At 45.9% G+C, this 57,500-nt stretch overlaps 1 protein-coding gene across 2 annotated transcripts; it reads right to left on the reverse strand.

Moving 5' to 3' along the window:
* Positions 1-12,755: 12,755 nt before the first annotated feature.
* LOC144100688 (uncharacterized) lies at positions 12,756-33,247 on the reverse strand. Of its 2 annotated transcripts, none has more exons than XM_077633544.1 (5): positions 32,990-33,247; positions 26,810-26,869; positions 21,803-21,965; positions 20,392-20,726; positions 12,756-14,666 (listed from the first exon to the last, which is right to left on the reverse strand). In XM_077633544.1, exons 1-5 carry the CDS (start codon positions 33,108-33,110, stop codon positions 14,476-14,478), a joined length of 870 nt encoding a protein of 289 aa, XP_077489670.1. In that variant the 5' UTR covers positions 33,111-33,247; the 3' UTR covers positions 12,756-14,475. The 2 variants fall into 2 exon arrangements, with proteins under 2 accessions (XP_077489670.1, XP_077489672.1); XM_077633546.1 differs by having other exon boundaries at positions 12,765-14,666; positions 21,848-21,965.
* Positions 33,248-57,500: the final 24,253 nt, after the last annotated feature.

Here is a 57,500-nt window from a genome sequence, read left to right on the forward strand (position 1 = left end):
CACGGGAGGTGCCGTTCGAAGCACTACCAAATGCGCATATTACAGATTCAGTGCTTTTGAACACTGTACGTGTTGCCAAATGAGCATAGTTCGCCATTGTAATCGATGGCAGTCCGTTATTTGTAACAGCTGAGACCACAGTTTTTGAATGAAATAGAAATTAATCCAAATATCCCATTTATAATATTTCTCTAGAATATGTCGTGCGACCTTAAAAGTTTTCATGCAGTTTAAACTCTTTTGGTTACTTGTTCACCAGTGGCCACGGGTTCACCAGAACCAGTGGCTTTTTTTTTCTAGATCAAAGACGCCCGTCAGCAGTTATATTCCTTATCTGCGCTTTACATTAACCTTACTGAGTTTTACTAACGGAATCGAACGCCGTTTCAGATGTTTTTGCGCGATCATTGTCATTTTTTCTCGAGAACTCGAGGCAGTGCTTCACAGGATAACCGGTTAGCAATAAAACTAAATTGTTAGCTTGTTTAGTACGACGTTGGGAGGCCATCTTGTTCCTAATCAAGCAGCGCGTCGGCACATTCAGCGAGTATCGCATGCATAAAAATGCATTCTCACACCAACTAATCGCACACTAAAATCACAGCAAGTGTGCTGTAATTTGACTAGGTGGTGCTCGGAATAGATCACTGCTCAGTTCACGCTTTTTGACAGCAGGGTTCAACGGGTACTTTCTGTCTTTTACCGGTTTCATCGGGCGAACACGAGCACTTTGAACTATATAGGCTCCGAGTGCTCAATCTTGCAAGTTGCTGCGTTCCAGTTGGCGAGCAGGAATAGGATCATTGTGATCCAATGGCAGAACAGGAGCCGTTTGGCGACGCCGAGAGCAGTCTAGAGTAGTTCGAGCGGCCCCGGCGCGAGACGCAGAGTACGGATGAAATCATGCGACGCAAACGCATCATATCCTTTTATACTGGTTGTGTTTTCTTCGCTTTGGTAGCAATGGCGTCGGCGAAGCGTCGTCAGATCGCGGATTCACTTGTTGAGATGGACAATGCCAGCAGCGATAGTTGCTTCAGCTCGAGCAGCTAATCTACCAGCTCTAGCAGCTCTAGCCCATTTGGAATCCTCATCAAGCTTACCTCGTCAATGCCCTTGAATCTGTTCAAAATCGCGCTGCTCGCTTCATTCATTCATCGTACTCTTATGACATCAGCGTTTCCTCGTTAAAAACAGCATCCGGATTATCACCCTTATCGCTCCGCCGTCGCATTGCCAGCCTGTCTTTATTTCACAAATTCTTCCACAGCCCTATGCACATCGCACTATATATTCTTCCCCCCGCACGCGTATCCCATCGCACCAGCCATCACCTACAAGTTGCCCGTCCACGCTCAGGCACCGTCACTTTTTCTAATTCCTTCTTTCCTCGTCAGCCGCCGGCTGGAACGGCCTTCCAAACAACGTTGCCATCATCACTTGCCCAAGTCTTTTCGCTGAAAATGTAAAAACTTTCCTGTTATTGTGAATTTGTGCTTTCAATTGTTGCCATCCCTTATGTAACACCCCTTTTTGGGGGCCTTTAAGGAAATAAAATGAAATGAAATGAAGCGCCAGACTGTACAGCGAATGTTTGAAGAAAAGACCCACAGTCGAGGCAAACGTCCAGAAAACGGCGCCTGTCTACTCGGGTGAAGAATATTCGAGGACGGAAAGAACATAAATGATTTGTTAAAGCATCTAATTAGCGAAAGCAGAATCTGTTCGACCTCGCTTTCCATGGCAGTGGATCGACACCAAACAGAGACACGGAAGAAACTATCTGCACAAATTTGCGTGGTTTCTGCCGGCTGTGGCAGGGATGCTGGGATGGCACGTCACATGATACACCTTCGCCTTCACACTGCTCTCGGACTGCATGGGGCGTTCCAGTGGGGGAACAAGTAGTCGCACTCTCGCTGCGCTACTGCTCTGCTCATCACCGCTCATGCCTCTGCTGCTTTTCTGACAATGGAATTCGCAATTAGTGTTTGCTCCTCTTCTGTTCTGCGCCTGTATTCTAACAGCGCATTGCAAACGTCTCCCAAACTGGCTCTTAAACTCGTTACTAGCGGTTTTCGTTTCATCCTCGCTAAGGATCTTTTGCAAAGTGCAGTTGCACTTTGGGTCATTTCTACTACTTCACACGATCCGATAAATTCACTGTAATATTAAATATCTTCAGTTTATAGGTAATGAAAAAATTCGATAATATATCTTCGTGAGGCTATAGTTGTCAGCTTCAATATTACTCCATGAATATGGCACCACTTTCAGTAGCTTGCTGCCATGTTTGAGCAATGCACTTTTGACGCCTCAGTCTTTCCCTGCTGTTACATTTAGGATGCTGGTCACGCGCCTCATGTGTCATATCACGTTTATATTACTGCTGCAGCCAATAATCTGTGAGCCCTTAGTTATAGTTTGCTTGGTGATTTCGTTTTCTTTGCGTTTATAAAATCTGCAGCACAAATATATGCTGCATCAGTACGCGGTTATTCAAATAAAGTAAAGCACAGCCACGTAAACTACGCTTTGGCACGAATCGGTACACTGTGATTCGTTTCTCTCCTTTTTTCTTCCACCAACTAACTAAGCTTGTCCAACGAAAATATCTCGCTTGAACATGAGCACTTAGGTAAATTTTCCCAACGCCAGTGAAACTTGAAATTTGACCATCTGACCAGGCGTTGCTACAGGAGGCGTTGCACCAGCAGACCACCAGCGATGTCACCGAGATTCCTAGAGATTCCGAGGAGAGTGCGCCCTCCACCGACGGGACGCCGAGGCAGCCAAATATTACAGCTTTTGCTGCCTCAGGTTAGATGGCGCCACAAAGCTTTGCCGTGTAGGGTGTCTCGATGGGCTAGAGGCGAGCCGGCATCCAGGCAATCCTATTGCCGGGTGGCTTGGAGTCGTATGCGAAGGAGACGACGAACGGAACATAAAAAGTGCGCAATCAAGTTTAAGTGAGTGATAAACCAGCGCATACTTATGCCTCACCCGTACCGGCTGTTGCGGAGGCAGAGGGGCAGCAGACCACGGATTCGTAGAAACGCGTCTGTACGACTTCTTGGGTTGGTTGGCTCACTGCTACGGGAACTTTCGCCCGTGCTATAGCGGAAGTAAACGAATCCTGTCTGAGTCGTTTATGCTTTTAACTGTTTGTGTTTGAGCCGGTGGAGCAACTTATAGTCCTAAAGCGGTACGACCGCGGCCAGCTGCGCAAGCAGTGATTGTTGCGCACGCATGGCGCAATCTGACGTCAGTGCGAACGGTTGTTGTGGCTTAAGAGAAAGTGGGTGCAAATAAAAAAAGCAGAATGGCAGGCAAAGTTTGCAGCTTTCAGAAAGCCTATGTTCTTTTTTTTTCTCTCGGGAAAGGTCGATATTTTGGCCGGCGGACGATACAGTGTCACGCATCCAGGGACTCCGGAACTTTTTTTTGAGTGAGGGGTGGGGGTGGGGGCAAGACTTCGAGCTTATTTTGTTTTTATTCATTTAATGCTCATTTACATAATAAATTTTATACTTTTCTTTTTTATTCTGCAATGTTCAAAGGTTGATGCAAACTGTCACGTTGTGGTGACGACACTCCAGCAGTCAAGAAGATAAACAAAGGCTTCGAAAGAAAGTCTTCTTAAGAGGCTAACTCGCGCCCACTAAGAACTGAATGACTCGGCAGCGGCGATCGCCACAAGCGTGCTCGGCGGTCATCGAACTGAATGCCTGCAGTTCTTTTCCGCGGTCATCGAACTGAATGCCTGCAGTTCTTTTCCGCGCTCAATTTAAAGCTGGCAAGGAACCTTCGAGATAAAGAACCAAAAGCAACTACAACAATCTGGAAAAATGAGGCAGCATTTGCACATGGCCACGATCAATGGAGGTAAGTCTGGCCGCATCTCGCATTACCAAACAAAATTACAAAGACGCGTGCTGGCGGTTTTCAGCCAGAACGATCAAACGGTGCAAGGATTCACGGTAATATGAAACGAACTGAAATGGGAAGCTTTATAGGTGCCGGGAGCTTTGCGCACGAGGAGTGATCAGCTTCATTAAAAAGTTTGTGCATAGTTTGTTCAAACTCTGCTAATCATGATCACGTACACGGGTCAGACAGTCGACTTCTGTTGGGACATGACTGGTTTAGGTTACCCATATATGAAATGCTTTACAACTGGCTACGAAGCCAAGTAGCTCAGCCCCACTGCGCTTTTCATTAGAAGAGTCCTAGAACTGAAGTGTTTGTCACAAATCTGATCCAACTGTAAGTAAATGGAGACTGGGTGAAAGGGGGCACGGCACCGTCTTCGTTGAACAACGCTCAACCGTCATGTTTATCCAGGTTAGCTATAGCGGTGCTCATTGTTATCGTGACGATAATGTTTGCCGTGTGGCGATGTCTTGATCCACGCATTCCTTCAAGCGCTTCCGAGTCGTACTGGCGTTCCTCCGGCGCCTTTCGCTACTTAGCAGTGATATCAAAGCTAACCCCGAACCCATGACCAAACCTCAAGAGGAAAAGCTTGACTACCTGACTGACGAAGTTACACGTCGAGAGTCTGGTCACATAAGCATCCGCGAGTCAGTTAATAAGGTTCTTAGTATCCACATTACGCTTAAATCCGACCTGGAACAGTTAAGCAAGCGTGTCCAAGAGCTCGAGTCAAAGGTTGATTCGTGGACATCTGTCCCAGCTGCCATGAATGTTGACTAAGGAATTCGCAAAATGCAAGATAAAACTGATGACCTTGAAAACACCTCCTGAAGGACAAATGTACTTTTCTTTGGTATCGCAGATTATGATGAGCCTGAAAACTGCGCGACCTCGGAACGACTCGTTAGAGAGTTTTGTATGGGAAAACTTCGTGTTAATGTGCCTTCCATCGCTTGCGCTCATCGACTGGGCCGTTTTTCGACTGACGAATGCCGTCCAATCATTGCTAAATTTGATAACAAAAAGGAAGTTGAAGCAGTGATGAGTAGGGGCTTTAAACTAAAAAGCAGGTTTCAGCATTTCACTGGACTACTCCGAGGCCGTCCGCGATAAATGTAGCAGGCTATGAAAATTCTCGAAAACTATATAAAAAAAAGGGTGACCGCGTGCGTCTTGTTTCAACCGACATTTTACCAACCAATAGATGTACGAGTGGGACACTGATGCCAGTCGTGCCATGTGCGTCACACGGCGCACCTCGGATTGGCATTGCTCCCGTACTACCACAATGTTCATCTGCAGGCGTCAACAGAGTTTGCTTTTTTTACACCATCATCCGAAGCGTCTTGCCGCAAAGCATCGCACTTTTATCGCTCATCGATTCATGCTCAGCATCACTGGTCGCACTCACCGAAACATCGCTCAATGATACCGTTCATGACGATTGCATTTTAATTCATAGATCGTTGTTTAACTTTCTTCGGTCCGATAGGCACTATCAGAGAGGAGACGGCGCCTGCTCGCGATCAAAAAAGAATTCGTGATTATGCCAGTCGCAGTTACTTCGTTTCTCGAGTGTGTCTTGGTTTCAGTAAGGTGTGGTGGTACTAACATAATTATTGATGTTTTTTATCGTTCCCCTGATCTAGTGACTGATTTTTAGGACGAGTTTTCTCGTATTCTGGGTGAGGTCTGTATGCGTGATCCTAACAGTATGCTGATCATTTTTGGTGATTTTAACTTTTAATTGATTGGTCCTCCTGGACTTTCATTGGCAGTGATGCGGAGGCTCATGTCTTGCTTCACTCCTGCCTTAATTTTGCCTTAGCGCAGCTCGTTAACCTGCCTGCGCGGTCCGCGCCCTGTTCAGGTGACATTTTGGACCTAGTGTTGAGAACTAATCCTTACATTTGTTCTGACCTGAATCATCTTGGCGACCTTTCGGATTATACAATTATAACAATCTTTCTCGCTCTCTTAATGAAAAAATATGAGGACCAAACAAATCACATGCTACAACAAAGATGACTATCACAGTATTAATTCTACTGCGCCTGTTTTCTCTGGAATTTCTGAAAGATTATTCATCGCGTTCGATTGATGATAATTAGATTCTTTTTCAGAATACCATCACTTACCTTGTCAATAATTTTAGTCCAGTAATTAAAATTAAAGAGACCAACTGTGCGCATGATTCAAGCAGCAGTTTCGCCGGCTGAATAATAAAAAAACGCGTTTTTACAGGCATGTCATTACTAACGGTCTTCCTAGCGCGTGGGTCAAATATAAAGAGTGTGATAAGCACCCCCAAACGTCCCTTAAATTTACTAGACGCCAGTTTTTCAACAAGGACTTATCATTTGTGCCAGCAAATAATCCTCTCTGATTCTGGAAAGTGATAAACCCAAATAATAAACTCGACATAATTCTTACAGGCAGCGATGGGGTTCCAGTTTCAGAAACCCAGTGTGCTCGGCTCTTTAATGACGCTTTCTCTTCAATATTGACGAATGAAGACATCTCCTCAGTTCCTCGCATAAATAATCTTTTGGACATATCAATGTCGGTAGTAATTATATTAGTCAAACTGGTATTTTATCCTTACTAAATAACCTCAAGATTTATACCAGTTCGGATGGGCACGGTTTCAATAACAAGATACTCAAAAGCACATCACACTCCATTAGTACAATCATAACCACCCTATTTTCTCAGTCATTATTAACTGGTTTTATGCCTCATGACTGGCGTGTTGCCAAAGTGATACACACCTTCAAATCAGGTGATCGGTCTTCACCGCTTAATTATCGCCCCATCTCGCTAACGAACACTTTCTGCAAACCTCTTCAGCACGTCATTCACAGTCAAGTCTAACTACCTAGAAACCAACAATCTTATTTTCAAATACCAGCACGGTTTGCGCAAAGGCTCTTCCTGTGACACTGAACTAGCCGGATTCCTTCGGCAGCGGTGTACCTGTGTGCAACGTCTCTAAGGTTCATATCTGCTCTTCGCAGTTTGTTCATCGCGGAAGCCGGGGAAGATTGCTATCAGCCAGCACAGACTGCATCGCCGGGAGCAACGTGAAGCCGAGACTGACACGCCCCAGACATCGGCTGCCAACCGAAAGCCTTGGTTTTGCGACGACAGAGGGCTGCAGGCATCTTCTGCTGTGCTTAAAAGGGATCGCCGATTTCATCCACACCGCAGTTCGGCAGCGGTGTACCTGTGTGCAACGTCTCTAAGGTTCATATCTGCTCTTCGCAGGTAAGCACTGCTCTTTGCTATTCTAAAAAAAGCATACCAGTGCACCGCTGCCGAACGCACCTGCCGAATGCACATGTGGCCTAGTCTGTTGCTGGGTCAGTTGTAACTTTTCATCTGCTTTTTCATCGCTGCATTATGCCAGGGGAGACGGCTAAAGCGATTGAGGATTTGCGGAGGGAGCTGAGGGCTGAGCTCAGGTCAATCAAAGATAGCTTGCAAGATGTAAAGACACTGAAAGATGGCATTCAGAACTTAAAAACACTAAAAGATGACGTTCAGAATTTGCTTCAAGAAAATAAAGATCTGAAAGCTGATAATGTGCGACTGTCACGTCGCATCGAGGAGCTGGAGCAATACCAGAGGGGAAATAACCTCGAAATCAAGGGAGTGCCACTTGATGGCGAGCCAGTGACCATAATTAAAAAGATTGGCGCGCTTGTGGATGAAGAACTTACCGATGCTGACATTGATGCATGCCACAGAGTTCCGGCTTCAAGACATAATGAGACAAATATCATCGTTCGTTTTGTCCGACGCACAAAGCGCAACGCTGTCCTTCAGAAGGCCAGGAAAATCAGGATTGACACAAAGAAACTGGGTTTTGAAGACTCGGAGCCAGTCTTTGTGAATGAGCATCTTACCCGTCATGGTAAGCAGCTTCTCGGTGCGGCGACAAAGAAAAAGCGTGAAGTAGGTTGGAAGTTTGTATGGACAAACGGTGGAAAAATCTTTGCTCGGAGGGACGAACGATCTGCAACTTTGCGGATAAACGCTACGACCGATCTGGAAAAAATGTCTCGCGAAACTGAGTGAAAGTGTTTAACCACGTGTCAGAAATAGCAACAAGCTAAAGTATGGCAGCTTTAAACTCTTCTCATTACTGTACCATAAACACCTTCAATTCTTTGGCAGAGACTACTCAGAACCAGATGCGAGTGTTCCACTTAAACGTGCGCAGTATAAGATACAAACAAGAGGAATTACGCGACTTTTTCAATTCACTGTCTGTTCAATTTGTTTTGATGTTGTTCACGGAAACGTGGTTAAGAGTACATGAACAACCTCCATTCTTTCAAGACTACGTTTATCAAGGTGCTGTTAAGTTGCATGGAAGGGGCGGTGGCGTAGCCGCGTACATCAAACGACCCATGTCGCATGAAGTTTTTCCTGATTTTTCTGTCGTTAGCAATGATGTTGAATGCCTTACCATACGTGTGGAAAATATTGTAGCAGCCGTTATCTATAGGCCACCCACAGGCAACAAAACAAATTTCTTCGAGTTCCTACATGGTCTACTGCGGCACCTTACATGTACTGGTCTGTCTTTCGTGATAATGGGTGACGTCAACATAGACATGCTATCGCATGATGCCCCTTCAAGACAAATCACAGAATTAGTCACGTCTTACGTATGCGTAAACACTATCGTCGAAGCAACACGAGTCACACCCAATACTGCATCTTTGCTTGATGTATGTATTACGAACGTGCACCCACCAAATTGTGCTGCCGGATTGCTAACACTAGGAATTAGTGACCACCTCCCAGTTTTTTGTTTTATCCCTTTTCTGCGTAGTAAACTTAGTCATGAACCAAAGAAGATCATCCGCAGAATAAATGATGAGTCGTTGAAAGTTTTTCGCGTTCTGACTGCTGCCACTGACTGGGCATGCGTATTAAAAGAAGACGACCCTAACAAGGCGTACAATATTTTTCTTGATAAACTTATGATATGCTATAATCAAGCATTTCCTATAGAACTGAGTAGGCCAAGGCGTAAAAGAATACGGAAGCCCTGGATTAACAACTCGTTATTAAAGAAAATAAAAAAAGAACCGTTTGTTTCATACATTTTTAAAAGCGCGAGAAGAAGATGCTCTAATTACTTTCAAACAGTATAGAAACAAACTGAGCAATGAAATTAAAAATGCCAAGATAGAATATTATGAACAGGTTTTTGCCAAAATAGGAAAGGATCCCAGGAAAATATGGAATGAAATAAAAGATCTATCAGGGAAGAAAGAACAATGCACCGTTCTAAAGATAGTCACACCCACAGGAACACTAACCGGTCTTGAAGCAGCCACTGTCCTCAACGCCTCTTTTGCCACGAGCGCAGTGTACGATCAGGACAATGAAAAACAAAACCTCGTTGATAACAGCGTGACGATAGTGAACTCCATGGTACTCGCACCAGTGACTCCTTACGAAATCAACAAACTTATTAATGGGATTAGAAATGACGTTGCTTCTGGTTTTGATAAAATTAAGGCAATACCAATCAAACATGTGTCTGAAATCTTATCGCCCATCATAGCAGACATAGTAAATAAAATGTTTGAGACTGGAATCTTTCCTGACTCGCTCAAGATAGCTCGCATCTGTCCTATTCACAAGGGTGGTGCTGAAGGAGACGTAAGCAACTATAGACCAATCTCGGTCCTGCCTGTTCTATCGAAAATATTTGAAGGAGTCATACATATAAGATTAGAAAAATTTTTCGCAAAATATGTGGTAATAAGTGATATGCAGTTCGGATTCCAAAAAGGTAAATCTACAGAGGACGCGCTTCTCAGTATTAAGCATGATATTAAACATAACTTTGAGCACAGGTTTTACACGCTAGGATTGTCGATTTACGGAAAGCTTTTGACTCGGTGTGTCACGATGTGCTACTAATTAAACTCAAAAGATACGGTGTTCGCGGCGTTGTCCTTAGACTGATAGAAAGTTACTTAAGCAATAGGCTTCAATATGTAAGCGTCCACCAAGAAACGACTGAAAAAATATTAATTAAACAAGGTGTTCCTCAAGGTTCTATTCTTGGACCGTTATTATTCCTGGTCTATATTAACGATCTTTGTACCATCCATAATTCTCCTAAATTAATAATGTACGCAGATGACACGAATATTTTCTTCACTGCACTCACCCTTACGGAGCTTCAGGAGATTGTTAATAAATATATGGAGTCACTTTCCGACTGGTTACATGCGAACAAGTTACAGTTGAATACTAATAAAACCAAATATATCATATTCGTCCCAATTAATAGGCCAATGAACAATAATATTCATATTACCTTTCGGGGCACTCAGTTAAAACAAGAGGTGAAGCAAAAATTTCTGAGAGTGTGGTTTCAAGAAAACTTGTCTTGGAACACCCACATTGATAACCTTGCTCTGGAGCTGAGTAGATCGCTCGGCTGCCTATATAGAATAAGTTCACTTATACCTTTTTGGCTTAAAATTTCTCTTTACTATACTCTCTTTTATTCCAGACTTTCCTACTGTATTTTGGTTTGGGGTACAACCTCTATTAAAAATTACCTGCGAATACTCAAGTTACAGAAGCGCGTACTTCGGTTGCTTGAAAGGTATACAGGACACCCACAAGACTTACCAAGGGGTCCACTGTTTGTAAAGTATTCTCTGCTAAGAGCTGATGAAGTTTATTGTTTCAAGTTATTGCAGTCTGTACAAAAACATAAACTACACGTAAGTAGTAGTCCTGTCGAAACACATACGCTCGCCCTTCGGAGGCAAGAGCGCAGAAAGCCTCGAACGCGCACGAATTATGGCAAACAGCATTTAAATTACCAAATTCCGGTGCTTCTAAACAAATTGCCTGATGATGTTAACCTAAAGAAACCAATGAAGAAAAAAACGGTAAAAGCATTGGTTATTGAGAAAGAAATTCGTTACCAGTGACTTCTCTTAAAATCATGTGTAGCGTCTGTAAACCAGTACTGTTTTTTTTTCTCTGTGTTTAGGATGTCGCCTTTCTTTTTTTCTTTCTTTTTTCTTCTTTTTTATATGCAAATATGTTCTCCGCGATGACTGAGCTTTGCACCTTTGTTAATATTTTATTCTCTTTGTTGTTTATATTTGTGTTTAGTCATATGTACTGCATCCTGCAAGACCTAGAAGTGTGTAAAGTGGAACAACAAATGTGCGTTTTTTGTAATCCTGTCGAAACTGCATGCGGAGGGAGAGCCACGTCAGGCCAATAGCCTTTAGCTTTCCCTTCGCTTTTTCCTTGTATTGGAAAGAAACCAATAAACAATCACAATCACAATCACATTTACATTCATCCATTGATTCCGGCTATCAAGTTGACGCCATTTTTCTCGATTTTTCCAAACCATTTGATCGTGCCCCTCATCACAGGCTTATACTCAAACTAACTCAGTTGAACATTCACCCTGATGTTATTACTAGGTAAGGACTTTCTCTCCGCTAGACTACAGTTTACCTCCGTTAACAACTATAACTCTTGCTATTCTAAAATCACCTCTGGCGTACCACAAGGAAGCGTTCTTGTCCTCTTCCTTTTTTTAATATGCATTAATGATTTACTGAACTCGGTGTCGGCTCGAGCTAGGCTATTTGCTAGTGGCTGCGTAATATATAGCAACATTAATTCTATCACTTACCAGCAGTGTTTGCAATCCAACCTGGATACTGTAAATGCATGGTGCTCATCTCGGCTTATGCCACTTCATATTTTTAAAACAAAGGCTATGTCTTTCACGCACAGTTCTTCCCGCATGCCCACAAGTTACATCCTAAATAACGATTCTGTCGAACTTATCTCTACGTATAAATACCCCGGGTTTCACCTGCAATCAGACTAAACATGGCATCATCACATTAATTTGACTTTAGCATCCGCTAACCGCTCTCTTGGCCTTCTAAAGCATAACCTCAAACATGCTCCACCGCATCTGAAGAAACTTGCCTACATCACACTCATTCGCCCGAAAATCGCATATGCATTAGCCATTTGGGGCCATGACCAAGCCTATCACATAGCTAATATTGTGTCCTTGCAAAATAATGCTGTGCATTTTATTTTTTCAGACTACTCACATACTCCCAGTGTCACTGCCTTAAAAATTGTGCTAAATTAGAAGCTTTACCTTACCACCGGGAACTTTCACGACTAGAGCTCTTTCATAAACGTTGCCACCATCCCTCGCTTCACCACAATTTTTTTACTCATCGTCAGCCTTCTTTCCGCGTCTGGGCCATCCATTCAATGTTAAACGCATCGCATGCCGTTCATCTGCATTTTCAAAGACTTTCATACCATGCTCTATAATCGAGCAGAATAACCTACCAGCACACATCGACATCGAGCCTAACGCATGTAAATTTCATGACCTGATATCCCGGGTCGTTGGCGTTTAAAAACAAAAGTTTCTTGTTTTTTTACTGTTTCGATTGTTTCTTGCTCTTGTTGTGTCCAAAAATGTACCCTGTAACTTTTCTTACTGGTTGTCGTGCCCTAATATTGTACCGCTTCTTGGGATTTGTATTATAATGCTCCGTAATGATTTTCTCTCTCGTTTTGTTTGTATTCCTGTTTCTTAGATATTAAATTTTACTACCATGCTATCACTAGCCTGTCAATTGTACCTTTCTCATGTTCTTGTCGTTTTTTATATTGAAATGTACACTAACCAAACCCCCCCCCCCCCCCCCCCCTATGTAATACCCTTAACTAAAGGCCTTTAGGGGTAGCTTGAAATAAATAAACAAATATACTGTCGAAAGGTGACTGCCCCAAGGAACTGAAGTAAGCTTAAAGAAAGCCTTATCAGTTCAACTTTTAGAAACCTCCGTTCAGTAGATTGCACCAGAGGTCCAGAAGACGCTTGATGAGACGCTGACACAGACGATATACACCTGTGGGACAGCTTTGTTGCTAAGAGCCGATCCTGGCTTGAAGCCTTCGAGCTTGGAAAACTCGCGTTCTAGCTGCCATAAATCGCACTCGCTAAGCGGGTGACTCTCTGGCGGTAGATATTGACAGTGTGATGAGGTAAGCGGTAGAGAAAATTTCAAATGAATATAAAGAACTCTCATGCGACGTGTGCACACGTTGCAATGCACGACAGTATTCTGACCCTAATCGCACTTTCTTTTTCCATCATCACCACACCTTGCACTTTGCGGGTACGACTTTCTTTCTGGAAATAAAACTGCCGTACTGCTTTCAAAACCAAAAATGACTACAAGCTGTTACTTTTTCTGAAACTGAGTAAAAAATGCCGTTTTAAGATTTTTACCACATCTAGCCTCATTCTCATGTGGTACCGAACCAGGCAACCTTTGTCGTTTAGACGTTCCTTACCACTTGGTAAGCACCATGCTTACCAGCTGGCAAGCATGGTGCAATGACTCAGTGTAACCCTACACTAACGGAATGCTGCATCAAGCGCACTTTCTCGCGTTTTTTTTTTTGTTTACGCAGCCGTCCATCACAGTTTGAATGTTCACTGGAATAATTGCTCAATGACTAATATGCAGGAACTCTAGGCTATAAACGGATTTATTTTTGCCTGTCTTCCATACTTCGCGAAAGAAACCAGAAAAAAAGTTTTCAAAATTCTCGGCCTTTTTTCCCAGCCCTCTCGTAAGACGACTGAACAGCCTTTCTTCGCAGCCTTTCATTGCGAAACGAATGAGTGGCAGAGATCTCAATTGACTTACAGCCCCGAGCCCATAGAGCTTATGCGCGTGCTTTGGACTGCGCACTTTAGCAACAGAGGGTGCAATATTTTTTTTTTTTTTTTGAGAGCGGAGTGTCAAGAAAAGACAAAAAGGACATACATTATCCTTTGAAAGCTCCGCACTTCGAGCGTGAACTACTGTAAAGGCTTCTGGTGCAAACCGCCGAATGAAGACAGTTGTGATCTAGATCGCAAAGACACGCACATCGTGCTATGAACTGCAAGCTTATCTTTGATAAGCATGATGCATTAATTGGTTTGATTAAGTAAAAAAAGTGTTTATTTAAGTGCACACAATGCTTAGCATGCTCCGCGCACTTACAAGAAGTCGGTTACCAGCCGGCGGGATGCTGAAAATATGCCTAGGAAATATTCAAGCTGCGATAGCACAGTCTACATTAATCTAGTACACATGAAAACGGTTTGGTTTATGGGGGTTTAACATCCCAAAGCGACTCAGGCTATGAGAGACGCCGTAGTGAAGGGCTCCCGAAATTTCGACCACCTGGGGTTCTTTAACGTGCACTGACATCGCACAGCACACGGGCCTCTATAATTTCGCCTCCATCGAAATTCGACCGCCGCGGCCGGGATCGAACCCGCGTCTTTCGGGCCGGCAGCCGAGCGCCATAACCACTCAGCCACCGCGGCGGCTACACATGAAAACAACAGCACGCGCATCGCTAGTTCATTGTGTGGAGACTAGAGTAAGCAACAGTCGAGATCGCTCCATGGTCCCTCCACGATGAGCCTCATCAGCGCGCTGCATCCGAGCTCTGGTGCTGCGTCTCCTTGTGCCTGCGCAGGTCCACTTTCCTCTGGAAGGCCCGGCCGCACACCTCGCAGGCGAACGGCTTGAAGCCCGTGTGTTTACGGCTGTGGGTGATCAGGTTCGACGACTGGCTGAACGCCTTGCCACAAACCTTGCATTTGTGAGGTTTCTCGCCTGCAAGTATAAGAAGAGCAGTATGTTGAACATGTGGTGCGACTTGCCAACACTCAAGACTGACACATTTAGTGAATCGCATGGTTCGTACAACTTTGTAAAACATATGCGTGTACGGAATTTGTAAGTTGACACGAGTCAAGGAGAAGATGCAAGCGAGTCAAAGACAGGCGTGCTATACGTGTAGCTCGTCATAAAGCGATGTGCTGAGATCTTCGCACCGTTCTTTGCTTCGACCCTCCCTCACTCTGACCCGGCCTTACACATTGTAAAGGGTGTCCACATTCCCACGTCCGCACCCTTTACTTCACGCAGTTTTAACGTGATAGCGTTAAGGCTCCTGTTCTGCAGAAAATCCTCTTCTGCAGAATCGTCGTCGGCGTTGTGAGCGAAAAATCGGCCGGAGTAGGGTGGCCCGGGTGGCCACACCCTATGGCCAACCTGGCCGACCTCTGCCTCGCGAAAATTGCCATGGTCGAAAAATGGGCAGGTCATGTGACCTTGTCACGTCATACTACGTCACGTGACCTTGTAGCTTCATGACAACCTGCCCATTGGATTATGAGCAGACTGCCCACCGTGGCACGTGGCAGTTAAATTAATCACTGATCTCGAGAGGTTGCTTGGGAAAAGCAACCTTGGTCTCACAAGCCCCACCGGTGGCAGCACCTGCCACCGCAGGGCAGTGGCGCATCGCTTAACCGCTGCAGCACTGTGCCAGCAGTGGTATCAGGACTCTCAGGGATTTATGAATGTAAAGTAGAGAATGACCAATTACGCATATATGGGTGTTAACTGATTAACGCTATCGCCTCATACACTTAAGATGGAGCTTAAGCGTCTCCAGTTTTTAACGTTCAAGTTGCTTTTTCACACTGCCGACATAATTGAATAATAACCGCATAAGACGAGCCTTCAGTGCACACTTCGGACGAAGCGCTTTCGAGCTCATCGTGCGAAGTTTTTATCCTTTCTAACAGTGTACAGTAACGCTGCTGCCTCCGGTGTTTTCCAGCATAAAAGTCCGAATTGGAAAGTGAGCAGTAAAGACAAAAGGTACGCCTTATGAAATGTTCGTGGACACCCAGGCGCAAAATTAATTGGACCTCCAGTTTGCGCGATGCGAGCACTTTGCAAGACGCTGTCGAAACTGAGTTCCGAGCCAATACCAAGTGGCGTACCATGCTTACGTCGGTACATACTCCAAATATTTTTTTAGGCCTCGCGCTACTCAGTGTTGACAGCAAGAACTCGTACCGCATTTGGGTCGACACTAAGGACAATTACATCTTACTTTTATTATCAGTAAAAATCGATTCAATAACCCTTTATGGGGATGTTGATGAGTTTTCGGCAACAAAAGGCAGATTTATTGCTGTGCAAGCTGCATTTAAAAGTTTTCCAGCCGCTCGATTCAAACTTCTGACGTGTACTCTGAAAAGAACTCCGTGTCACCGTTTTCAAGTGATTAACGATGTAGCTTATACTATGAGATCGGCTACAAAAATTGCGTCGACGCACCGCAGCTTATTTGCGAAATCGGTCGGTGGGAATAACCCCTGAATATCACTTTTGGTTTCTCTCTAGATTATAAAAGCTCCGTTTTCATTTAAAGTAATGTCTTTGTAGTCGGGTTGTGGGTAATCTATCTATACTGCCCAAATTAAATTTGTAATCAGTGTCCCTTTAAGGCACATGGATGGATAAAGGCAAGTGCAACAGCTCATGTCATGAACTTTTCGCGCAAAAAAAATGCTTCAGAATATATCTTGTCAGGAGTTGCTTTCGACATGAATAGAAGGTCATGGTTTGCTTTGTGTAACACATCTCTTTGGTGGCATAAGCACTGCTACTGGTATTAATCAACATTCCCACAAAATAATAATTAAATTCCCTGATGTAATTTAAATGTACAGTCAGAATAAAACGGTACACGGAATGGGTGGCCTGCCTCCACTGGAAGCTGAAAGATGAAAGAACTCACTATCCATACTCGGCACACATATCTATTCATATCGCCTTGTTCTGATCTAATATATCTTGTAGTCGACAACACAATGGCACAACCACCAGGTTTGCCCCAGAGTACAGCTGTTCATTTACTTCTGTGTGGCGGGTAAATCAGTTATTCTATTTGCATCGTGCTGTGATGCATTGTTTGCGTACCATCTCTTAAAGCTTGTTTATGTTAAAAATTCTTTGTTTTTGTTGTTTATTGGTGACATTTTATGCTATCCCTTTGGTAGTCCACAACCTGCTATAACGTTTCGCGGCTGCCGCGTGCGCTGCAAGCAAACAAAATAATTACCGCCGGCAGCCATGACCAAATAGGCATCATCTATGTGAAAATCGATCTATGAAAAGACCGCACTACATAACTGAGTGATGCACAGGACAAGCAGTGTTAGTCACAGAACAAGGTAGAAAGCATAGAAATCAACGTTTTATGCTTTAATGAGGTCATTCAGTTTAAATTACAGAGGACTGAAACATACCATTGCGAGAAAAATAATGAGGTGCCACAGAAGGCTGCTTCGCGACTTCTTTCCTCACCCTCAGCACGTTGCCTCTCACCTTCTCTTTAGCACCTGCGCCCTTCCTTACCCTTACCGCCACCAAGCTTTCTACGCCTATCCTGCCTCTCCTAAGCCTCACCGCGTGAACCTCTCGTGAGAATGTGGGTAAGACGCCCTCACGAGGGTTCGCCCTTATGAGGGCGCCCACACGGAGATCCCCACGTACGCCCGAGAAACACCCAACTCGTGGCGCCGCCTCTTAAAACTGAGCGGATACTGCCTTGAAACGCCAAGGTTTCGCCTTTGGTCGGTAGATGGCGCTAAGAGCTCAAAGCTCGATAGTGCGGCTTTTACTTGATGCTACAGCTTTCCGACAGCTCTAAAGATAAGCTGCTTGCAGTAGAGACTGTCCGTCTGCTCCACAGCGTTGTTTGAAACCGTCATTGATAGTCGGCGCAAATCACTCAGTTCTTTGTGCGTGAGCACATTAAAGTGACCCAAAAGCTAAATCGCGTTCTAGCTTAAGTTCCAGAAGAGAGATATTTTCCCTGTGTCGCTCTGCGTATTTCCTGTCGCGCGGATTCGCGCACCAAAAGTTCTGCATCTGTACTCTCGCGACACGAAGTGCCCACTAAGTGCACAGCTGTTTCGACGAAGTTTTCGCAAAACACGCGCAGCCGGTTGGATATATTCAACGGGGTTACAAAATGAATATACACCGATACTGCTGAGAGGAAACACACACAAAAAAAACTTGAAGGCTTCCTGTAAACCATGTATTAGCATTCACGGCAACGGTGACAGCCCATCGAGCGGAAAGCTCTGCAAAAGGCATCTTTGTGCCAGAGTCGAAATAATGGGTGACTAACGCCACTCGCATTACCTGGAACTACCGGCATCAATGACCATGAAGTGGTTATGTCAACGCAACATACCGCTCTAATGGACAAATTGCCAAGCAATAGCAGCGTTTTTCTTTTTCGAAACAATGCACTGTCTTCCCGGACAGGGATCTGCTGACTCGTAACTTTGCTTTTATTTTGCGGAAACGAAGCATTGCGACAACAAAGCACTTCCAATTCAGTCTTGTATTGAAACTATACGCGGTAAATACCAAATATATATCAACTATAGGCGCTGTTCTGGTCGATACTACGCGATCTACGCTATAGCCACTACCAGAACGAATAGCTAATCTTATGTCTTTTGTGTGCATCGAGAGGCTCGAAATGGATTTGTAAATGCAGTATCAGTTCCACTGAAGATGGTGAGAGATGATAAGAACGCTGCTTGTCTGCACGTCTCAGCGCAATTTGCTTTACTGTGATAGTTACTTAACCTTACTAGGTCGCACTCGGCCTAACTTCAGTCCGGCTCACAAACTTGATTTCCTAGATGGTCACTCACTCCTGACCACGAGAGGGGATGCACGGTAGGAGGAAGCCAGTAAATGGGAGTCTTGAAAATACAAAGCGAACTGAAGAATGGGCGAAAGGGAAGCCTAAGTCAGCTAGCCAACGCTTTGACAAGGGGACTTGTTTTTATCTGGGAAGACAAGTCCTCTTGTCGGAACGTTGTCTAGTGGACAAACTATGTCACACCTTCAATTTGTTTTGTGCTGTCACGACCGGAAATGGGTTGTCAAAGGCCAGAACTTTTAAGCATTCAGTCTTTTAATACATAAACACTCAGGTACAAAGTATCTAGAGTTGTGGTTTGGGCTTGTTGCCCCTGTTGCATGGCTAGAGGAAGCAACGCGAAAAGGCCAAGACGAAAACAGAAGCTCACAGGGCAGGCGCCAAATTTCTTGAACGTCGATTAACCACGAGTGGTCAGAAGTAATGCGGCCGCAGCCCAGGGTTTGCTAAGGAAAAAATTTTTATTACTTCAATACTCAATCGGAAGGAAGCGAAAACAGATATACATGAGCCGTACTTGCTGACCTTTGTAAGAAATTATTGCGGAAAATAGAAAACGAAATTCGTTCATGGGTGACAGCTTAAAATGCAGGGCACCAAACAGCTCATAAATTCGCTAACCGCATGTGTGTGCGCTTCGTTGAAATTCCTACGAGCCTACGATTTTAAAAGCGCCTATATTCGATGTCGTGGTGTTCACTGTTGCTGCGCAACCAAATAATCGAGGTGACTGGACTATTTTGATCACAGACTTTGGGCACACATGAAGTAATGGCGAAGGATAGCTGATGCACTGAACGGTAAAAGAATAGAGCCAAACCAGGCACGAAGGGCAGCTAACATCTCCCAGGGCTGAAGAAGAAAGCTATACGGGTTTCTCAGAAATCCCTTGATCGGAAAAAAAAATTGTCCCCGACCATGGGTTCGAACTGAGACAGTGCTCAACAAGGATAGAGCAGCTGTTGGACAAACTCAGTTAGCCAGGAGACCAACAGATGGCAAAGCGAGGCTCTAATGATCCATACCACAAATCGGAAGCGATTTTAGACCATTGTGTCCAGGGGAATTCCCAGCATCGGAGTAGGCTTCTTAAGAAAGAATAATTGCTTACTACTTTACCTTAGGGAAACCACTAAGCTGCTCGTCCTGAGGGGATTCCCCTAAACGTACGGTACAGCTTCATTACCAGCGTCAGGACGTTTTCGAAGAGCAGGCATGTAGGCTTTGAAATATGACGCCGCAGCACCGCTAAGTAACACGCCGACAGCTCACTTATAGTTATAGGCGTGCCACTGAGCCATCCTTCATTGCTACGGCGGAACACAGAAAGCGTGCAACAGCTCAATCGACGCCCCGAGCCTTCTCTGCACAAGGGCTTATTGGGCTTAAACCAACCGCTATCTTTCGCCAAACAACGTTTCCCACACACTGCATATCGGTGTTGAAGATTAGTATAGCAGACACGCACGGTGGTGTTCCGATTCAAAAACTGGGAACTGAGACTGCACTGCAGTATCAATTTTTCAGGTGCAGAAAGATTTTTCTTGTTCAACCATTACGCCGTTTCTCTGCCCGTGAGGCTGTTCAGGCATCAAGTTGCATCATTTGCATTACTGCTCTGCTTGTGTATCCCGCCTTTCCAGCAACGGGAACTTTAGCAACGTGCACAGTGAACACTAAGGACCGACACAGCAAATCGCATTGGTATTCCGCTACATTAGTGCTCGCCATAGGCCAGAATCCAGCGTCTTCCGCGAGGTTAGGCACTTAGCAGCCGCAGGGGGCGCTCACCGGTGTGTATGTAGGTGTGCTTCTTCATGTCGGACTTCTGGTGGAAGCGCTTGCCGCAGTACTCGCACGGGTAAGGCCGCGTGTCCGAGTGGATGAGCAGGTGCGTGGAAAGCGTCGAGGAGCGCTTGAACGCCTTGCCGCACTGCTTGCACTCGAAGATGCGGCCGGGGCGGTGAGCCTTGTCTTGAGGGCTGCGTGCCGCCGCGGGCGCAGGGGCCAGCCTCCTCGCCACAGGACTGTAGCCAGCAGGCAGGAGCACCGTGCTGTGCGTAAGCGGAGGCGACTCCGACGGAGGGAAAGGTACGGCGCTGGCTGGTGCACCACGGGGGGCAGCACTGTGGGCAAGCAGAATAACGAGTGTGCGTGAGAGAAGTACGCTCATAACCACGCAGGATGGAAACTGTAATTTTTGGCTGACTTACACATGAAGAATGCTGAGAAAGTCGATGCTTGAATTCAATACGAACGCAATACAAACGGCGTAATAAGTCAGAGCCGATCACGTACAGCGGCATTTCTTTCCAAAGCTGTTTCTTCGCGGGAAAATGATTGTTCCCTACTCATTGCGCGCTGAAGAACATGAAAATTATGTTTTCCGGGAACATTTTAAACCTGGCGAAGTGCCATGCAACCAAAACGCATGATGTGTTTGGGAACGAAATGGTTGCTTGGTCCCTTTTGCAAAATTTACTCTCTTTAAAAGTCACAAAACGCTTCATTACAACGCTTCTTCGTTATTCGAGATGCGTTTAATTAATTTATTTTTTTTTATCTTGCGCCGGAACAGCTCACATGGAGGAGAACTTTTATCAATAAAACAAGCAAAAGTGGGAACAACCATCCTTTGCTGTCCAGGTGAGGCACGTGCAGCCATTGTCAAGAGCACGCCACTCACCGCATTTGTGACCTCTGCAGTGCTGGAAAGTGCGTGCATTAGAAAAGCTGTGACACTCGCAGGACGGTCGTCCTTGCAGTGCAGAACGGCAGCCGCTGGAGTTTTCTTGAATTAACGCAAATTGGAGACTGTTCTGTCGTGCTTGGGGGTGTCGCATAGTTAATACAGACGCTATAGATCCACCAAGCTTTGTCAATTTTTGTTTTCAAGTTTTTTGTTTACCACTTCCTGCGCGCGGGCCTTATCACTGCTTGCTACGATAGCTGCGACCGGAGCGCTCTGGAACGCCGAGGCGGATTGCGTGTGTGTTTGTGTGTGTGTGTGCGTGTGTGTGTGGGGGTGTTGGGGGGGAGGGGGGTAAAGGGGCGCCTTCCTCAAGAGAAATACTTCACATAGAAGGCCATGCTACATCCCCACTCCCCTCTCCGTTTAGGTTTTATTGTGGCTAATAATTTTCAATGCCACGGGCAAGGGGCACCGTCTCTAAGCGATTGTATCAGTGCAGTAGACACTTGCATCATAAGATTGGCGTAGATATTTTGCTCAACGTCTCCTTCTTGCCTTGTCGTTTCCGTCTTCAGACCGAGAAGCGCCTGTATGGAGTAGTCTGTGAGGACACTAGGCACGCTTCCACTGGAATCTTGGCACGGGGGAGTAATGCTGGGGCTTCTCGAAACTTCTGCGAATGCAAATCATTGGTGACAGACCATTAGCGCCAACTCTTTCATTATACATGCCAGTAAAACAGGGACAAACAGGTCAGCATGCACAAGTGTGAGCGCTTTCATTAGTATACCGCACTTTTAGTCGAGTCGCAGTTATTACTCGAGGGAAATAATTATTAACCCACGTTCTATGCTTTATTTCGTCCGTCCGTGGAGCTGTGACCCGGGCGTCACCAGTTTCCTAAAGGGCATTATAGACTGCCCATGGAAGCCGAGATCAAGCTAATGGCTCGCGACGTCAAACTTAGAAGCTCTAAAGCATGTTGATTTTTTGTTGTTGTTTTTGTGCACTATGGCTCGTAAAAAATGCGTAAAAAAATTAAAAAGCTGCTTCAGACCTACCTAGTCCTATTTCAAGTATCAAACCTTTCGTTCTCGTAAAATGTGCAGTGATTTTCGTTTTAGAGAAATCGAAGTTTACATTTTTAGCCGCTGAGCTCAATGTAAGCAGTAAATAAAGGTTCCTTTCCATTCAAATGGCAAGGTTTTTCGCATGCGAGTTTGGCGTTCAGTTGACGCAAGTGGGGTTTTTACATTTTTTCCAGGTGCCCGGTGCTAATCTGCCGTCCCGGTAGCACTCACATTTAAGGGGGCCGCACACACCAGCAACAGAACGGTACATAAAAATGAAAAAAAAATCATTCTGTGGCAAGGTGATAGCCTGTATCTTTCGCGACACGCGCCCGCAGCTCTAGCTCTACCTTCCAATGGTTCTGTTTTCTTTTTCTGTTCAGGACCTTATAATGCGTTTGATATGCGCGATATTCCCTTTTGCGCCTCCGAAAATATTTTCTGTTTTTTTTTTTAAAATCCAACCTGCCATTCAACTTTCCTTCGAATCAACCCCTAATTCGAGGCAACCTTCGAAGCTCCCTATTTTGTCTTCGAAAATCCTGCCCTTCCGGCCTCTCCTACCCACTCGCCATCCGTGACCGCGCACAAATCATGTGGTGTACTACGTGGCGTCCGCATCCACTCTGACACCGTCCTGACTGGGCGCCTGTCTCACTCTAGCTGCTTACGCCCTTTGGACGCTACCGTTTCTTGAGACTTCCCTTCGGCATTGCGTCGGCGCCTGAAGTTTTCCAGAGAACTATGAATGAAATATTCGACCAGGCTCCATGGCTGCCAATCTATATCGATGACATACTGATACGGGGGAGCACAAGGGAAGAGCACGATACTCGCCTCCGCACAGTCTTGCAACTAGCTAAAAAGGCCGGCCTGACGCTCAATGCGGCGAAATGCAAATTCGGTGTCACCGAAATTGACTTCTTGGGTGATGTCATAAACAAAGACGGAATAAGACCTAACCCCGCAATGACCGCACCATTAAGTGAAATGCCTCAGCCAAAGGACAAAGCCGGCGTTCACTGAATGCTCGGGGTCGTGAACTACTTCGGGAAATACATACCGCATCTGGCGGAGAGGACGACGCTTCTACGAAGCCTCATTAAAAAAGACAACGGTTTTTAATGGTCCGAAAACCACTGTAAAGAATGGCAAGCTGTCTGTGACACATTGAGCGGTCCACCTTTGCTGGCCATTTTCGATCCTGCTCTGCTAGGGAGACGAAGGTCGTTGCAGATGCTTCCAAAAATGGGGTCGGTTCTGCCCTTCTTCAGAAGTATGGTGGTAGTTGGCAGCCGGTCGCCTATGCCCCACGCACAATGACTTAGGCTGAACAAAGATACGCGCAAATAGAGAAAGAAACGATGGCCATTACTTTCGGTCGTGAGAAATTTTTTCATTTCGTTTATGGCCGCAAGTTTTTCATTGAAACCGACCACAGATCACTGTTAGTAATTGCTTCTAAAGCCATTGGCGGCATGCCACCAAGACTGCAACGGTTCTTTCTGCGCTTGCGAAGGTACGATTACGTTCTTCGCTTTGTCCCAGGCAAACAACTGTTCCTGGCCGATATGCTAACAAGATCATCGTCGGCCGTTCCAAGCGACAAAGATTACGTCGACCTACATGCAGTGAGCGGGAGCTGGTAAGCATGAAAATGTTTGATCGACAGGCAGAAGCGACAGCCACTGACCCAGACTTGCAGACAGCGTTGCGGCAACTAAGGAATGGAGAAGAAATTGAAGGGTGGATGAAACTATTCGGTCCTGAGTTATCAGAAGTCAATGGGCATTGTTATGAAGGGGACCAAAATTTGTTGTCCCAAAGGCTATGAGAGCTGAAATACTCGGTCGCATTCATGAAGGTCACTTAGGCATAAATAAGTTCCAAGCGAGAGCCCGTCGCTTGGTTTTTTGGCCGCGACTGAATAATGACATTTAAAACACGGTCAAGGCCTGCTCTGTTTGTCAAAAATACGTGCACAAACAACAAACCGAACCACTGGCGCTTAGGCCGATCCCAGACCATGCCTGGTACAGGGTGGGTGTTGACATTTTTATGTACGGCGGAAACTCCTACCTGTGCGTGTTTGACGCCTTTTCAAACTTTCCCGAAGCCGAAAAGCTAATCGACACAACGACATGCACTGTCATTGCTACACTTAGCTCAATTTTTGCAAGGTATGGAATTCCGTTGGAAGTCTGCACCCACAACGGTCCTCAGTTTTCATCCCATCAATTTGCTTTGTTCGCATCCATATACGAGTCCAAGCATGTGACGTCGAGTCCGAGATTCCCACGGTCCAATGGCCTCGCCAAGAAAGGAGTCCAAATTGTGAAAAGAATAATGAAGAAGACTGGCGAGCTTAAAGAGGACTTCTAGTTGGGTCTACTCGGCTATCGCTCGACTCCACTAGCCGAAGGCCGGTCCCCTGGAGAGCTCCTTCAAGGCAGGAAGTTGCGCACTCGGTTACCAGACTGCGTGTCATGCTCCAGTCAACTTACGTCTCGGAACCAACCACGCAGCCAAAGACCATCCAAAGGAAAAACTCTGCCAGCACTCAAGAAAGATGCAGTTGTACGAGTACGAGGGGATGCATGGGACCGCAAGGCTCGAGTCATGGGCCTGGTGGCACCAAGGTCTTATCGCATCCTTACAGAGGACAACAAGGTGCTTCGACGCAACGGACAACATCTTCTAGCCATACGTGAGCCATTACGACGTGACTTAACGGAAGATGACTCTGACAGTGAAGAAATTTTCCAGGAAAACGCGGGAGCACCACAGTCTATAACACAGCCCACGCAAGCCCAGGAAAACGCTGGAGTATCGCAGTCTACAACCCAGCCCACGCAATATGTGGCAAGGCGGTCCACCCGACAAAAGCGACAGCCCAGTCGTCTTCACTACGACCAGAATTTCCACCAAGTGTCTCGTATTGTGCTCGCAGACTTTTAAATATTGCATTGAGGGAGATGTATTGTATCAGACGCGCATGCGCTCTATGTATGGGCCCTGGCCAGTATGCTATCTGTAATACGTGGCTATTATCATGCAGCCGCCAGTTGACTATATGTGTTGGGAAGCAATCGCGAATAAACGTTCTTCTTCTTCTGGTTGCTTCCACGCTGCGTGTTCGTTGTTGGACGCCGGAACAGCTGCTACACACACTCGCAATCACGGATGGCAGAGCGGGAAGGCTTTTAGGTCCGTCGAGGGTATTCACGTGGCACGAGCCAAAGTACCAAGAAAGAGCGGGACATTTTGCGACAATACACCTGAAGCAGAAATTATGGCGCCGATTTCGCTCCAGTAGAACTTTTGCCTCCAATTAGCCCGGTCCTGAATTACGACTAATTTAAATATTTTTATAGCAAACGTTTTATAACAAGCGTCATCCTGACGCCAGACCTTGTCTAAAATTTTGGGAGAAATATTTTGAATATTGAGAAATTGTGAGGCCCTGTTATAGAAATATTGAATTTAGTGGTCCATTCTTCCGATGTGCAGCAAACTCTTTCTTTTAAAATGTTTCCATCGCTCGCATCGCGGAGTTTAGATTGCCGTAAAAAACTAATGAGGAACGCTTTTGACAATACCAAAAACGTAAACACCAAAAAAATGCAAGCCTGTCGACGGGAGATCTGTTAATATATTGGCTGTTACTTAAATCTTACAATGTATGAAGAAATTGCGCTCATAAACTCCTTCCCGTTTAAAAATTAGTTTGTCTAGCACTGTTCGGCATGCGAGAGAAATGATAAACCAGTGACGGGCTTTGTCACAGATCTGCACAGCCAAGCAGAGAAACCTGCCTTAGGTTTACGCAAAAGCTGACTATTATTTATCCAGCCGGTACCCATACCAGGCAGTGAAGCCGCCAATCAATTAATTTTTCAGCGTTATATACCAATAAATTGCCGGAGAACGGCTGTTTTATGAGCAGTGAAAGCGTAGTGCACCTCTCCAGCAGCGCATATTATGATTGCTTGGTACATGGGGACAAAGCTGCTGCACACGAGGTACGAGAGACGCACTATTTGAGAGCGGGGGATTGATATCCACCACCTACGGTTGTTTAACGTGCACTGACATCGCATAGCAAACGGGCGCTTTTGCATTTTGCTTCCATCCACTGGACGAACGCTTAGAGAGGAATGCCCGAAATTGATCGCTTCAGAAGACAAGTTCAATTGTGAAGAGTAAGCTTAGTGGTTACTACATGCTGAGAAGAAAAAAAAAACGCGCGAACACTAATGTTCTCTTCGGGGAACAACGCAAAGCTAGTAGAAATCTTGGCAGTTATACGTTTTAGCGCCAATCATTTTGAAAAACCAGGAAACAGCTTGCTCCCATCGGTGTGCTTTCATAGTTTTGTGGAGTCCCCGCGAGACGTCATATGGCGGTCGTATTACAATGATTGATTGAAGTGATTTCAGGGACTTACCTTCGTCGCTTTGTGCAGCTGACCACTTGAAGTCCGAGCATCTCTTCGTCGACGTAAGAACTGAAAAGAGAAAAACAGACCGAGGAATAAGACAGCAAGTCGAGAGACAGATATTTCACCGTCTAACTGTGAAACAGAGTGCCTGTAGGCTCTACGGAGATATTTATTGAGCCTTCTTAAATTCAGTCTCTCGTTTGCTCTGGGCTTGTTAGGCTACTTGCGCAGATATGAAACTGATTGATCACTATGAGGTCTAAAATATCGAGTGATGATTAGCAGCTAATACCGTAGTTGAGTAACAAGTGCTCATTGGATATTCCGACTATAGGCTGCTTTTGTAGTTCATACGATTCCGCCCATTTGAGCTGTAAACCCACCGCGAACCGTGGGCGACTGCTTGCAGTGACCCGGCACACATGCAAGAATGCACGCAACACCCACTTCGACAGCAGCCTCAAGAACCAACACGCAAACGCTGAGTTTTTGGTCATGACGTACGACGCCGAAGCATTTATTGAAGAAAATGGAATGCATGAAAGAAGCCCTTTTTTCATTTTTTGACAGCTCATCTGAGGATGAACTTCGTTCATCGTTCTCGAAGGCTTTTAAATAAGAAGCCAACTTTATGTGCAATACCTAGGCTGTCACACAGCTTCGCAGTGTCGCTTAGAAATAGCCCGTAACTGGTATTCCGATTGTCATTGAAATAATATATCATAGGATGAGCTGGGAGTCAAACCTCAGGTTGAACCTCTTTATTCCCAAACCGGCGCTCGTAGGTGGTGCCTCCGTCTTGCCAGTGCGCTAAGCCTGGTCAATGTCATGTGGTATACCCTGGTTTTAACCACAACCACCCAAACTCCAGCGCTTGTTGTGTCTTCTCTGTGTTGCTTCTTCGTCGTCCTTGCTTTTTCGCGCTGCTTATTAATGAGCCATGATGTGTAGCCGACTAGTTCAGACCAAGATATTAATTCCGAACCACGTGTTGTGATTAAAGAGCTGCTTCCAGAGGGGAAGACAATGTGGCCGCTAACATTTAAAAAAGTCAATGGCAGTTCATGCTGTTGTAAATGTGTCGCATTTAGTTGTACTTCCTATGATGCGAAAAAGACAATGTTCACGTCTGCGTTTTCTATGCAGAGTTACTGACATATTCGCAACGATCTCGTGCGGCTAAGATGCACTGTATACCCTTGCGGCAATCCCAGACAGCTTTTTCATGAGTAGGCTTACATGCCTTTCTTTCATCTATTTAGACGGGGCGCATTGCTGGAATTTCCTCTGGTTCGCATCCTGCAGCCTAGCTGATAACTTTTTCATATCTTATTGCGAATCCTGCTTTTGGTTAAGCTAGGAAAAGAAAGAAAAAAAATCTCTGTTACAGTAATTTCCTCCATCTGAACTAAACGCATGCATAACGCGTCGGTATTCACATGAGGACGGAAACTCGGTTTACGGAAACTCGGTTTTCGCGATTGATTTATACATGCTCTCAACTTCCTGACGTAGCTGGAAAAATCAAGGTAGCTGCTCTCACTGCTGGAACTGACTGGCTAATTCTGGAAGTCTGCAGAAACTTTCGGTTACCCTGCATTGAATCGCAGCTCGTTCGGAATGATTACTTCTTCCCATTCTTCTTTACAACAGAAACTCAAATTAAAATTTTACGCAGCAGGCCTTCAGCACAATACGTTAAATATATTGTGCTCTAGGAGAAACACACTTGCGTACACCGAAATATAACGCCGCTGTATACACGGCCGTCACCTCGGAGTGTGGAAGCAGGAGAGTCAGAAGTGGTATATTGCTCGTGCGTATCATGCACTATCGGCGTCCACCATCGCTGCCACTTTTGCGCCCCGGAGATGAGCGAAAATTCTGGGAGCTTGTTCTTTAATTCAAGGCTCATTTGTCAGATGTAACGTGTTTCCTTTCGAAAAGCACTTGCAAAGGTATTTTATTCTGCACACATTATTTGAGCCGCCCATCGCTTAACCTTGTTCCTCTCCCGCCCTTTTCTACATTTCTTTCCTTCCATATTGGATCGGCCACTACAAACAACAGACGGTTATTCTTTTATTATTTTTTATTTTTTACGCAGTGCTTCTCCTGGCTAAGACCATATGTTCGCCCTAATTTCCGCAAGGATATCTATCTCGTGGTTCGTCTATAATCCATGCCGCATTCTTCCCTTCTTTTAACGCTATACTTCTACAATTTTCAGTATCTTTCAGCTGGCTACTGCTTTATTCGTGTATATTTTCTAATATGTTGCTCCGGAGACATGTTCTCATCCTCGGTACACTCGACTGATCCTTAGTTTGAACAGAGAGAAACCAAACACAAAAAAAAAAACATTTTTTTTGTGTTCGTTCCTGTATTATTAAACACGACTGTTTTTTTTTTTTTCTTGCAGTAGCTGCGTTTAAGCACTCCTGAGCGCGACCCACACGCCTGTATCGATTCTTATGCAGTCAAAGCAGCAGGTGTTACTCAGGCTGCGCAGAAGCGCCGTTGTACCCGCCGATCGCAGCCGGCCGTGCATAGCGTCTCGGCTGGCATGCTTTCAACGAGTCGCTCGTTGACTTTGCATCTCTCCGCACTTGTCTGGGGTTCACAAAGTTATGCGCTCCGTGGAAGGCACTCACGCGGAACCGTTAGCAGGTTCGTGTGTCATTCGTGCCCTCTCGCAGTAATGAACTGGCTCCGTCATGTGCAAAATCGCTTGACCACTGTGCTCTAGTCTAGCTTCGTGAGGTGCGTAAAGCTGCCCTGAGCTCCGTGCCTGCCGAGCTGCAAGTTGAGCACCGTGCATGTCACCCCGATGATGGGGCCAACATCGTCGTGTGGCGCTTTGTCGCGCGAGCGCGGAACAGCTGGTGGCGGGCACTGCTGTTGCATCATCCCAGAGCGCGCCAACAAGCGGCGTGCATGAAGTAAGACCGCTCGCTGGTGCCTCTAGAGTAACGCGAACGCTGATTTACGCAAACGGGACGCTGCGACAAAAACAGTGATTCCAAGTGCGCTCTCCGCAACGTCTGCGTGCGCAGTTTGCTGGGAGGAACAAAGATGAAAGAGGAAAAACTAAACCCCACGCACTTGTCTGGCCCCCGCTCACTCTCTTTTCTCAAAATTTATTCTTAGTTTATGTCTGCGACGTGGTTCTGGAACCTGTAGCTGCACACATGCGCTGTTGTCTCGCGCTTTGCTCTGCTCTTTGCGCGCCGTTCAGCCTTGCCGTACGACTTAGAAGCGCAATAATTTCATTGCTTTTGATTGCTTGATACGAAAGTAAGAGTTTATCTCAGCGCTTTCGGAATGTGATTTAGAAGAAAGAAAGCGCGGGCGGGCTACAACTCTCCTCGGACGGTGGTAAATGCCCCGATCCCTTCCTTTGCTCGGTTTAAGTATGTTATCTCCGCTGTTAGAATCACAAAACAGCCCAGCCTTACATATCAATTGCGCCGTGGTTGGAACTGCAGTGACAGTGTGACGAGAAATGTTTAGCAGAGGCTATGAGGAAATGTTTGAACAAGAGTCAGTATGAGCAGTATGAAGGATTAGTATGAGCAAGGGTCATGCGTTGTACAGCACTAGTATTCGCAGCTCTGGCTTATTGTGCTTGAGGCAAACGCTTTATCTGTCGTCATTTCTGCATCCATGACATATCAACTTGAAGACATCTGAAGACATAATCAAGAACCGATACAAATGCTGAAGTCTTTCTGGGCCCTGTGTGCTTTGGCATAGGGCATGAACACAAGCTGAAAACCTGTAGTCAGATACTTAATTACAAATTGTTATGTTTAACGTCCTGAAGCGACACATGGGCTTCTTTAACGTGCGCTGACATCGCACAGCACACAGGCGTTATAAACATTGGCTCCGGAGCAGGATTCGCAATCGTTTCTATACTTAAGATCCGTTCGCGATTGGCTGACAGTTTGGCAGTCGTCGCGTTGGGCATCGATCACGATTGGCTAGAGCGTGTTCAGCGCTCTTGTATCAGAAGCTGAACGTACGCTGAACGTACGAACGGAGAGCGTTATTGATCCGAATTTGGTTCAAATTATGCTTTGGAGAACTTGTACTGCCTTGGTGACCACGGGCATGTATTCCGCTTACTAGCTGCATGCCAGTGGAGAGAATAAGAACTCAACTCAGCCGCTGTAAGTTAGGACGCTTGGCCTGCTTTGTTTCCGTCATTACTCAGTCACATTCGTCTCAGTTATCTAGAATTAAAGTAACGAAATCGGCGCAAAAAATGAGACCAGGGACGCGACTCTTGAGGAAGCTCGTTGGCTCTTCCTTGTGTTTTCAGAAATCGTACGGCAATCAATTCCAATTCCTCATTGGCACACAGTCTTAGAATATGATCATTCATGTACAGCACCATATTTACAGCACTAAAAAAAATAACTTTACTCCGGGCGCGTTTAGAGCGACAAACGAGTATCATCCCTATGGTATTAGGTCGCAACATCTACAAGATCATGATGCGCAATTCTTTTCATGTGATTTGGTTGCAAAAAACCACCCATTCCGCTCTAATCAGCAGATTGCTATGTACGAGCATCTCCCTTCCACAGCGGAATGCACGCCAGAGAACGGACGGAACGCGGTATGAAGAACAGCGGGCAAAGATGATGCGTAATAACGAACGCAAATAGCGAACAGACGTATATATATATATATATATATATATATATATATATATATATATATATATATATATATATATATATATATATATATATATATATATATATATATATATATATATATATAGAGAGAGAGAGAGAGAGAGAGAGAGAGATGAAGTTAGATGAAGTCTCTCTTGAGATGCTGGCGAGGCAGGCGTACAACGTTCCCTTGTCGCATGCGTGAAGCACTGAAGAAGCGAAGTCCATTGTCAGTGCGGCGTAGCAGAGTAGGCATCTTGCGTGGAAGCTCTCCTTGCTCTGCGTGTTCCTGACACGCCCTCTTACCGCTTTGTGCTGTCTCATCCCTCCTCTAACTACCAGTTCAGAAGCGAGATTGTACGCAGAAAAGCTCTCGCGGCGCTTCTAATGGGTTGCATCAGGTAGCAACTGTTCCTTCACTTGCGAAAAGAATTATTTTCTTGCACTTACTGCAATGCAGGAAACTTTGTTTTACCTAAATATTGTTTGCTTATTTCATGCCACTCATTCATTGCCCAAAAGGCGTCCTATGAAGTACTGGCGAATCCCTGCGCGTGGCCTGAAACTGTAAATGTACTAAAATTGTAGTTTGGCTTATAATTATCTAATTTGCGGAACTAGTTAATTGTTAGAAATTAAGTGCAATTAAGCACAAGAGGGTGTAAAAGTTCTTGGGAGAACTTATAAGCAGCGAATGTTCCGTGACTTTGTGAAGGATATTTGGAGGTGGTGAATCGGTACTGCAGTAGTATTAGCCGTAACTCGCGTTCCTATTGATGTAAGCTGAATAGTGTCAATGGTGCCAAGCAATTCCAAACTGATCGCAGCAATTTCACATAACACGACTTTAAGTATATGGTATAAGGTTAAGGACACACTCAATCTGAATTTCCGCCCATCTCACTGAGTCTTTGAAAGCTAGGAAACGAACGCATTAGGCAGTACTTCAAGAAAAATCCCTGCGTATAATGCTCTGTGTTGCCACGGAACACAAATGAAGATTGAGAAACCAGGCCTCGGACAGCATTCGCTATGGAAAGAAGGAGCCTTCAAAGAATTTTCAACACAGTCAAGATTACTGTACGTATATCCTGTGCTTTAGGGGCCTTATTGCTGAACGATGGCATTAATAACAGGCCTAAAGAGAGAAAAATCGTATGAATTTGTTGCTTTCTGCTTGTACTTGTTTCCATCTATACAAGCAACCGCCGCAGATTCATGCGCATATTTCTGAATAGAATTGCAATATGCAGCGAAGACATGGCACTTGAAACACACTGTAGTCGCAGGGGATCCCCACAGCCTATTTCGGGTTGGAGAAGACCTCGCCGAATGGAGAAGCTACCTTTAAAACGGCGGCGCAGCTCAGCGACTGTGATTTCTCCACGACGAGCAGTCCGTGCCCCGGCGCAGAAAGCAGTCGCAGCCCGGCCACCGTGTTTCGGTAGCTTCTCCACTTGGCCCCGTGAACGCAGCCGTGCCCCTGTCCGTCACTCACCGTGCTGGGAGGTGCGCACGTGCTGGCGCGCCAGGGGGACCTCGTCGGCGGCGAGCGCCCTGACGGCGGCTCTCCAGCGCGCGTAGCTGCCGCAGCGGCGGACCAGGAAGGACCGGGGCATCCTCGCCGCTGCCTAATCACGGCCGCACTGCCGCGGCTGTCCACGCGCTCGCGCCCGGGAACGCCCGCGCGCTCTCAGCCCGCCCTGGGCGACCACGTCGCCCTCCCTCGCTCCCCTCGCCAACGCGCCTCCCTATCTGGAACGCACCAGAGGGCACAGCTGGGGAAGAGAGCTACGGCTCTGTCGAAATCGTTCCGTCCTCCTCTTCCCTGCGGCAGCCCCCTCTTGTGGCTCACTTCGCGCATCCCGCGACTGCTGCGTGCGATCGACGGAATCCGCGCCGCCCTGGCGCTTGTGTCATCTGTCCCGAGCCCTGTGTGCGCACCCGTGTCGCCTCCCTCGTGGATCGGCGTTTTTCTGTTTTTTTTTTAACCTAGACAGCTCAACGCTAAGTACACTATACGAACACAACAGGAACAAACCTGACATGCACAGAGTGCAACCATCAGCTATATTGCGCAACTGAAAGGTAGTAGCTCATATGCAGTATCACGCAGTGTCCGGCATTCGATAAGACACTGAGCTTTTCTTTGTGTGGCCACGTCTTGAACGCGTCTCATGAGCGGCTGCAGGCCCGTGAGAGAAATTTGAGAATTTCATAAGATCTGCCAACTATGTCACCGCTGAATTTTCCATAGTCTCAGGAAAAGCCGCGGAAATTATCAAAGCCGCCTTGAAACAGAGAGCATCTCTTTGTTTCGTTTTGTGCGTTAATCTCGCCAATGAACGAGAATAACCGTGGCTAAGACAGTAATGTGAGCTCTATTTCCAATCAGGCACTTCAGTGTATGTAGTAAATGACGAGTACGGCCCGCACTTCTTGCCCAGTTTTGAGCCTTTGTGGATTTTAAGTTTCTACCGCAAGCATCACCCGAGTAGTTTGCCAAGAGATAAGTTAAAAGCCGATATCTGACTCCCTTAGAACAGCGCTCATATTGCTGCACCTCATCAAGCGTTACACTAAGTTAGTTTAGCTGCCCCCCCCCCCCCCACTTCTCACCTTTATAGAATCAATTTTCCCATTGTCAACACTCCCACTCAGTTGCCGCAAAAAAAGAATAAAAGTATCATGCTATTATGGTATGGGTCTGCACCTGGCCCGTTCCACGAAAAAGTAACAGTCTTGAACTCCTCCTGAACAAGGGCGACCGTATACTCCTGTTTAAGCTGGTTTCTTATGCGTAATGCTAATGTGACGATTAACCCTAAGAAACGTGGTACAAAAAGCTCTCGTGGATATAAGATTCACTGGGTGCAGAAAGCAAACATCGGCCACCCATCGCGGTGGCTTGGTGTCTATGGAGTTCATCTGCTGAGCTCCGAAGTCGCGGGATCCAATCACGGACCCGGCGGGCGTATCCCGATTAAATCGAAATGCAAAAAAAAAAAACTGAATGGATACTGCGCCCTCCTTAATGGGGGTGATCAGTGCTCGCTTGCTAACCATGTACTGTTACAATTATTCCATTTGGTTTGAAAGTTGCTGCCACGCATCAGCGGGGTAATAAGATTGTGTTTTGCTTTTGGCAGGAATTTAACCAGCTCTTATGGCGTGATAAATGCGTTGCCACGGGCTTGAGCGTCTTTCATGCAGCACATTAGCGGTCAGCGTTTCAAGGGCATTGTTCCTATGTTCGACCCGCGGCATGCTTGCGGCTCCTGACTCTCACATACGTGAAGCGTTCAGAGCGCGACGCTGCGCGTCGGCTATACATCCATAACCCTCCCGCAACGCCACCGATGCGCCCTTTCGCCGCTCGTGGCTGTACCATAATTTCTGTGGCTGCTACTGTGCAGGCACGAAGAATGCCGCGCCATAAAGTCATTTAGAATTTTTAACGGCGTTTCAAGGCGTTAGGTGGCGTCTTATCGCGACCGCGCGTTCCACCTGATCACGAAGTTAGCGCGAGGCGCGCGCCGCCAACTGTATGCACGGGGTGGTCACGTGATCGCGGTCGCCTTTTCGCGACGAACACGACAAACACTACTGTCTGTCTGTCTGTCTGTCTGTCTGTCTGTCTGTCTGTCTGTCTGTCTGTCTGTCTGTCTGTCTGTCTGTCTGTCTGTCTGTCTGTCTGTCTGTCTGTCTGTCTGTCTGTCTGTCTGTCTGTCTGTCTGTCTGTCTGTCTGTCTGTCTGTCTGTCTGTCTGTCTGTCTGTCTGTCTGTCTGTCTGTCTGTCTGTCTGTCTGTCTGTCTGTCTGTCTGTCTGTCTGTCTGTCTGTCTGTCTGTCTGTCTGTCTGTCTGTCTGTCTGTCTGTCTGTCTGTCTGTCTGTCTGTCTGTCTGTCTGTCTGTCTGTCTGTTGCCCGGAAGAAAGAAAAGGAAAGTGCACAGGCCTGCTCACTGGCTCAAGCCGAGCCACAATCGCTACCACGTGCAGATAGTAGGAGAGTTGAAAGATGGGATAGAAAGACAGGATAGTAAAGACGCGCTAAAGACAAGGCCGATCCCGGAGGTAGTGCAGTACCGGGCCAATTCGCACCACTACGCCATAGTCGCGAATCTCGGCCTGATAGCTAGCGCTGTAAAAGGCCCGTGTGCTGTGCGATGTCAGTGCGCGTTCCCAGAGCCCAACTACGGTGTCCCACATGGTCCATATGCAGCTTTATGATGATATACCCTACACACCATACCATACCGTACCAAACACCTACAGTTCCGAAAAGAACCAGCATGTGCAAAACACAGGAACTGGAAAACTGAAACTATTTGAGCAGTGCACATTTTTTGAAAAAGCACCTGTGACGTGAGTTGAGTGTGACGACGGAAGTTCGTATCAGGTGAGGAAAATCATGCTGGAGTGCACCCTTGGAGAAAACAAAAACAAATAGGTTCATGCACTGCCCGATAACGAAAAGGACCATTATCTGCTAATGGGTTGTCACTGTTAATGGGGGCATGCTTTCCGCTGTTGGTGAATTGCAGGAATTCATGCTGCCAGGAACGATAATGATATCCCGTGACACAGATAGCAATGACAACGTGATTGTTCGAAACGGTGAACGCACTTGCCAATAAAATTTATTTGTCCTGGGTTAATGCTTCCTCTAGACGCTACCATTACCACTTTCGGCGACTAAACGGCCGCCACCATTAATTTGAAAGCTGGCTGCGAACGTTTTCGGTGAACGCGTCAAGATAGCTCTTGGGTTGATCTCCGGCTACTACCTCTTGCAGCCCATGGAATGTATACGAAATAGCTCATCGAGTGTAACCGGGTCCGTTCGGTTCGGCAGGAAGGGTAGACTGTTCATCAGTATTCACCAATGTTTTTGTAAGTGGTCACAAGGGATAACAGCTGGTGAGATGTAAGGTGGGTTGCAGGCGTATCTAAACATTTCAGCTGTCTCCGCTTCTTATATTCAACTCTTAAATGAGCCTCCCATGGGAAGAACCGGTCCGGCATTGGTATGAATATCGAAGTCACAAAGAGGAGACGAGGAAAGTACGCAAGAGACAGCTACGGCATACAAGTCTCTAAATTTCTCCACAGAAAACTGTGTGAAGCACTTTCCCATGAATCTTTGGCGTGGTCATCACCATCGGTCCTTGTATTAGAAAGGATTTTTTTTTTACACCTGTTTGCTCGATCCGCCAAGCTCTCAGCACTGAAATTCTATTTGGTGCGAATTTTCCAGGAAACTGGAAGGCACATCAAGTTTTGAAGGTCCAAAGGGCAGTGATTTGTTGTTTTCTGTGTAGTATCGCGGTTTCTATTCAGTTGCTGCCTTCATTATCAATGCTGCGCTGGTACGGCAATTTCCCTATCTATGCTTTGATGTTGCGCTCTTTTCATGCACTGAGCACTGAGCAGCCATCTGTGCCATGTCCCTTCTCAACATGTGCTACATAGACGGTGGCGACTAACTTCGGCACTGGAATCCAAAAAATCGCGTAGCGAGTAAATGAAATGACTGCTTGCACAAGGGTCGTGTAGGAGGCCTTAGCCCACATTCAGGGAAGCACGTTGCCCAAAGGGTTGATTAAAACTAGTCAATAATGTCCGACGTCTCCGCCAACGACCACGTGTCTAGTAACTCGGGTCATGTAAACACTCAGCGCGGCTGGCGAGCAAGCCGCGTCAATGGACACAAAGGTCGGCGTCGTTTCCTCTCTCCTTCCTTCGCGCCCCGTGCGGGAGCGTTACGCTGAGGCGCATTCGGTGAAGCACTGCGCAGGCGGAGGGTGCAAGACACGCACGCGCCCGCAGTCGCCGCTCCCCGACTGCGGCGACGCGTGCAAAGGGAAGCTCCACTGACCACGCGGCGGATGTGTACGGCGGCCGTCGTGCCATCTGCCACATTAGGAAAACAGTCGGCCGATTACAGCCTATTAGGGACCTATCCCGGCTGACCGGCGGACCGTTGCACGCATGCGCGGCCCGCTGGCAGCGGGGGGGGACCACGCCTGGTATTTATTAATAGAGCCCCTAATCAGGGCGCGCGCCGTCCCCATTAGTACGGGTTCGGACGGGAATGCGGGGTCCCGGCGCCCCTTTTACGGCCAGGGTTGGTGGCCTCCTTTCATTAGCGTCATTGATCCGCCCGCGCGCGTCCGAACGCATTCGCGCTGACAGCAAGCAGGAAGCCGCATTGACTCACGCTGGGAGATTTGAGATGCGGCGCCAGCCTATGCCCGCTGGAGTAGAAAGGGGCACACCAGGAAGGCGCCCCAGATTTCGTGCGTTTCCACGTTCAAGGTGGCTGAAGGCGAAATATACAGCGTTAATTGCCGATGGTTCCGCGATGGTAGTTACCTCCAGCACTGCTCTCGATGCGGGCTTTACGGTCGCTTCAAGATGCAATAGTATCGCTGACTTGCTACAGCTTCGTGACAAAAGCCACGCTAGAGTAAAAGCGTAACGTACGATATGTTCAAACGTTTTCAAGCCAAGACGCCGCGACAGTAAATTACTCTAGGCGATTTATTGTCCTTTCGTGTAGAACAAATACACCATCGCTCTCTGGGAACATTGATTACTTAGGGGAAAGGCTAATTGTGGGACGAAGCGTTGTGTTGTACATTTCAAGGACTCTTGGTGTAACAGTGAGATGAACGGAAGGACGAGCGTCATTTATTCCGCATGCATTTCAGCTGTATTCTTTGCCCTCTTCGCTGCGGTTTGAACCCCAAACTTTGATGGCATGTTTCCGGTTTATGAAATTGTAACCTTTTCTATTGGAATTTTTCAAGAGTATAGAACGACGTGAAATAAGGGGACAAATTTGTTTAAGAACGATACTGGCAGCATCGCTCTAAATGCTGCGGACGCCAACCGACTCTGCTGCATCAAGGAAAGCTTATTTCAGCTGAAGGTATCAGCAGCTCAGAAAGCACATAAATATGTATACAGTGCTTCTCAGAATTTGTTGGTGTATGGCGAAGTTGCGTGTTGTGCATTTTTCTTTACCGCTGTCAGTTTACCAGCTGATTTACTACCAGAGAAAGGACTCAGAGAAACGATTCAGTGAAGCGGCAAATGTATTACCTGACTATTTATTTCCTAGTAAAGAAAATGGATATAAGACACTGGAAGTGATGCTTTTATTTAATACGATAGCAAGGCTGGCGAGTTGGTGATACATATTTGAAAAATTACAGCGCGGAAAACGGGGACTTCAAGGGTAGAAAACAAAGGACAAGCGCTGACTCTCAACTAAAGTTTAATCACATCAAACAGGCGAATATAAGCGATAAGGCAATAACCAAACATTAAAACCACAAGTCACGTGCACTATGTTGGGTCAAGATAGGCAACCTCATGGTCACGCAGGAGCAGGGATGGTTTGCTGACGCACAATCTTGATTTTTTTGCTCATCTTGTATGCTTCTACGATTTCTCTGGTCAATTGATCGGGGTGTTTGTACAATATGTCACTGTAATACAAGGCAGGAAAACATGATTTACACTCTCGGCAATGATCAACTTAATTCGTAGAGCGGTTAGTATCAAATGAGCTTAGATGTTCTCTCTGACGTGTGTTAATACACCGTCCTGTTTGACCAATGTAAATTTGACCACAGGACCGCGGTATTTTGTACACCACGCCCTCAGAGCAAGGTGAAAATTCTTATCATGCTTAATGCCACAAAACGCTACAGATTTGTTAGGATTGCGAGCCTTATTTTGAACAAGTGAACAAATTTTATTGAGCTTATTTGGTGCCGAAAAAACTATATCAACTTCATACCTATGGGCCACATTTTTAAGGCCATGAGACAGGCGGTGTACATAGGGAAGGACTGCGAACTTTTTACGTTTCTGTTCATTCTGTGAAGGTAGCAGCAAAGCCGAGGTTTTCAGCTTTTAAACTACTTTATTGCAACCCAAAGTGATGAGCTCATCTGGATAACTTGCATCCCTAAGCCTTTTAGCCTGATCATCGAAGCTTTGCTTCATAGCATGGTGACAGGATTTTGACAACGCCGATGACAAAGATGAAACAACAATTCCGCTTTTTACTACCTTTGAATGATGCGAATTATAATTCAGCAACGGTTTCTCGGCCCGTGGTGAGTACTTCCAACACATGTGTCCTTCCTCTATAATCAAACACAAATCTAAAAACTTTATCATGTTATTAACCGGAACCTCAGTGGTGAACTGCAAACCACATGCATTGGCTTGGAATACTTCTAACACACCAGACTTGTGTCCAAGGAATTCTGTTTTTTTCAATAAGAACCAAAAAATCATCCACGTATCTGAAAATACGTGACGTCTTCCCACCCAAACCTTTCTGAATATCTCGATCCACGAATGACAGAAAAATATCGCTAATAGCAGGAGCAACTCTAGAACATATACACACGCCCGCTTTTTGGGTATAGAGTGCACCTTCCCATTCAATGAAGGTAGGCTTGACATAAAAAGACAACAGCTCAAGGAACCCAGCAACTGAAATGCCACATCTTTCCTCAAATTGTTCTTCATCATTGTCCAAAGTAATACAATTAAAAACAGCAGTCATCACGTCTATGCTAAAAGCTGCGCACAAACCTGGGTTTTGCTGCTGTAAAAATTTAACGACGCACTAAGAGTTACGAATCAGAAATGGATCATTAACAGATAATGCTGCCAAATGCTTTTGTAAATAGCCGGAAACTTCATGTTGCCAGGTGTTCTTCTCTGTCACAATGGCCCGGAACGGTATTCCCGTTTTATGTGGCTTAGCAGAGAAGGAACTTTGAAAGAATGTTGAAAGGACACATGACGGCAAGCCGAAGTTGACCTGCATTGATTGATTGCCGCATTCGAACGACAAACATGGTACGGTCACGGAAAATGGGCCTTTCGTAAAATAGAAAAGGGCAAAAAACGAAATATGGTTCTGACCACCACCGGCCGATTTCGCATTAAACTGCAGTGAGACAACACATTTTTTGGGCGCGGATACTGAAGTCCATAGGCTACACCACCATTCACTTCAAAACTAGAATGACAGACTCATATACCGCGTGTACATCACGAATTTTTGTCGAGTAGAGGGGAAGTTTTTAAATGCAATTTTCACATAAATAAATGCTTGTTCCGCTGCGGCGAAAACAACATACCCAGGAGGAGCTAGAGAATAAAATTTTACTAAAACGAAAATTCGATAAAGTTTGAACTCAGTGCTGCTTTAATTTTCAAGGTACTGCAACTGAATTTCCATAATATACGCCAAAACGTGAAAAGAAAGTGATTTATGACTCCGAAGTACTATATGTCAATACTCACGGCTTCATTTATTTTCCTATGTGGAAGAATGGCATTATAAGTGTTGTTTCTATGTTATTAGTCCTACTACGAACTTGGGCGTAAGTGCATAACAATAAAATCACCATGTGTTACTCGAAAACATGAATGCAGTTCATAAAAAAGCAATCAGCACATGCGAGCAGCTTACTATTGACCGCCACAACTTTCAGTGCCGGCTCCGCCCTTTTAACAAATGAAGTGAAGAAATTTCAAATTTCATTTATCCATGACAGTTTTTTTCAGGGCCGAAGTGGTTGTCGTAAATAAAAAATAAATAAATAAGTAAATAAAAATAGACGATAAAACTAAAAGGGGGAAACATTACGGCAGCAGGGTGTTAGTTGTAGGTGTCAGGGTGTAAGGTGTCCGGGTGTAGGTTGTCCGGGTGTTAACACTTCACTTGCAGCCCTTGTGCATTTGTACTCTGCCCAGAACTGCCGTCTTTGATTTTCATATCCTGGAGAACGCGCCTAAGGTACTATATCTTATGCCGGTGACCAAGCGCACTGAAGCCCAGCATCGATGAAGTTGCTCACTTGATTGAACAGTTTGACTCAGTTTGTCCCTTTCCCCCAGCGCAGGGTAGCAAACTGGTTAGCCTTCCTGCCTTTCATTCTCCTCCTCCTCCTAGCAGCAATATACTGTTCGAGGACTTGCTGTTCATGCTTTACATTATGAGGATCTATTCCAACTGTATATGCCGTTAATGCATAGACGGGTGTGCCGCTAAAGAACCTTGGCGTCCCTCTAAACGCGTGCATAGCGTGAACTACTGCAAATTTTTCATATCGACTCTTTGCATGCTCAAAACTTTGTCCCGCGTGATCTATCAACATCCGGTATATATAGGGCTCTCCCAACTGCAGCATGTTGCGAGAATCTATTACGCTTTGCAGTCTTGAATACACAGGGTATTCGAGGCTTTCCTGTGGGGTTCGTCTTTTGAAGCTATGAGGTGTGATTATCTTTCCCAGCCTATTCGAGCTCTTGGACTTCGTTCAGTCCATCTTTACGGGCGGCAGGTTGTTTCCCGCTTTGCCTTTTTGCGAGACACTCCCCGCCCGACATTTCATGCATTATTGCAGACCAATTAAGTTTGCGTTCTTCTAACTTCCGCGACCGTCTTAGGTTAGGGGCTTCATGCATGAGCCGCATTTGCTCTATCCTTTCCAGTAGCCCGTTTTTCAACATTTGTATTTTCAGAGTCGCGAAAACGGCCGCACAAAGAGCTGCGCAAGTAGCCTCTTCGTACATACGCGACGGAAGCCAACAGTCACCTAAACCAGCCTGCATATGAGATGTTCTTTTTTTTTTCCAATTTCTGGTGATGATTACTTGGAAATTAAGTGTTATTATTTTATGGCTTCGAGGTAAATGATAAGAAAGCAGAAGAAAAACAACCACATGCCGCCAGTGGGATCCGAACCTACGACTTCTGAATTTCGCGTCCGGTGCTCTACCAACTGACCTACGGCGACGGTTGTCCGATCTTCTACGTAGGAAGTTGTAGCACGGAGCACTAATTGCACGAAGGCCAGGTGAACAAAGAAAGAGACTACAAAACTCGCATAAAAGGTTCCATTCCTCAGCACCCACTGCATGCAAGACAGCTGGCAAAGATATCTATTGCCCTGATTACCGCAACCGCTTAAGTATTATTTTAGGAGCTTGAACCGACAATGCATTTACAGAAAAAAAACATCCCTTATGCTGCTTTGTTTCGGTGGCTTCCATCATGTATGTAATAACGAGCACCTCTGTTCCCTTACCCTGTCTCTTCGTTCATGGATGTGTCCATGAAGAGCAGTTCTCTGTCTTTGCGCAGTTGTTAGACAGCAACCATTTATTTGTGCTGCTGGTTGACTTATTAAATAATAATTTATTATTAGGAAAAGAAAGGCTCAGCAATTGTATCAGCGAGGATGGGAAGTAAAATTGAAAATACTGGCATTTGTCACTGACATTTTTAAACCAGCAGATTGGTATGTAAATAAATAACTTGTACGGGCTGAAGAAATGTTCTACTCTTATGTGTTAAGTATCCAGATAGATGACTGAAAGTAAATCCGTTTCCAGCATATCATATTTTCGTCAGTACAGGTGTTTCATCAAACAGTGCAGATACAGGGTCTTCCAGCATCATCTGCTCCTGAGCTAATCTCCTTGCTCTCTTTCTTCCCGTTGTTTTTTTGTTGCCGATAAGCACAGATCTAGTTTCGAGCAGTAGGGCCAGTCCCGACTAATTATTCATTTATTTCTCCTCAGTCCTCGTTCATCACGCGCACACACAGATACACACACAAAAATAGTGCGCTGCATGTAGGCAGCCTTGCTTCGAGTAACTGCACACTTCGTCAAAAGTCAACACTTGCCGCATATGGCCCGTAGCCGCGCATCATTTCTCGCGAATAGGCCCCAACTGAACGTTGCAGGGACGACGGAGAAGCGGCGCACTTTCCCGCCGCGGGCCTCAAAGCGTGCGGCAGTGCGCCCTCCTCCCTCCGCGATCGGGGCCCTTTTCAAGCGGCGAGCCAACCTTCATCGGTTTCACTTCATCCGCCACCGGGCACATTATTAATCACGGCCCTCGGCTGCGCTTATCAAGGCGGCACATTGCGATCGTGCCTTCTCACGACTTCGTCTCCCGCTCCGACGTCCGCGTCGTCATTAATATACGAGCGCAAATATCTGCCGCACGAAACCGCCACGGTGCACTTTCTCCCGGCCTCCACGGCGTATAGTCTACAACACGCCACCACACCGCCGGCGGTCGGGAAAAGAGCCACGCAAAAGCGGCGGGCTGCCGAACGCTCGACCTCGCGGCCATGTTTGCGCAGCCAGGCCTCGTGCCCGCGCCCGGGAGTCCCATTATTGTGCCCGATAGTCAGGGGTGCGCGGGCGTCCCTTTTTCGTGCTTCACTGCCGGCCGCTTAGCCGGCTGACCGACCGGCTTTGCCTGGTGGCGCTCGTGAGCTTTCGTCACCCGAGAGGCTGCGCGAAATCTTGGTATATATGGCGGGGCCGCTGTGTACGCGAAGAAAGATTTATGGGAAGCGGTTGCGGCAGAAGTAGCAGGCGCGCGAAGCGGGACCCTCCTGGATGGAAGAAAGGAACGGCGGCTGTGGTCGCAAATATGCAACGCGCGTATTAAAATCCCCAAAGCGTCTGCCACCACCCTTGGACGGCAACTGCGGCCTCGAACGCCTGCCGTTTGGGAATGTCCTCGGGAAAGCAATGCCTGAAAAGGAAGGCGTGAGATTATTATTATTAATGCAGACGTTCCTAACGCAATGGTGTGTATACTCGCCTGAGAATTCTTCTTTCGTTAATACGGTAATGTTCAGATACAATTTAAGTATACAGTGAGGTTCAGCCTACATCGATTACCGTCACCCACTGTTCCACTGTGCATCCACGATGCACTGACAGTACGTTTCTTGTTACCTTAACGAAAAGCTAATCGGAACATGAAATTGTAGCCGCATGAATTTTAACTCTTTCATTTGTTCAATGGCGTAGAACACTGAAACATTGATTAGGTTTTCTGTTGTGATTGGATAGAGGAGTAATAGCGCCCCCCCCCCCCCCCCCCCCCCCCCCTCGCGCTGTGGTCGCGAGCTGCTTTTTTTTACCCTTCATTGCCGGGAAGTCAGTTTTTGTTTTCAGTGACAGCCTCTCTGCGGGCAGCTTTCACAGGCCTACATGCTTGGTGATCTGCATGTGATCTCTAAGGATCGAAGGAACGTTTGCCTCGAAAGGAACCCCGACCATAGTCAATATTTCATGTCTGCATATCGATTCCGTTCAAGAAGTTCCGCATTTGCGGGTATACACAGGGTTATATGCAGTCGTCACACTGCCTAAAATTGTAATTGGGCGAGCAGAATAACTGGGCAAGCCACATCGCGTGCGACCTTACCTTAACGCATGATGTTACCGCTGTGCGTGAAATCTTTGTCCGGAACTTTCGCTTTGCCTTTATTTTTGTTGACTATGTACCCCCCGCAATTATTTTGTTTACAGTAGTAGTAGCAGCAGTAGTAGTAGTAGTAGTAGTAGTAGTAGTAGTAGTAGTAGTAGTAGTAGTAGTAGTAGTAGTAGTAGTAGTAGTAGTAGTAGTATAAAACGCTTATTCACGAAAAATAGGTAAGGGAGTAAGAGGCGGGGTTGGTCGGGTCCTCAGTCCTTCCAATATGCCCACGTTGATTTCGCTTTAGGGTGTATGGCTTGGCTGTTTTGGCAAACCCATGCCATGTGATAAAGGTCTTCTTTTTGGGCGCCAAATGGGTATTCAGCTGAGAAGGACTCGGAGTTAATAGCGTGTAGTCTAGCTGGGCTGTCGTGGGACAACATTTATGGGCGCCTGAGATGGCACTCCTTTGATTTATCCATTCCCTTAGCGGATCCAGGGAAGGTATGTCTTGCAAAGCGAATGTGTTTTAGTATCTCGGGATGTGTAGTGAGGGCTTAAGGGTGGCCATGTGAGGAGATTGATGAGCAATCCCGGGAGAGGAATGCTCGGGCGGCGGCGTGTACACCCTCATTTTCCTCTACCCTTTGATGAACAGGTACCCAGATGAGTTCTTTGTGTGAGGCCTGGTGCCTGGCTTGCGTTAAGGTTTTGCAGGGGAGGGGCAGTATACCTGCCTAGCATGCAGTTTCTGTAGGCGGTTTGGCAGTCGGTAATGACGCATGTGGATTCGGTGTGGGTTGCGGCTAATGCAATCGCTGCCTCCTCCATGTGTGTGATGATGTCTAAATTTCTAACCGTTAGCCCCGCTACCGTATGGTCCAGGTGGGTGACGGCTACTGTCGTGACCCCGCATGAGCCCGCAGCTTCCACGAAGAAGGCTCTTTGGGGCTTGGAGTAGTTCTTGTCCATCGCCCTGACACGTGCCTTGCGTCGTTCCCGATGGCATTCGGGGTGCATGTTACGTGGTAGTGCTGTGGACGCAAGATTATCTCCAGTGCCGATTTATTCGCGTGTGCTGCACGGGTGGGTGTGGTGCATTGGATTTGAGTCTAGCGTTGCGCGCTACTGGCGTTGCGTTATCGGTTGTGTTGTAGCACGTATAGAACACGTAGCTTGAAGGCAGTAATGCCGACACAATAAAAACTCGCCCGCACGTAAATTTCAAATTCGAGCGAATATCGACAAAAATTTTCAAGTCTGTGAGTAAAAGTTGACTGAGAAGGTTGAAAGTACTAGAATCGCACCTCCTGTAAATTTTGGGATAACGGCGCGTCTACGGGACTGTTACTGAACACACCCTCTTAGCAGAAAATTTTAGTAGCTGGGCCTTTCCATCATGAGTTCATAAGCTCGGCTTGACACTACTATCAACTAAGAGGGAAGGCGAAATTGGCTGATTTGTAATATAGTGCCGGCTTTGATTCCTAACCCGACAAAGCTTTTCTCTCGAAGTTCCGTGCTCGAGAAAAGCACATGTAGATTTACATTACGATGACGCAGCTGCTGTTGCCCTCATTCACATGAAATGCCTAAAAATCTCAATTTGCCGTATAAACAAGACGCTGACTTCCTGAATAGCTACTAAGTGGCTGGTGTCAGTAAGGAAACCTATAACACGCCACCTTAGAGTTGTTTGGATTCTTCACTGCAGCCCGTATCTCTGTTTTCCGCTGCCCTGTTCAGACAACAGCTCCGTACTTTTTCTTAATATTTTTTGCTACTGAGAAAGGAGCTACAACTTGTGGCACAGGAAATCAGCAACCAAATTCGCAAAGCTGTCACAAATCGCGATTATTCCTTAAGTGTGAGATGCTTTGATTGTTCGGCCTTCGATCTGCTGGTGTGATCTGTGGCTACTACTTAATTTTCAATAAACTGTGAGACACGGTATAAAGTGCAATTATACAGTGTCCAACCTGCTGGCGTTGCGCCTTTCAGCTGCCAGGGTGTTCTCTTTAAGCAGCTTTTCCTTTACTCACCGACTGCGAGAAAAAAAAAAAAACTCATCATCGTCGCCACCACTGCCACCATCAGCCAAGTTATGTACACTACTGAACAACGCCCTCTTCCATCGATCTCAGGTTAACCCTTTCATGCGCCAACCACGGCCCCCTATTCAGGCAAATTTTCGTTTCTTCGCCTCGCATGACACACTTGCCCATCCATCGGAATCTTCGAGGGAGAGAATAACAAACCATCATTATATCGAGGCTTGCTCAGCATCGCTAAGAGTTAAAGTTGTAGACTGGTCCAAGCATGCTTTTCTCACGCAGGACCAGAAGAAGCCACAGGAGGGGCATAAGAAGATGCGACCTCGTGACTGTCGGAAAACGCCTTTCGTGTCTCTGCGGGTCCGTCGTACCCTGATCTTGATGTAAGCTCGAACCTGCCAAGCAGCGCAAGTCCCCGCAATGCAGCCTTGAGATTTCTCAGACATTGCAGTGTGCCTCACTGTTGAAATAGTAGCGCCTTCTGCAAAGAAAAAAAATATTTTTTCCTCTTATCGAGCATCTCCAACTTACGGTTAGCTCGTTAACATAACATAAACAGTCAACGTAGCCTGTTGACTGCTGCACTGGGATACCCTGTTCGAGGCAATAGTCGTTATAAATTGACTTGTCCCGCTGGATTTGCGTGATAAAGCCTCACAGAGTAGCATCACGGGCACAGGACGGAACCGAAGACTGAGAAGAGAAGTGGCAAGGTTCTGGCTAACCATGCTAAACCACCCATCTTCCCAGCAGTTCGAGAGACAAACGCGGTAGCAATCTTACAGTGGGTGGACACCATGACCGTGCCGTGAAGAACAGAAATTTATAAAAAAAAGAGCCAGCGGTTACGTTCTCTCTTCGCACAGCATCGCGCAATCTTGCACAAAATGTCGCCACATTACTTTTCTGCATCAACAGGCGTCAGCGCAGCAGAGCCCCCCCCCCTTCTTTTTTGTAATCTTCCAAATTTTGCCTCTTTAGGTTAGTCCTGGAAGGATACATCAGATATATACCTTGCTTTTGAGAAACAGTGATAATTACCCGTTCACACCTTGAGACGTCCATGCTTAATGCACTGCAACCGGTTCCCCCCCTGCCGTTTTATGTTTGTTGTCCTGACCTGCTGCCATTACTAGGCTTGGATATTCTCCCTGATTCCTCACTACTTATTGTAAGGTTGCGCTCTTCCCCACACTCTATTTAGACCATTCGGTGTTTTCCATGTTTGGTCTTTTTACCCGCTGCAGTAGGCATAGAGTTTCTTACTATTAACTAGAGAGAAAGCTGGCGACGCTGCACCTGAGCCTCCATGGGCGCGCAAATCATCATGGGGCGATGAGCTACTTGGTGCAGGACAGTGGGTTTGTTTCAGGAACAGAGAGTGGCGTTACTGAGATGTCCCGTTCCGTTCACGACGCAGACGACTTCGGCGCAAACGTAGTGCGCCAAAGCCATAGTAGCGAAAACGCAACAGCGCACGACGTCAATAAAAGGTTTCTGGTTTCCGAAGTGCCATTAAAAAACCTCTTAAAGTGTTGGAGCGACAAAATTTTTTTTTCATAGACATATTTATTTCTAAAAAAGCGCCTGTTAAGCACGAGACGTTGGCTTTTGTTGTGTGCAATACTTGGCCAATAGGAGAGCAAGCCATCGCTTATTTTGGGTAAACTTTATACTTACATGCTTTTCTGCTCGTTTGTGGCGATTTAAAGACAGAATATTGAATGTTACCACATTCTTGATTATCGAACAACGTTTGTTTGTTCATTATTTTTTGGCCAAAAGTTGTGGTTCTGCAGTCGGTAGCTCTCCGCCCCATGATGCTTAGAGCGCCCATGGTGGCTCAGGTGGTCTCGAGGAAGCTCCATGCAAACTGCCATAGGCGGGCGCCAGCTTTCCCTCTAGTTGATAGTAAGAAACTCTATGGCAGTAGGCCTTTGCCTATGGCGTTCATTTGATGGACAATACGGTAGTCAGATATAATCCCGGCCGCGGCGGCACCATGACGTCGATATCCTTTGCTATGCCAGAGCTCGTTGCTTATAACTTTCAGTCGGGTCGCTCCTAAGTTGCACAGTGTGGAATGGAGTGGAGCAAAGAAAAGTCTTCCTTTGATTTGGGGTGCCTCAGGGCTCTGTTTTATCCTCCCTCCTTTTCAATATTTTCTAATTACTTTTCTGACCACCTGTCCAACTGCACAATCCCGCCGCGGTGGCTGAGTGGTTATGGCGTTCGGCTGCCGGCCCGAAAGACGCGGGTTAGATTCCGGCCGCGGCGGTCAAATTTCGATAGAGGCGAAATTTTTGAGGCCCGTGTGCTGTGCGATGTCAGTGCACGGTAAAAAACCCCAGGTGGTCGAAATTTCGGGAGCCCTTCACTACGGCGTCCCTCATAGCCTGAGTCGCTTTGGGACGTTAAACCCCCATAAACCAAACCAAACCAATTGCACAAATTTTCAATATGATGATGATAGCGTTACGGTTAGTCGACATATCAAATAAAGGTAAGAAATGAAATTCTTGGAAACAGTGCAAGAAACACAAGGACGACACAACAGACGAGACTGCCACTAACATTCAACTTTATTTCAGAAGTCAGACAAAGCTTATAAGGGCAGCTATCAACCACAATCATTCGGTGAGCATGCGCATATAATGAAACGCACCGTCAAGATGTGCTGCACGTGAAGAAGCAAGAACAGGCCCCGGAAAACATAAAAGAGAAAGAACGAAGGAAAACACTAGACACATTCACAGCGCGTAACAGTTACATCGCAGATTTGAAAGGTGTCTAGAGAACGATATACCTGAAAGATCTAAAGACCAACAATTAGCACAGAAATAAGGAAAGTAAAAGTGTAAAAACCAGCTAAAAGTTAAAACCAGTAACAATGAATATGTTAACAAAAAAAAACAGAAGTTTACAAGGCTCCCGCACAAAACAAGTTTGTGGTTGATAAGAAAAACAAAAGTGACAAAGAGGAAAGAATTTAAAATTGCGAAACATGTAAATAAAAGTGATATAAAAGAGAACATAAATACTGTAAGAGCTAAAAGTGCTGAAAAAAGTGTAAAATCATTAAAATTCTTTAATAATTCAGACACAGAAGAATTGGACAAAGTGAGCAAAGCCAAACATGCAGCAAAAACACACACACACACACACACACACACACACACACACACACACACACACACACACACACACACACACACACACACACACACACACACACACACACACACACACACACACACACACACACACACACACACACACACACACACACACACACACACACACACACACACACACACACACACACACACACACACACACACACACACACACACACACACACACACACACACACACACGCACGCGCACACACACACACACACACACACACACACACACGCACACACCAGAGATGACCGTCCAGCTATTCAAACTGGCTGTCGCGTAAATTAATTAAATGTTGGCTGACGCACTTCTCCCATCTTTTTCTAATGAAATAGGCCTAAATGACTTTGAGCTGCTCTTATGAATAGATGTCTCCCTGTTTGCAAACAACGTGACGTTAATGGATCACGTGGCAAGGGGGTGTGCCGAAAGAAAACAGGTTTGGTTGGCCTTTCCGGTCCGGTCAGTGTGGAGCGTCGCGAGCTGCCTGAAATTGTGCATTAACTATATTTTAAATAACGCTTAAGCACGCGACAGCTCACTACTCGGACCTATCAGCGACTGACAACTGGAAACATTATTTCAAGTGTACGGCAAACACGCACTTCAGAGATATTCATGTGCGCCTACAGTTAGAGCAAGCCTTACCCTTGCAGTGCGCAATCACGGAAAACCTACCAGTCGCCTGAAAAGTATATATGACCTCGCAATGGAAGAACATGTTGGCAAGGGGGTTATTTCAGAGTTCGACAACAGTTACTGCATCCTAAACGTCCTTCACAGAAGCGACTGCGAAGCGCGTGCGGGTGCTCGTGAGCGGAGACAGCAGCGTACGCATAAGCACCGTGCTTGGCCGGCCGATTTTTCTCTCAAGTATCAAATATTCTAATTTTTCTCTTTTAGATTACGTTCCGACTGACGAACACATGACATTATTGCTAGAACGTATACCATCCAGGCTAAGTGCAGTGCGGAGCCAATGCGATGCGCATCGCGGTAGCCAGCTGCATGCAAAATAGCGGGGTAATTAAGCAACTTTTTCACAGTACTGCATAGTACTCATGGAGAGGGCACTAATATCCAAAATCGCACTTCGCACTTAAATGACGCAAGTGGAACCCCTTTTCGACTCTGACACGACAACGCTTGATCACGCGTGGTATGTTGCACGACTCCTGGCCGAAATGCGGCCGTACTTAGCAGCAAAATAAGGTGCTGGCATACCCCTGCGAGCAGTCTCGTGACAGAAGCTAGTTTCTTGAACACGATCTGCCGCACTGGAATAAACTAGAAATGCTTATCCAGGTTTTCTTAGACTACTTACAGCGGTCACATGCCATCCGGACCTTAGAGCGCTCGATCGGTCATGGTTTTACGACAATTGGTTCGGGGCGATAATAAATTAAACTAAGTGCATGCCTGTTCACACAAAAATGCATAGGCGCACGAGTAACTAAGTACGTCTCCTTAAAATCAAATGCTCACCGCAGATCCTGACAGCGCATGACGTCGGTCACTTTTGCTCTTTGCATGGTTCTGAAAAACCATTTTTCGCCGGTTTTCGCTATTCGGAAACCAGAAGGAATATATGCGACTGGTCTTCTTAGATCCACTAGCGCATTGCATCGTGCAAAAACTGGACGGCACTGAGGAAAACACAGAAAAATGTCACTACATGAGGCCAAATCCACCGCACCACGCCACCAGCAACGGAATGTTTCGCCAACCACTCCATGCCACGGCCTTCGCCCCTCCTTCGATATGTCATCCGTGACGTAGGCCGGGAGAGGTCTATTCTGTGTTCACTATCTCTGAATGGCATTTTTCTTTCACTTAGTCTCACATGTTCTGCAATGGTAAGCAAGGTTGCTTCGGTGTTTGTTTCGCACGCATAGTCTGTGCTCCCTCCCCCTCTCGTCCCATCTGCCGAAAGTAGTGAATACCGCAGCTTATCAAAACCTTATACCCTACTTGTTCTTGTGTTTTCGCAGTGCTGATTTTTTCAGAGGAGAAAACAACTGCTGCGGTATATCTCGCTGCAAGCTTTCTAAATTTATGTGAAAGCCGGCGGAAGGACGATGTGACCTTAACAGGTGTTTTGTCGGTTTGTCCGGTCCATCTGCCTGCTGTGGCAGGTGGCACATCAATTAATGATTGTTCTCGAGAGGTTGCTCGAGAAGAGCAAACTGGGTCTCGGAAGCCCCACCGGTGGCAGCACCTGCCATAGCAGGGCAGTGGCGAATTGCTTAATCGCTGCACCATTGCGCCAGGAGTAGTATGAGGACTCCCAGCGATCTATGAATATAGAGCAGAGAATGACTAATTCTGCGTATATGGGCACTGAGCCATTAGCGCTTTCGCGTCCTGCCCTTAGAGCGCGCTTAATCCAATTTCGCCCACCTTTGTCTGAAGATTGCTTGACCTTGAAAACTGACCCTAGAACCGAAGCCGAAGAAAAAAACTCAAAGTGCTAGAGCACATAGTTCGCATTTGCATTAACCGCGCTAAATCATGCGCCATTTTTTTAGAGCCAAAGCTCTACTTCAAGTATCAAAGCTGCAAAAGTCGTTTCAGCGCTGAAGTCGGACCGAGAACTGGCATTGTCAGGCCGAAGTAAAGTAAATAAATGCTACCGCGACTGGGTTTTGAACCCGCTCCGCTACCAACAGACCACCCTCACTGCTCGCTGCCCGAGGTCACTGTCCTATCGCCGCAGACGATCACGCCTCGTATTGAACTGCAGCACTCTCACGCTCTGCATTGCGCGTAGTCGTCTTCATCAACTAATGCTACTATGAAACTAACATCGGCGCCAGGCGTGCCGACGACCAAGCAAATCACAGCTAGGTTATCGCCGTAACAACAAACGAATGAATGTGTCCAGGACGCATAAATATACACTTTATAAAAACGGCAGAGGTTTAGCGCTGGTTAAACCTAATGAAGTGAGCCTAAGCTCTGCTCAGCATACTTACGCATGGTTTGGCGCCGGAGTCGAACCGGCGCGCGCCTGAGCGCCAGCGAAGCAGCTGTTATACCGCCCCTAGTCACGTGGCACTGCAGCGGCGAGGCTCCGAGCGTCTGGCGACGCTGGGAGCGAACGCAGCTGCGGCGCCTCTCCAGACCGAGTCACGTGGTATGACGTAACTTGCCACACCTCCGCTAGGCCGGCTCAAGGTCAAACGCGCACCAAACTTGACCTTGAGAGTTGTAGTGCGAAGATTAGAGCCCTCACTCTAAAATCAGTGGTCTGCGCTGAGCGCTGTGCAACGACAGTATTATGGAAAAAAAAAAAACAAGCGCCCAGAAACGAGAAACGGTGCCAAGCGGGAAAAGTAATTTACACGCTACATTAACTATGAAAAAGAAGAATGTGTGAAAAATGAAATGACACGCCTTTGCTACAACAATTAGTCGTACGAGTGATTACTACCAATCTAAACAAGCTAAACCAAGCTAAACCAAGCTAAAAATAAAGCAAAACAGACCTTCCACTCGACAACTTAGGCTAAACTACGTTAAAACCCAACCATTTATTTCTTAGCTTGTTATAAGGATCGTGCCTGTTTTAGTCCCGAGTGGTTACTTTGAAAGTTTTCTATAACTGTAGGTTCAATCAAGGCTTAGTAAACATTAGGCTGTTCGGACCACGTATTTCCATATGTTTGCTACCCACGGCGAAGCCTGTGGCATGGTGTATACGAAAAACCACGCCACTTGGTGTGCGCACAAGAGCCAAATGAAAAAAAAAAAGACTTCCGTGCATAAATAGTCGCCGAGATGAATTCTTGGCGCCATAAAGTCGACCAACTGCTTAGACAACGCTTTTCAAGAAGTGTCTCCACAGGAGAATACAAAATGTCTGCGGGTCATTTAAGCACGTAGCCTGGGAGTGAACATAAATAAATAGCTTGCTTGGAATACGCATATCCGAATTACCATATTAGACGCAGGCTCGCATTGTCTGATGATCCGGTGACAAGCCAAGTCATTGTGGATATCACTGGGGTGCTACATTGGGATATGATTACATTCAGTTGACAGTTGCTGCAAGTACTTTAATAAAGGTGCAGAAGAGACCACGAAGGAGGCTGCAGAAGCGAACTGACGAGCTAAGAAGGGTCAATTACTCTTCGCAAAAAGATCAGAAAGCCATAAATATTCACTGCAAAAAAAAAAATCTAGTACAGTTAAAAGAAGCAAGAAAAGAGAAAAAAATTACACAAGCTCGAATGAGTGAGATGGTGCAGTTGCTGAGGAAATGAGTCTTCAATATGCTTTAAGATCTCAAATCGATATGCTTTATGCTTTAATCAATATACTTTAAGATCACAAAGTATAGTGCACCCTGTGCCCTTAACCTGGTTAGGTTGCTCCGCTGCTCTTTTTATTCTATTTTTTCGCTGCTCCTGTGACTGTTTCCATCTGTCCCTCTACATACTGTTATATTTTCTCTGCCACTACTCAGCTTTGCCTTTTCTCTTTTATAGCGCTATTACCCCATTTTCTTAATTTGTTTACCCTAGATGGCAATCTGCGATTAATGCTTCCTTTGTCTCATGTAACTCTCATCTTGTATTTCTTCTGTTGTATTGTATTCGAAAGCGCTGCATATCTCTTGTTACTTTTTCCCCTAAATCTCCCAAAGTGAGCTAGCCCTAAGGCTCCTGCCTTTCCTATAAATAAACAGCGATTGAATAATTTATTTTTATTATTAATATTGCTGGGTGTGCTGGGAAACTCTCGATGAAATCAAACGGTGGGCGCGCTCATTTTGTTTTCTTTGTCTATATAAGCATGAGTCATGCTTTTCAGTCAGCATGCATATTTTTTAGGCACGGTCCTACAAGCCATCTAAAGGCTTAGACCGGCCTCGCTCTCCTGTATTGCTATTGACGGTGACAAAATAAATTATTATTATTAATATTATTATTAATATTATTATTATTATTATTATTATTATTATTATTATTATTATTATTATTATTATTATTATTATTATTATTATTATTATTATTATTATTATTATTATTATTATTATTATTATTATTGCGTTTAGTTTTATTATTTGGTTTTCAATCATTTGAGGTAACAGTCAACAGCACATTGAGGCTTGTTGAGGTACTCCCCCTTGCCTTTTCCTGAGTGTTTCCCTATCCGGCTTTCCGAATAAGGGTTCGGAAAAGTGCGGTGAGAGATGACCCGTCAGGGATGACATTTTTAACAAGTTGTACCGTGCAGTCATAACGGGTATTAAGCATCGTCCGTCGCACTTCGCTGCATTGAGTCATCGGCGATGTCAACGACTCTAGTTGCTGTGGTTATCAACAACAACGAGGGCCGAAGAAAGTGCGTCGTGCCGTTATCGCTCTGCCTTTGAAGCATTCAAGCGGGCGCGCCAATGGCAGCCTGCATGCTTTTTACAGCAATGTCTGCCGTGCATGAGAGTCTAGCTGGGAGAAACGATGTTTTCGTCATCTTAGTGTTCCACATCCATGACATTGGTAACATCACAACTAAGATTCTTATTTATTGTTGTTGTTGTTGTTGTTGTTGTTGTTGTTGTTGTTGTTGTTGTTGTTGTTGTTGTTGTTGTTGTTGTTGTTGTTGTTGTTGTTGTTGTTGTTGTTGTTGTTGTTGTTGTTGTTGTTGTTGTTGTTGTTGTTGTTGTTGTTGTTGTTGTTGTTGTTGTTGTTGTTGTTGTTGTTACCAGCATTACCAGTAGCGCTTAGGGTCAGATAGGACAGGAGTAGTCCTAGTAGTATAAGGGTTGTAGTAATAGTAATAAGGAAGTAATTACTCCCTTATTGTGGTTGTAACAGTAGCAGCATTCCCCGTTCAGCAGTCAAGGAGTACAGACAGTTAAAATGCATTTTACGTGTTATGGTCTTAGATACACAAGATGGAAACTTCTCGTTCATAACTTCATTGACGGCTTAGAGGAAGAAGTGAGGGAAAGAGCGAGAGAATAAAGGGTAATAAGTAACAAACGGTGGAGTAAGCTGCAATAGTTTCTCAATTATACGCGATCTCAGCACAACTGAGGTATTTGAGTGAACTAAGAGAAGCAGTTCAGGCATTATTCAAAACTTAAAAGCTCCGGGTCTGTACTCTCTGAGCAATGCGAAGTGAAAACTATTTTGCTACGGTTTGTTGCTGAGGGCATAAAAAGCAAAGTACAGGGCTTTGCGCAATAAACCCTCTCCAGATTTGCTGCAAAATGGCAGTTGGCATTTTCGTGAAACAGTGCGACTGTAGCCGCTGCTGAAAGAAGCGTAGAGACAGCGATGCATGCGATGCAGCTAGAAGCATACACCTGAAATAGCGAGGATAAAGAGCGAACGTCATTAATGGCATACACTGGTATGTGTATGCCTCTGTGGGGCTTATATACCTGGACCAATGTACAGTGCACACTGTGTACTGTCAACTGTGAAAATATGCTTCATGCAATGGCGTTAGACTGCAAGAATGTCCTTCGCGTATGTCGCTTGAACCGAGACAAAACCATAAGTAGCAAAGTGACAGCAAACGGGCCCACTCTTGTTTCAGCCGAGCAGTCGGAAAATTTGTTTTGGGGATATGACATTTACGTGGTATACTGGCGCTGAAAAAAGCTTTTTTTTTTTCAGGAAGCATACGCAAAAGTACCTAATGCCACTTTATTTACATTCTCTACCGTATCTTAGAAAGTTTCGGTTGAGCAGTGAATGCTGAGGGAGGAAATGATAGAAACAAAGACGTTCCACAAAATCCAAAACCGGCTTCTATACGCAATCCTAAAGCAAAAAATAACAGAATAACCCAGCAACGAAAGTGATCTTAGGCTAACCTTTATACTGCTGAACTGCCTTTTAGCGGAAAAGTTCTCGAGCAGGATGTTCTTCCCGACGAGAAACTCAGAAAGCCAAGACAACTGCCTGCATTTTTGACTGCTTGAAAAGAACTTCGTCATTGCTCAACAAAGCAAATTAAACTCCTTCGCAGCCTCTCTAAGAATATTTGTTTTCTTTTGAGTTTATTCTAAGAATTCTTACGACATTTTCTTAGAGGCGAGGGGGCGGGCATGATTAATATAGCAAACGGCTTCCTGTCTGTGCCATGAAGCCCTGACAGGTGGAGCGATGAAGCGAGGCAGACGTAACACACACTCCGGCACATATGCACACAACATGCATAGCAGAAAACCAAATTTTTCGAAAGCTCTAAAGCTTTATTTTAAAAACAAACCTAATAGGATGGAAACTTGACACACACATCTTAATTATGGAGTTATTGGTCTCTATTAAAAGGCCAATTGTGTCAAAATTATTACATTCATGAAACCGGTCTCGGGAGATTGCTTTATGCCAGGTTCTCGCTCAATAAACAATGCGCGTCATAGAAAATGACATGCGGGGGCCGTAACCGCAATCCGAGCAGAGCCCTTCGGCCCGCCCCAGTAATCATTTTGAATGCAGGGGTATGTATCGGTCGCCAAACTAGCTCTGCCCCACTGCTCT

Source organism: Amblyomma americanum, chromosome 1 (assembly GCF_052857255.1).
Source record: "Amblyomma americanum isolate KBUSLIRL-KWMA chromosome 1, ASM5285725v1, whole genome shotgun sequence".
Lineage (NCBI taxonomy): Eukaryota > Metazoa > Arthropoda > Arachnida > Ixodida > Ixodidae > Amblyomma > Amblyomma americanum.

Excerpts from the sequence above, each read along its gene's own strand:
- LOC144100688 (XM_077633544.1), bottom strand. The coding sequence starts at position 33,110 with ATGCCCCGGTCCTTCCTGGTCCGCCGCTGCGGCAGCTACGCGCGCTGG. Across the intron at positions 20,727-21,802 it reads ATCTACGCCAATCTTATGAT|TGCTGCCCCCCGTGGTGCAC; the intron begins GCAAGTGTCTAC and ends GCTTGCCCACAG. Across the intron at positions 14,667-20,391 it reads GCACACCTACATACACACCG|GCGAGAAACCTCACAAATGC; the intron begins GTGAGCGCCCCC and ends TTATACTTGCAG.